This window comes from Hibiscus syriacus, unplaced genomic scaffold (genome assembly GCF_006381635.1).
Source record: "Hibiscus syriacus cultivar Baekdansim isolate YM2019G1 unplaced genomic scaffold, ASM638163v2 tig00111273_pilon, whole genome shotgun sequence".
Lineage (NCBI taxonomy): Eukaryota > Viridiplantae > Streptophyta > Magnoliopsida > Malvales > Malvaceae > Hibiscus > Hibiscus syriacus.
This window is the reverse complement of record NW_024063040.1, coordinates 1,910,055-1,982,143: the sequence shown is the minus strand read 5'-3', so window position 1 is coordinate 1,982,143 and position 72,089 is coordinate 1,910,055. Positions and strand designations below refer to the sequence as shown.

The following is a 72,089-nucleotide window of genomic DNA, read 5'->3' as shown; positions in this document are numbered from 1 at the left end:
ATGAACACCACTACGAATCGATCCAAGTAGGGTTGAAATATTCTGTTCATATGATCCATAAAAGTAGCTGGAACATTTGTAACTCCAAACGACATTACGATAAACTCATAGTGACCATATCTCATTCTGAATGTTGTCTTTGGAATATCCTTATCTTGAATCTTCAATTGATGATAACCAGAACGTAAATCAATTTTCGAAAACACTGAAGCTCCCTTTAACTGATCAAATAAATCATCAATTCGGGGGAGTGGATACTTGTTTTTTATGGTCACTTTATTGAGTTGCCTATAATCAATGCAAAGATGTATAGATCCATCCTTCTTTTTGACGAACAAAACTGGAGCTCCCCACGATGAGACGCTTGGTCTGATAAACCCTTTGTCCAATAATTCTTATAATTGGATCTTTAATTCTTGTAATTCTTTTGGGGCCATTCTGTATGGTGCCATGGAGATAGGTGCAGTTCCTGGCATTACCTCAATTTGAAATTCTACCTCTCTGTCTGGAGGCAAACCCGGTAACTCTGCAGGAAAAATGTCAGAAAACTCTCTGACAATAGGGATTTCTTCAATCCCCTTCTCTTTAGCTCTCACATCCAGCACACTAGCAATAAACCCTTGACATCCCTGTAGCAATAACTTCTTTGCCGGCATCACTGATATTATATTAGCAAATGAGTTACATCATTCACTAAATACATTAACTTCTATATCTTTTGAACTTTTCAACGTTACTCTTTTCAGTCTACAATCAACATTAGCACAGTAACGATATAACCAGTCCATTCCCAATATCACCTCGAATTCATCAAAAGGTAATTTCATCAGATTAGCAGGGAATTCAATTCCCTGAATCCGTATGGGACACCCTCGACACATTATATTGACTCGAGCACTGTACCCTAATGGATTAGTCACTATCACCTCATTGCTAGTAGCTTCTAACTGAATATTCAATTCTCTCACTAACTTACTACAAATGTAAGAATATATAGACCCCAAATCAATCAATACAAACACATTCTTGTCATACAATTGGAAGATACCTGCTATTATCTATGGGTCATCTCTATCATCGCTAGTCTTGAGATTATACACACGAGGTGTAGAACGTATTTCTTGTGGAGCTGATGACTCTGATTGACTTCTTCCTCTGCCTCTACCTCTTCCTCTCTGGTTAGCCGAGGCAGACCTCTCTGGCTGAGCAGATTCAACAGCTAACATGGGACAATCCCGAACAAAATGTTCGGTGTCCCCACATTTAAAACAGGCTCCAGAAATCATCCTACATATCCCCGAATAGTTCCTTCCGTAATGTGGACATTGTCTGACTTGGCTCGGGTTAGATCTCCCAGCTCCTGATCCCACTGACTGTGTCTGTTGACCCTCATCTGATTTGATCCCCTTGCAGAAGATGTAACTGACTCTAATCTCGCTTGGGGTCGAGGACTCACATCTCTGCCCCTTTTTGATGGTGCAACACTCGATGATGCACCCGACTTCAAAGTCTGAACTCGGGATTCTCCGAACCTCTCATTTTGAGCTCTTTCTAAAGCTTTAGCACGGTTCACTACTTCTTGAAATGAGGATAGATTTAGTACAATTAACATTTCCTTTAGTCTTGGACGTAAACCTTCCACGAACCAATCACAAACATCTTTTTGTGTAGGAATTAACTCAGCAGTGAAGCGGCTCAACTTGTTGAATTCACATTCATACTCATACACTGTAAGATTTCATTACTTCAAGTTCATGAACTCTTGCTTCATTTATCGAATGAATTGATCTCCGATGTATTTATGTTTAAATTCCTCTAAAAACAATGATCATGTTACCTGATCACTAGTCATTCTCAATGTAACTTTGGTCCACCAAATCCTTGCTTGCCCTCTTATTAAGGAAACCACTCCATCTAGCTTATTAGCATCGGAACAATGAAGTCCCTCAAGCATGATTTTCACGTCATTAAGCCAAAGGTCCGCAGTAACGGGACCTTTTTTCGGCTTCACCTCTAAACTCTGGTGCTCCTAAACCCTTCAACTCCTTTGTAACATTCATTCTTGGAGTTGAAGTAACAGAAGGTTGAAAATGCGCCAATACCGCATCCAGTGTTCTGAAGAACACATCTTGATCACTTACAGGCACTCCAGAGGGTGCATGATCTTCACTCTGCCTGGCCAGGGCAGGTGAATTACTGCTTTTAGCGGGCCTATCGTCTCCCACTTCACTTCTAGAGCTACCATGTCCGGACATCTATAAAAACATACTCATATCATTCTATTAGCAAAACCTCACACTTACTATTATATCAAATAAGAAGTTTTCACTATTTTATTGTCATGTATACTTTATAGGACACTCTAGACTTCGGTTTATGCCGAGAATCGACTAAACCATAGCTCTGATACCATTAAATGTAACACCCCTAACCCGTACCCGACCTGGATACGAGTCTGAAGTGTCACATTCACTTTTCAAACTTTGATACTTAAAGAAGAACAGGGAAATTTTAAACTTTCATTAAAACAAAATACGTTAATTTACATAAAAGAGACCACAAAATACAAAATTGATCAGAGCATTCATAATTAACAACTTATTACATGCCAACCCTCTATACATAACCAAAATAACTACTTTATCAATTACTTCTGATATGATCTTTTAGTAGTGATGTTATCCTTTCCACTTCTATCACTTCTCTTCTTAATTCTTGGTACCTACGTGTAAATCACTTACATGCTAAGTCATAGACTTAGTGAGGCATAATATAAATATATAGATATAACAATGCGTTTATGATATGCATTCTTACCATCTGATCATGACGTCTTTATTTGTATGCATCTATTTCACTATAACATATACGATGGTATCATGCACATATAAAACATATATTCTTATAATAATTCCACTTTAATTTATCTTTGGATTGCCCATGTATATTGTTATTGAGAACAAAGGTATGTTAATATATAGAGGTTGTACACTATGTTGTCACCACAACTCGTATAATTCCCTCAAGGGGCACTGAATATTTGTCCCGAAGGACAACTATGTCCCGAAGGACCACTGATTATTCCGAAGAACCACTATGTCCCAAAGGACCACTGATAATCCCTCGACTCTTGCCATGCCAATTATACCTACAGCTCTCATATTAAATAACACGGGCTTAATTATAAATACATTTATCATTTCATCTCTTTCATCATTGTCCATATAACCACATAAGTCACTTCATATGATCATTTCCATTATTTCACATACCTGGAAGAATTCTCTGATAATAGCATTCATTCATATAATTTCATGTCAATCATGAATGAAAAATGCATTGAATCACTATAACATTAACACATATATATGTATGCATGTACATGAATATGGAATCATAAATTCAATGATAAGAGATAGACTTATCATAAGTCTTATCTCAATTCCATTTCATCTAGGATATGCACTCACCTTAGCCTTGCTTTGACTCGATTCTAATCCTTCGATTGTTCCGGAACGAGATTACGTTCTAAATCTTTACTCTAGCTTGGTTCACGATGGAGAGAAAAAAGAAGGATGAAGAGAACTCTGGAAACTTTGTTTCCTCTCCCCCCTCATTTCTCACGTGTATATATCTCATCCTTATCACCTTTTAATTTATTGATTGGTCAAATGACCATTTTACCCTTCAATTCACTTAATAATTACAACAATCCTTCCAGATAAATCATTAAACTATTCAATCATCCTTCTTTAATCACCAAATTCTGAAGTTTTACAATTTAGTCACTAACCCGTATTTTGGGATATTACAGAGTGCATCGATGCATAAAATGCATTTGATGTTTCAAACAAGCCTGAGTGCATCGATGCATGGTTTGTGCATCGATGCATAAAATGCATTCGATAGTTTCATAAAACTTGAGTGCATCGATGCATGGTAGTGCATCGATGCATGAAATGCATTCGATATGGTGAGTGCATCGATGCATCAATGAGTTCATCTGTGCATCCCTTCACAAATTTGATTTTTGGCTCGTTTTTTGTTCGAAATACTTTGTGAAAATTATTTCAAAAATATTTGAAGTATAAAACACAATTTTACACATTAGTAAGGATTGAAATTGAACTTTGAGAGACTTGGAGTAATATTTTGATATTCGAGTAATTAAATCGAATATACTTAAAAAATCATTTGTAAAACTTAAAATTCATTTAAACTTAGTTTGTTATATCGAAATATCAAAAAAATTTCAACAATCTCCCCCTTTTAGATATAACAAAACATTTGTGTAATTTTAAGATTTTCTTTGAAAATAAATTTTGAAATCAATTTGAAATTACTACTCCCCCTTACTATGATACATATTCTCCCTATTTTTGTTAAATCAAAAAGGCTCTAAAACGTGTAGAACAAGGTTTTGAAAAGCATAGCCAATTGATTATAAATAAATATAGCTTAAGCTGCTTAGATCAAAGATCAAGAGAAAGGTTAGCCATTAGTTTAAAAATTCAATATTCATAATCAAATGTGAAATGGCATAATTGGTCATAATACAACTTAATATATAAATGATGCAAAAATTAATAAACATTAAGCTCAAATAGAAAATTTAAACCAATCCAAATATATATAATAGGTTTTAAAACTCCAAGCATCCAAACTAAAAATCCAAACATTCAACAACCAAAGTAAAACAATCTAAAAACATCAAAATGTTTATCAATCCAAGTTTAAGACCAAGAAAGCATGGAAAAAAAATGAAGAGTTACTCCATCGGTGGGATTAGGATTTTGAGCATGGAAAATATATATAATGGTCATATTTTGATCATTTGGACTTGGATTTTGAGGTTGAGGAGGAATATGATTAGGAGCTCGGTTAGAATGACTAGAGGAGGTTCTAGGGCATTTAGGGTTTGACATGGTTTAGGGGATTGAAATTAGGAATGTAACCTACAATTGAAACACATGTATGCAAAATAATCAATCCCAAAACTCAATTGAGTTCGCAATAATTCAAGGTTCTCTAAACCGAATCCTAATGGGCATGATTTTGAAAACTATTTGAAAAATAACATTGGAATTATCATAATACATATAGTTTTCATGAAAACAATACAATTAAATCAAAAACATCAATAATTTTCGAAAATAACAAAAAGATTTATTTCAAAAATTCATAGACAATGTTGAAAAATTGTTTGTTTTTGACGAAATTGATTGTAAAATCTAGTTTAGAATCATAATATAATCAATGCCCGATATAATGTTCATCCTAGAAAAAATCAAAACTAGTTCTAAGTTCAAAAATCAATAAAACAGAGGTTTTGAAATATTACCTTGAAAATTTTGGATTGAGAGGAATGTAATGTTGTTTTGCACGATTTAATGATATAAGCAGGATTTGGAGTTGAAGAACGATTGAAATACAACAAAAATATGTTGATTTGAAGTGAAAGGAGAGATTAGAGAGAGGGGGGGATGAACGGCGCAATGGAGTGTTTTGAAGAGTTTTGAGAAAATGAAGAAAATCATGGGTTTTATCCAAAAACCCGACGGATACATCGATGCATGGCCCTGTGCATCGATGCACATTCAAGGAGTGCATCGATGCATCTTCATGATGTATCGATGCACATTCAAAGGGATGCATCGATGCACTATTCAGTGTATCGATACATTAAGCACAAAAATGTCAAAAATCCGTTTTAAACACTCAAACTGCTAAATGAATTATCTCTAGTGGTATTGGCAACTCATATAATGAAAATTAATCTTATTAAATCAATCAATTTAATCCTTAAACAACATTTGAACATAAAATTAATTTTCACGAAAGAACATAAACTCCCCCTAACTAATAGCAAAGAATACAATAAAAATTTATTATTATAAGTATTTTTCATTTATTCTTAAAAGTGCTAAAATTAATTTAAACACTAAGTGAGGAAATGTCAGTTAAACCTAATTCTCTCCTAAGTGTCCAAAATCTTTCTTTATCTAAAGGTTTTGTAAAGATATCCGCTAATTGGTGCAAAGTATCTACAAATTCTAGAACTACATCTTTCTTAGTGACATGGTCTCTAATGAAGTGATGTCTAATTTCAATATGCTTAGTTCTAGAGTGTTGGATGGGATTTTTAGTGAGAAAAATAGCACTAGTATTGTCACACTTGATGGGAATGGTACCTACTTTAATTCCATAATAAAAAAAGTTGTTGTTTCATCCATAAAACTTGTGCACAACAACTACCAGCTGAAATGTATTCCGCTTCAGTGGTAGATAATGCAACACAATTTTGTTTCTTTGAAAACCAAGAAATTAGCATATTTCCAAGGAATTGGCAAGTACCGGAGGTGATTTTCCTATCTAATTTGCATCCTCTATAATCCGCATCAGAAAAGGCATGCAAGCTAAAACTAAAGTCTCTAGTTTACAAAAGTCCTAAACTAGGAGTGTCCTTAAGGTATCTAAAGATTCTGTTAACAGCTAGTAAATGTGATTCCTTAAGGCATGATTGAAATCTGGCACATAAGCAAACACTAAATATAATGTCCGGTCTACTTGCAGTTAAATAAAACAAAGAGCCAATCATTGACCTATATAATTTAACATCTACATATTTACCTCCTTCATCTATGTCAAGCTTTGTTGATGAGCTTATTGGAGTGTCATGAGGTTTCTCATTTTCCAGTCCAAACTTCTTGAGCATATCTTTGATGTACTTAGCTTGATTGATGAAGATGTCATCTTTTCTTTGCTTGATTTGGAGTCCTAAGAAAAATGAGAGCTCCCCCATCATGCTCATCTCGAATTCACTTTGCATTAGCTTAGAAAATTCTTGGCAAAGAACATCATTAGTAGAACCAAATATTATATCATCAACATAAATTTGAACTACTAATAAATATTTACCTTTATGCTTTAAAAACAATGTAGTGTCAATCTTCCCTTTTGAAAAACCTTTGTCATTTAAAAAGTTTGACAATCTTTCATACCAAGCTCTAGGAGCTTGTTTTAAACCATAAAGTGCTTTTGTCAATTTAAGAACATGATTTGGAAATTTTGAGTCTTCAAAACCAGGAGGTTGTTCCACATACACTTCTTCTTTTGTAAAACTATTTAAAAATGCACTTTTAACATCCATTTGATATAATTTAAATTCATGAAAACATGCAAATGCTAATAACATTCTAATTGCTTCCATCTTAGTTACGGGGGCATATGTTTCATTATAGTCTATGCCCTCTTCTTGAGTGTACCCTTGAGCAACAAGTCTAGCATTGTTTCTCACTATATTACCACTTTCATCAAGCTTATTCCTAAATACCCATCTGGTACCTACAGTAGATTTATTACTAGGCCTTTCAACTAATGTCCAAACTTTACTCCTCTCAAATTGATTTAACTCTTCTTACATAGCCATAATCCAATGTTCATCATTTAATGCTTCTTTAATATTCTTAGGCTCTATGTATGAGATAAATACAACATAATTACAAATATTTCTAAGAGAGGATCGAGTTGTTACCCCTTTGGATGGATCATCTATAATCTCACCATCCTTGACATAGTTGTATTCCCTTGGGTAAGAGACTTCCCTTTCTTCAATGGTTGGATTCTCGAGAGGATCTTGAGTTTCCTCATCTTTCGTTTCTTCCTTTGATGATGGTTCTCCAATGTCATGTCCAACGTTATTTATGTTTATAATGCCTACATCATCATTCATACAAGAATCCTTCCTCGGAAGGGGATTATCATCGAAAACAACATGTATAGACTCTTCTACAACTAAAGTTATTTTATTAAATACTTGATAAGCTTTAGAATTTAAAGAATAACCCAGAAAAATTCCTTCATCACTTTTAGCATCAAATTTGCCAAGATTGTCTTTACCGTTGTTTAAAACAAAGCATTTACATCCAAACGGATGAAAATAGCTAATGTTAGGCTTTTTATTTTTAAAAAGTTATATGGAGTTTTCTTCAAAATAGGCCTAATCATTACTCGATTAATAACATAACAAGCGGTATTTGTGGCTTTCACCCAAAAATATTTTGGCAAATTGTTTTCACAAAGCATGATTCTAGCCATTTCTTCTAAAGTTTGATTTTTCCTCTCAACAACTCCATTTTGTTGAGGGTTCTAAGTGCTGAAAAATTATGGCTAATACCATTAGAATTACAAAATTCAGTAAATCCAAGATTTTTAAATTCAGTTCCATGATCACTCCTAACACTAGTTATAGAGTAACCTTTTTCGTTTTGGATTACTTTTGAAAACGTGATGAATTTTTCTAATGCTTCATCTTTAGTACTTAAGAATAGAACCCAAGTATGTCTAGAATAGTCATTTACCAATACAAATGCATATTGTTTTCCACCCAAGCTAGTAGTTCTAGATGGCCCAAAAAGATCTAAATGGATCAATTGTAATATTCTACTAGTGGATACGTCATTAATGGATTTAGAAGAAATTCGCTTTTGTTTTCCTTTAGCACAAGCATCACAGATTTTATCATTATTAAATTTTAGTTTAGGCAACCCTCGAACTAAATCTCCTTAAATTAATCATTGCAAAACAGTCATACTAGCATGTCCTAGTATCCTATTTCATAACCAATTATCATGCTCATCTTTAGCAACTAGGCATAAATTAGTCATATCTATGAAATCTAAATGCACCATGTAAATGTTTCCTATTCTGTGACCAACAAGCATAATCCAATTAGATGCAATGTCAATAACTTTACAACTATTAGTTTCAAACATGACATTGAATCCCTTATCACATAATTGACTAATACTCAATAGATTATGCTTTAATCCATTCACATATAAAACATTTTTAATTTGTATGGAAGAGATATTACCTATTGTACCTATACCTTCAATGTGACCTTTTGAATTATCACCAAAAGTCACTTCTCCTCCATTTTTGGCGTTAAGCTCTATGAACCGGCTTTTGTCTCCGGTCATGTGTCTTGAGCATCCATTATCTAGGTACCATGAATTTGAATTTGTTTCCCTTGCCTTGTAGCAATGCTCCTTTTCCTACAAACATAGATTAATTTCTAATTTTTGGTACCCAAATTCTTTTGGGTCCATACTCATTAGTCTTCAAAATTCTAGGCCCCTTAGGTATCCATTTGTGTAAGATATCCTTATCTTTAGTAGTAATTAGTTCTTTAGGAACCTATATACTTCTAACGATTTTTCCATTAGAGGTTCTTCGGGGACCTCTATTATTGTAGTTTTTAAAACTTTTTCTAAGAAAGTAGGATTTTGAATTTTCTCCTTTTTCAAACCGTTTTGTTCCAACTTTATCAAAAGAAGCTTTAAGATCATCAATTTTCTTTTGATGATCATCATTGACCTTTGAAAGTAAATTTTGCAAATCCGAATTTTTCTTTCAAGATTATTGTTGGTCTTGGATATGAGATTTTTTTTCATTTTTCAATATCATTTTTATATTTAAAAAAAAATTCTCATAATCCGAAGCCAACCTAGTATATTCCTTTAATAACTCTTCATAATATAAATCATCTAAATCAAATGAGTTAGAGGTTACCTTAGAATCTTCCCCGAATGCCATCAAGCACAAGTTTGCTACTTCTTGTTCCTCTTCATCGGAACCTTCTTCATCGCTCCATGTAGCCACGTGAGCCTTGTGCTTAATTTTTGATTGACCATTCTTCTTCAATTGTGGGCAATCATATTTGACATGGCCCAGTTTTTTGCATTCATAGCAAATGATCGGGTCCTTTTCTTTTGGTTCATTTTTGAAGCCTTCATTTCGTTTGAATTTTCTTCCTCGGTTAGGCCTCATCATTTTTCTAAACCATTTGGCAAACAATGTCATTTCCTCGTCATCTTTATCTTCATCCAAATCACTCTCATCTTTTTTTTTTATTTGAGAGCAACTCCCACATTGTTCTTCTTCTCCGTCTTCTTCTTTGGCTCGTCTCTTTTCTCAAGATCTTCTACTTCTTTAAGCATCATTTCATTCGTGAGGAGAGAGCCAATAAGTTTATCGAGGGTCAAGGATTTTATGTTCTTAGCCTCGATGATTGTCGTCTTCTTTGATTGCCAAGCTTTTGGAAGAGAGTAAACTAACTTCCTTACAAGCTTGTCATTTGGAATGATTTCTCCATATGATTTGAGACTGTTGACAATCGTGGAGAATCTATCCATCATAGCTTTGAAATCTTCATCTAGTTTCATACTAAAATTTTCATAGTTATGAGTTAGAAGACTAATTTTATATTCTTTTACCTCGTTTGTACCTTCATGAGTGACTTGTAGTTTATCCCATATCTCCTTGGCGGTTGTGCAAGATGAAACTCTCTTGTATTCATCCGGTCCAAGAGCACAAAAGATGATATAGATAGCTTTAGAGTTAAGCTGGAACATTATTGTCTCTCATTCACTCCACAATCTTGGGTGAGTGGAGGGCTTGATATATCCATCTTCTATAATATTCCATGCTCCCATGTCACTTGCTTGAATGAAATACATCATCATATTCTTCCAATAAGCATAATTAGCTCCATTGAAGAAATGAGGCTTGTTGACGGGCAATGAATCAAGACCAAAGTCAGAGTTTGAAGTAGAGGCCATTAATGACTTGATTATCGATGTAACTCTTCCCGAATTGACTCAAGATGTGATTAAACCTTCAAATGAGTGAGGATTTGATACCAATTGTTGAGTTAATCGATCGACGAATATGGCCAAGAGGGGTGTGAATTGGCAATTAAAAAAATTTCGGTGGAAGCTTTTGCAGAAAATTGAAAGTAATTGAGCATCGATTTAGAGTGGTTCGACTTTCTCAACCAAAGTCTACGTCCATTACCTTAGCTATCCACACTAAGGATTTTCCACAAATTCACTAATTTGTCTTTCTTTTGAGGACAAAGAGTAACCTTACAAATCCCTCAAGAATTATACCCCAAATTCTTGAGAACACTCTCTCCCAAAGAGAATAATACAAATTTTGCAAACTTACAAGAAAATCCTCACAAGGCAAGATGTTTGCACAATTCTAGAACAAAGAAAGAACACTCAAGAATAATACAATTGAGCACAATAAGTGTTATTGAAAGCAAAAATGAATATTGAATGAAATAGGCTTGAAAATGCTCAAACTTGAGGTTTGATACTTTCTCTTGATTCTCTCTTAATTCTTGGTTATTGTTGTTTCTTGTTGTTGATCAATGACTTCTAAGCTTGTTTAAATACTCCTTCAATTGATTCTGAACGTTGGGGATGATTAGTGGAGTCAATAGAGTCGTTTAAGTGTGAAAATAATTAATAAAATAGTTGGGAGCGTATGGTGCATCGATGCATAGGGCTGGTGCATCGGTACACTATGTGTAAAATTCAAATATTTCGACCGTTGGACCCTTAGTGCATCGTTGGACTAAGAGTACATCGATGCATAAAATGCATTCGATGTTTCAAACAAGCCTGAGTGCATCGATGCATGGTCTGTGCATCGATGCATAAAATACATTCGATGTTTTCATAAAACTTGAGTGCATCGATGCATGGTAGTGCATCGATGCATGAAATGCATTCGATATGGTGAGTGCATCGATGCATCAATGAGTGCATCAGTGCATCCCTTCACAAATATGATTTTTGGCTTGTTTTTTGTTCGAAATACTTTGTGAAAATTGTTTCAAAAATATTTTAAGTATAAAACACAAATTTACACATTAGTAAGGATTGAAATTGAACTTTGAAAGACTTGGAGTAATATTTTGATAATCGAGTAATTAAATTAAATATACTTAGAAAATCATTTGTAAAATCTTAAAATTCATTTAAACTTAGTTTGTTATATCGAAACATCAAAATGTTTTTAACACACTTGTCTATAGAGATGTGTTACTTTGGACAGAAGAAGAATAACTAGAAAGTGTATATTAGAATTTTATATATATATATATATATAATATATATATATAAATTAACAAACTCATTATATATGACATTTACCCTTCGTTGAACCTTGTCCTCTACATAAAGAATATTGTACAACTTATTCAAGAGTTGTAATTTATATCGAGAATCAAGCAAAACAACAATATACAGAATCAATGAGTGACCAAATCAATATTTCTCATATAATTCAAGCATGGGTCCTGCTATTGTATAAATGCTTTGACAATGATCATTGTGAGCATCACACAACAACTTTTCAATCGCAACAACATTAGCCAAATACAAGTTAAAGGTGGGGTACTTAGATCCAGAGAACATAGTAGTAATTTCATAAAATGGCTCAAGAAAATCAAAAAAATGTTTGAACAGTTTCCCACTCATATTCAGTAATAGCATCCAAGTCATTTTCCCCACTCACAAACATATTAATGGTTAATTTAGCATCAAATTCCCTATGAATCATTAAGTAATTAAAATTCCTTCAAGTAGGAACATCTAGTAATAATTTACCATGAAAAGAAGATTCACGATCTTTAACAGCTAATTTAAAGGCACAAAGTCAAGAATCAGAAGAATCAAAAAACCTAAAAATTTCTCGTAACTTAATAATAGGAGAATCATTTCCCATTGTATGGAAGAGGAGAAATAGCATCCAAATCATCTCTAAGTCTTTTAACCATTTTATCATTTATAGAAGCATTGTCAATAGTTATGGTAAAAGTATTTCTTTCAAGAACCCCACTCGCATATCATTTTTTCACAAACTTAAAAATTGACTCAGCATCATGGGGTGGAGGAAATGATGAAAGTTTAGTATTTTAGACTGAAGTGTCAAATTATTATCAACATAGTGTGCTGTGAGAGCAAAATAAGAACATAAAGTGCAAGCAGACCATCCATCACATGTAAAATAGATTCAACTTGAAATAGAATGCATTGAATCAAGTAGGTACTTATTTTGCTTTTCATGCTGTAACATGCAAAACTTAGTAATAATATACCTCAAAATATCCTTCGCGTTAACATTAAGGTAATGATGCAAAGCTCTAAGTTTATCATGTTCAACCATACACAAAGCATAACCATGACACAGAATAGCCTCAGCAAACAATTCACAATATCTATTTTGATTTAAAAAACTTACCCTATTAGGATTTTCAGTCAGGAAATCCTTATAAGTTTAGCATTTATGAGTATGTCTTTTAGGGTTAGTTATTCCAATATAAGAATCAACTTTATACCTTTTGATTTTGCAATACTTACATTGGGCATAAATACCACATTCGGGATACTTGCTAAAGGTATAATGGTCCCAAACATGAGAAGTTCTTCTCCCAAATTCTGATGAAGCCTTCCTATTAGAGGAAATAATGTCATCAATTGCTACAGACTGTTGATCGTTGAAATCCTCTTCAAACAAAAATAAAACAAATAATCATTTGTTAGAATAGTAAATATAAACAAAAAATAAAAAAAATAACACAAAACAAATAGAAAACAGAAAACAAATAAAAATAGAAAATAATATAAAAATTAGCTAATTCAAAGTCCTTCACATTAACATAAGAATCAACAAATAAAACAAAAAATAAAACAAAAAAATGAAACAAAAAAATGAAAAATGAAAAATGAAAAAATGAAAAAATGAAAAAATGAAAAAATGAAAAAAAAAAAACAGAAAAATAAGATTTAACTTATAAAAATAGAAAACAAATAAAAACAAATAAAGAAAATAGAAAAATAAAATAGAAAAATAGAAAACAGAAAATAAAAACATATAATTTATACAAAAACAAAGAAAAAGAAAACAAAAAAATTAAAAACATATAAAATAAAAAATAAAAAATAAAAAACAAAAAATAATTAGCAAATAAAAAACAAATAATAAACAGTGGTTTCTTTACCTCTTTGGGATTGTTGATCATTTTGATCTTTTTGTAGGTACCCGAGAAAAAAAATAGTCATTTGTTAGTTACAACCCTCAAAAATAAAAAAATAAAAAAAAATAATGAATACCATCAAAGAAATAAAAAATAATAATTTGTTAGAACATAATATATATATATATAAGAAAACAAAAAGCTAATAAAAATATTAATTTTTTTTAATTTTTTTGAGGTTTACAAATATCTAAGAAATTTTAAGTAACATATTAGTATTTTTTTTAAAGTGTGTACATAATTTCAACATATATAATAAATTGATGACTATAGTGTATATTTTCCCCGTTTTATTTTCTTTTAAGTTTATGTTCTTGTATGACTTGTGTTCTACTTGAGATTTTATTAATTTTAGTTGAATTCTTAGTTCCTCGATAGCTTTTGTGTAATGTTATTGTTTTATGACAATTGATAAGTTTTGGAAATGATTGATTAAGAGGCTTAAACTTCTAGTATCATATATTAAATCACTAATATTAGATCTACCAAATTTTATTAATTTAGAGCATTTTTATTGTTTTATTAATTTATGTTTTCTAATTTTTTTTAATAAGATTGAACTATCTAATTAAATCAATTGAATCAATAGGTCAATCAAGTTAAATCAAACTGATTCGCAGAACAAACACCTTGAATCGGATCCTATAATAGCCCGAAATTACATTTTAACATAAAAACTCAAAATTACAAATGAATAATACAAAATAAATAATAAATTGCATAAAACATAAAACAGGAAACTAAACATACTACTAAAAAACAGAAAACGAAAAGAAATAAAAAACAAATAATAAAAAACATAAAACAAATAATAAAAAACATAAAACAAATAATAAAATATAAAATATATATAAAAAAGAATTTTTTAACACATATTAAAAACAGAAAATAAATACCAAATAAAAAATAAAACATTGTAGCTTTTTTTACCTTCTTGTGTTGTTGATCATTTTGATTTCTTTGTATGTCTCCTGCATGAGAAAAAATATAGTTATTTATTTGTTAGAACCCTAAAAAACAAAAACAAAAAACATAACTTTTTAACTGGAAAATTTATCTTATACGAATGAGAATCTATTGAACCCTAAAAAAATAAAAGGAGCCAATTGAAAAATGAAAGTAGTCAAGAATAAAAGATGAAGAGTCAGTAAGATGAGTAGTCACAAATAGTAGGTAAAGAGTCAATTTTTTTTGGAATGAACATATTTTTTTTCTAAGTTTTACGAATAATAGAACTATAGAAGATGAGGAGTCAAGAAGATGAGAAGTCGAGAAGTGAAGGATTCCAGAGATTTTTTTCCTGTATGAACAGTGTTTAATTTATGGGTTAGATCTAAAAAAATAACAAAGGAATTATTTTTGATGTTTTTTCGAAGATGAGGACTTTAGAAGGTGGAGGATTCCAGAGATTTCCCCTGGGTGAACAGTGCTTATTTTTTGGGTTAGATCTAAAAAAATAAGAAATGAACAAATTTTGATGTTATTTTGGATCAAAAAAATAATGAAGATCTAATAAAGGAATTTGTGTTTTAATCCCAAAAAAAACACAAAAAAAGAATGAAAGTTGTTGTTTTTTTGGATCGGACAAGTTTTTTTTTGGAAGAACAGATGAAGAACACATATGAGTTTTAGGGGTTTGATCTAAATTTTTTTGAAATCTGAAAAAAAAATGTTTTTCTAGAGAGTTGAGAGGATTTTTCGAGAAAATTCAGAAAATGAGAAAATTAAAATTGAAAATCAGAAGAAAAAAAATTATATTTATATTACATTTTAATTCGGGCTTCTAGGCCTGTGCTTCTATGGAGACAATAGTCTATTAAGTTTAAATTATTTCAATTTAATCATTTATCTTATTTTAATTGCTTTTAATTTTAGCTTGAAATTTTATATTTATTTAATTTAGTCCTGCGCATATATATATATATATATTATTCTTATTTAATTTAGTCCTATGTATATGTACTTTATACTTATATATTATATATTATATATTTATAAGTATAATGTATACATATTATATATATATATATTTATATTTATATTTATATACTTATATTTATATTTATATACTTATATTATATATAATATATATATATATAAGTATATATAAGTTTACATATATGTATATATATTATATAAATATAAACTATACAGTTTATATATAGTTCATATATAGTTTATATATAATTTATATGGTTTAATAGTTTATATATATATATAGTTCATATGTAAACTATATAATTTATTTAGTTTATATATAATATATATGGTTTATATATATTTTATATACTACTGTGTATAAACTATATAGTTTATATATAAACTATGTATAAACTATATATAATTATATAAATTAACCCTAAACCATATATACTATATATATATATAAACTATATAGTTTATATATAGTAGTATATAAGTATAAACTATATAGTCTATATATAGTTTATATTAATAAACTATATAATTTATATATAGTATATATAATTTATAATTATATATATAAATATAAACTATATATAAATTATATATATAAATATAAACTATATAATTATATAAATATAAATATAAACTATATATATAAAAATATAAACTATATATTAATTTATAATTATACATAGTATATATATAAATATAAACTATTTACCTTATATACAAATTATATGTATTATATATATATAAACTATATAGTCTCTATATATAGTATATATAGTTTATATTTATATTATTATATACTATATATAAAATATATATACTATATATATAAACTATATATGAATTATATATAAACTATATATAAACCATATAGTTTATACTTATATACTACTATGTATAAACTATATATATTTTTTATATTATTATATAGTTTATATTTATATATATATATATATATATATATTATAATTGTTTCAATTTTTTCTTAACTTTTGAAATGAATGTAATTTAGTCCATTTTACATATTTTTCTTCACATTTTACAATTATTTCGATGTGGTCCCTTTCTGTTGTTTAATTTATTTAAATTTTTATTTGTAATTTCATATTTATTTAATTTAGTCCTTAAAATTATATCTGCATATGAAATTGGCTCATACTTATTTATATTTTTGTAATCGGCCAATAACTTTTTAAATGGGTATAATTTAATAAATTTTTATATTAATTTCAACCTAACATTTTAAAATTATTTCGATTTTTCCCTCATCAATGCGTGTTGTTTAATTTATTTAAAATTTTACTTGTAATTTCATATTGGTTCAATTTAATCCTTAAAATTATATTTTTATCAAAATTGATCTATAATTATTTATATTTTTTATAATTTACTCTAAATCAATACAATTACAAATTGCAATAAATCTTAACGTGTAATACACACATAATTTTATATTAATATATTTTCTATTTATCACGAAACATAACAATCAATCCTAACATGATTCAGATTGGAATATATAAGACATATACTTTTAAAAAAATAAAATTCGTTATTTTCTATATAAACATAAAATATATAAATAATGAGAACTAAATGTATAATTATATTAATTTTGTTAGTAATTATATCAATTTTTTTAAAATATTAATATTAAGTGACTTAATTGATAATAATTAAATAATTTAATTAATAAAACTAAAAAATAACGATCAAAATAAAAAGAGCAAATACTTATATAATCAAAGATACTTTAACGGAGGCTAATCCCAATTACGTGCTTAAGTTCGACACGTCTCGAAAATAAAAAGAGCAATACTTATATAATTGTATAAAAGGATACCCAACTTACAAAAAAAATGTATAAAAGGATAATTTCAATATTCAATAAATTATTATTTTTTTGGTTATAAATTGATAGTCAAAAAGGGTAATAAATTTTTTTTGGGCTGCTTTACCGACTTTATTTAAATAATGGGAACTTCTAAAAAGTTAGGGGACCCACTGGTATTGGGATCATGCTATAAATCTATCTTTGAAAATAACAAGTTTTTATATAATAAATTAATTATTTAAACTGCATACGATAATCTTATTTAAAAATAATATTTCAATTAAATCTTATTTAAAAAATTATAATTAAATAAACTCTTAGAATTAAATTATATTTTAATTAAACTCTCGTATAGGTAATGAATATTATGATACCGATGTAACATCTCTGATAGTTTAATATATTGATGTAATTATATAATCGATTAAACTTTATTTTCAAAAAAACATTAAAATTTAAAAATACGATCTTTAGTAAAAGTTATAAAAATATTTTAATTAGTCCTTTTAAATTTAGAATTATAAGTTTTCTTTCTTTATTTAATAAACTTGAACTTTTTTTCCTAGTTAAAAATATTATTATCATTTGAAATATATATCTTCAGCTATATAAAATTATCAATTCACTTAATTTATTTATATATCTATTTATTTTAAACAATTTAAGGTCCATTCAAAATTCGTTTTAGTCAATAACAACATGCATACCCTGTGTAGTTCATAGATTACAATACTCACTCTTACCATTAAGATTATTTAATCGTTCTTACCACTAACACATTTAATAGATTTATTTATTTGTTTGTTCTAAAAATTATAGGGTAAATTATACATTTAGTATATAAATTATCAGTTTTGATCTGTTTTAATACTTAAACTTTTAATTTTTTTCAAAATCATACATAATACTTAGTTTTTGTTTAATTTTAGTACCCATTGTTAAAATTTTAACAGAACTTTTGCATGTGACATTTTCATGGGTAAATTATATAATTCATCCCTTAACTATTTTCTCACTCCTATTTTGATCATCAAAGTTTAAAAAATTTTAATTTTAATTCTCAACTTTCAAATTACTTAAATCACTCTAATTTATTTCAAATAATTTTTTTTGAAAGTTATAGTGATTAAATTACGATTAATTTGAAAGTAAGATAATTAAATTAAAAATAATAAACTTTAATGACCAAAATAGAAGTGAGAAGATATTTAAGGGATGAATAATGTAATTTACCCATAAAAAGTGTCAAGTTGTAACAGTTCATTAAGTTTTTAACGACAGGATACTAAAATGAAATAAAAACTAAATGTTAGGTATGATTTAATTTTTTTTTGAAAGTTCAGATATTAAAATGGGTCTAAATTAATAGTTTAGTACTATACGCATAATTTACCCAAAATTATATTTGTATGGTCTCATATATGTATTCCAGTTTAATGTTTATTCGTATTATGGTATTATGTATGGGTGTTGTACAGAGTGTTTGTAGTCTGCGTTTGTTTAACTGACATTTACCGTTGTTTAATTTTATTTCTTATGATTTCTGTTTTTTATTTTTTTTGAAAGAAGTTATTTTGTATTGAAACGTTTACAAAGTACACTACCTTAAGGACCTCATTAAAAAACCTCTCTAATCCTAAATGGAGGAAAACGAGTATCCCTTAAGGGAGTTAGAAGCTAAGAACATCATTAATAAAGTTGATCACACATAACAAACACCATCCCTAACTCCTAACATAGAGAAACTGAGATAGGGATCTATCCAATTTAACCAACCACTACTCAACAAAACATCTATCAGAACCAAGAACACCAATCATCAAGAAAAATGACTCCTTAGGCTCGAAACGTAAACTTGGACACCAGGAATTTGCATTGGCCACAAACTATAAACCCATACTTCTATCTTCCACACAGTACACAATCTTAATCACACTTGCCATTCACCTCACCTTAATAGAAATTAAAATGCTATTGAAAACTAAAAAGATTGAAGTAAATGACCTAGCATAACTGGAGCAACCATATAGTTCCAATAAAGAAAATATTTAACTCCTCGCATATTGCTGTAATGATTAACAACAACAAAATTCCCAATTTCCTTCAGAAGCGCAATCAATGACAACTCCAATATAATGAACTATAAATGCTAAACTGTGATTGCACCAGTAGAACTAAACATAAATAAATAATCTTGAAGTGATAGTAATCAAAGATCATTAAAAAGTAGCAGAATCTCAAATTCCGACCATAATAAAGAGGAACTTTACAGAATAATCCAAAGCACTATCATCATCTTCTGTTTTCTTTTTAGTTTATTTCTTATGATTTGAACGAATCATTCTTGTATTTGTCAATAATATGATTGTAAATATTAAAAGTATGGTCAAATCCTTATATTAGTCCCTATATTATGCATTAATCATAAATTTGAGGGTAAATTATACATTTAGTACATAAATTATTAATTTTAGTCTGTTTTAGTATCTAAACTTTCAATTTTTTCAAAACCATACTTAAAGTTTAGTTTTTATTTCATTTTAGTACCCCTATTCAAAATTTAATGTTAAGTCTTTAAAAAATTTAAAAGTTTAGGTACTAAAACAGACCAAAATTGATTGATTTTGGGGGAAAAAATTAAAGTTTAGGTACTAAATACATAGTTTACCTTAAATTTTATCAATGTACTCTAATTTAATCAATTCAATCTTCTATACTCTTTAAATTTTGAAATCTAATCATAATCTAAACAATAGTTTTAAAAACGTTAAATCAAATGATGCTACTAATTCATGTATTATATCCAAGTTATAAATTTAGTTCATGTTTATGAGTTTGATTATTTTAAGTCCTTGTAATTTAATAATATTGTATTTATAATAATTTAATCATGACTAAATTTTTGTAATTCAAAAACTAAAAAAAAACAAAATGAACTAAACTAAAGTAAAAAAACCCCCACATTTCAGATACAATACAAAAAGTAATAACATATTTTGACAAAAACGAAATTAAAGAAAGAGGGAGAAAATGAAAGAAAATATCATTTAATAGGCAAAAGAGAATTATGAAATTGTTGACCATTGAGACGAAGGACTTCACAACAGAGTAACAGACAATGGTATTAATTATGGAGTCCCCTATTTCCCTTTGAAAAGTATAAGCACCCGCCTACTAAAGCTAACCATTGCTTTTATGAGGGTTAAACTATACCAACTGTCACTAATATTTTGATAATATTCCCCTTTCCCCCATTAAAAATTGAAAAATTATATTAAAATCAATAATATTATCCACTTATAACATCATAGTCATTCTGTCGTCAGTCCGGTAAATTTATAATGTGACATATTAAAAAAAATACTTTCTAATTTAAATCTTAAACTATTATTAAAATATCAACTAGGTTGTTTAACAAAATTTTTAATTCATTATCCTCTTATCTTCTTATTCTTTTCATATGAAAAAAAAACCCATAGGCCTCGCCGCTCTATCCGTTAGGGATGTTCAAAGTTCGATTAAAATTGATTTAACCGTTTATGAATTTTATAAACTTTGGATACCGATTAACTAGATTCGAAATCAATCGATGTAAGCATTAAAGGTGACGTGTGCTCTCTCATGCAAAAGGTGTGTTCTGAAAGTTTCATCATGCAAATGGCGTGGACGGCATTATCTTATGAAATTTGTTGGTGATGCTAAGTCAACTAGTACACAACTGTAATCCGTTAATTGATTACTAATTCTTGCTTATATATTGTAATGAGTCTTTTCAATGAAAAGTAATTTTTCCTTGTAAACTATTACTAAAAATTAATATGGTATTAGAGCTGTGCACTAATTGATTCAACATAACCAATAATTTCCAATAACATAATGCTCACATCATCTGCATGATGAAACTTTCAAAACACACCTTTTGTATGAGAGAGCACACATCACCTTTAATGTTTATAATCAGTTAATCAAATTAATCGAAATTATTAAAAATTTAATATATTATATATATTATTTATATATTAGAGTGTTTAAACTTCGATTGTAATATAGTTAATCGAACGAATTGGCTAAAAATATAAAATTTAATATATAATATATATTGCTTATAAATTTTGATTAATTCGATTAACCGACCGATTAATTAAATTTTGTTCGATTCGGTTAATTATTTCTGAAAAATTTCAGTTCGATTGACGGTTAGAGGAAAAAATTTTGTTAATAAAATTTTAGAAGTGCGATTCGATTGATTAACTAAATAGACTGATTGAACACCCCTATTCTCCATCACTACCCAACAACCTTCTCCAATCGAATCAGCCAACAAAAGCTTCATCTTTTTTTTTCTTTCTTTTTATTTGATTTATTTTCTTAGAAAATTCTTCAAATATCCCGAAATACAAGGTTTGACTTTTGACTTTCTTTACTATACTATATCGAACTTCAAATTGACCAATGTCGATGGATAAAAGGTTGGGATAGTGATGAAAAATGAGAAGAAAGTACAGAATGCAAGGTTTGTGAGTTTTGGGTTACCGGATCTCATCAATTTTGAATAGCAGAGGTTGATTTCGTTAAAATTTTTGGGGTTAAATGGTATCAAGAGGAAGTTAGAAATTTGTGGAGCAAATTAGATACAGAACAATTATTGAAGGATTTAATTGATGTTTTAGCAATAATTTAAGAGACAAATTATATACTAATTTAAGATGTTGACGTGGAGTGACTATTTTATTACAAATTGATAATATTAGTGATTGTAATAAATTTTTTCAAATTTCAATTGTGAAAAAAGAAATTTACTAAAACATTAGTGACCCTTGTTGTAGTTTACCCTTTCGTGAAAATAATAAAATAATTATTTGGAATAAGAAAAATAGTAAAAGATAAATCTTTTATTGGTGTTTAAAATTCATCCATGAAGCGATCACTTTCGCCTCGCAGAAAATTCACGCACGATTCTAATATACCGACGCACAAAAACTAAACATAATATAAAAATAACATAAAATGGTATATATATATATATATATTAGAAGTTATGATATTTGACACCGTTTATCTAATTCGAGTATTATTATTTAAGTATAACTTAATTTATTTAAATAATTAAAGAAATCATCATTATTTTTAAAAATTATAAATTTATATTTAAAATATATACTATTTTATCGAAAAAATTAATAAAAATAATATGAATATTCACCACATGACGTAATTTAAGAAGAAAAAACTTGATCAGAATGCCCAAAAATCTTGATTAGTTATCTCACAAGATGAACAGACAAAGGTCCTTTTTATGTGAATGGGGGGGGGGCCACCTCGCCGTCCACCATACGCCCATTCCCTCCTTTTCTCTCCCTCGAACACATGTTTCTGTCTTTACAATAGGCAATATGAACATCTCATCATCTCCATTTTCGTCTTTTTCTTTGCTTCTACTCTCCTCTTTCCCTTCGTTTCCATACTTTTCGTAAGAAACGATTTAACTCGATTTTCTCTGCCATGAGTAAGCTCGTTGTTGAAGTTGTTGAGGCCGTTGATTTGATGCCTAAAGATGAACAGGGTTCTTCGAGTCCGTTTGTGGAGGTTGAATTCGATGGCCAGCGTCAAAGGACCCAAACCAAGCACAAAGATCTTAACCCTTCTTGGAATGAAAAGTTTGTTTTTGATGTAAACAATCCCGGGGATCTTGAATACAAGACCGTTGTCGTCACTGTTTACAATGATAAACAAGGTGACCGTGGTCACCACCGGAATTTTCTCGGCAGAGTCAAGATTTCCGGCGGTTCGGTCCCGTCGTCGGAATCTGGTTCCGGTGTGCAACGCTACCCGCTTGATAAACGTGGCCTTTTTTCAAATATCAAAGGAGATATTGCTTTGAAAATTTATGGCGTGCATGATGGAGTTCCTCAAGAGCCGGTGGTACAGCGTGCGGTTCCTGAGAGAGTTGTTGCTGAAAATGAAGAAACCGGAGGTTTTGAAGAACCCCAATCAGAGAAAATTCCGTTTGAGGAGATCGACACTAACAGTTATGAAGAAGAAGTAAAGGTAGAAGAAAAGGAGAAGAAGAAGGAGAAAGAACAAGAAGTGAGGACTTTTCACTCTATAGGGACCGACACTAACAGTTTTGATGAAGAGGTAAAGGTAGAAGAAAAGAAGGAAAAGAAGAAGAAAGAACAAGAAGCCAGGACTTTTCACTCTATAGGGACCGGAGCTAGTGGTCCTCCTCCAGCTCCGCCTCAGTCTGCACCACCTCCCGTCAAGGAAAAACCCCCGGTGGTGGATACCAGAGCAGATTTTGCTAAAGCAGCACCGCCGGCTGCTAGTGTAATGCATATGCAGATGCCGAGGCAGAATCCGGACTACCTCTTGGTGGAAACTAGACCGCCGGTGGCGGCACATTTGCGGTACCGAGGCGGCGACAAGACGTTGACTACTTACGATTTAGTGGAGCAGATGCATTACCTGTATGTAAATGTAGTCAAGGCAAAGGATCTTCCTGTTATGGATCTTTCAGGGAGCCTAGATCCTTATGTGGAAGTGAAGCTTGGGAACTACAAAGGGCAAACAAAACACTTGGAGAAGAATCAAAACCCTGTATGGCACCAAATCTTTGCTTTCTCAAAAGAAAGGGTGCAATCAAACTTGCTTGAAGTTGTTGTCAAAGATAAGGATTTTGGGAAGGATGATTTTGTTGGTAAAGTCGTGTTCGATGTCATGGAAATCCCTCTTCGAGTTCCACCAGATAGCCCATTGGCACCTCAATGGTACAGATTGGCTGATAAGAGAGGTGACAAAATCAGAGGGGAGATTATGTTGGCAGTTTGGATGGGAACACAGGCTGATGAGTCCTTTCCCGAGGCATGGCATTCGGATGCTCACAACATTAGTCACTCGAACCTGGCTAATACGCGGTCCAAGGTTTATTTCTCCCCCAAGCTATATTACCTTCGAGTTCATGTCATGGAAGCTCAAGATCTTGTTCCGCATGACAAAGGCCGGCTTCCGGATCCGTATGTTAAGGTAATACTCGGGAATCAGATTAGACCGACAAAGGTACAACAGCGGACCGTTCATCCAGTTTGGGATGATCAGCTTATGTTTGTCGCCTCTGAGCCTTTTGAAGATTACATAATCATATCCGTTGAGGATAGGATTGGACCTGGTAAAGATGAGATTTTAGGGAGGGCGATGATTTCGCTTCGAGAAGTGCCTCAAAGATTGGAAACTGGTAAGCCACCAGACCCTCGGTGGCTTAGTCTTCTCAAGCCTTCAAAGGTGGAAGAGGAGGGTGAAAAGAAGAAAGAAAAATTCTCAAGCAAGATCTTGTTGCGGTTTTTTCTCGAGGCAGGGTACCATGTTCTTGATGAATCTACACATTTCAGCAGTGATCTTCAACCATCGTCGAAGCATCTTAGGAAGCCCAGCATCGGGATTCTCGAACTTGGGATTTTGAGTGCAAGGAACTTGCTGCCAATGAAGATGAAGGAAGGTAAGATGACTGACGCATATTGTGTGGCAAAGTATGGGAACAAATGGGTGAGGACTAGAACGCTTCTTGATACTCTGACTCCTAGATGGAACGAGCAGTACACTTGGGAAGTTCATGATCCGTGTACTGTGATCACCATTGGTGTGTTTGACAATGCCCACACCAATGGAAGCAAAGATGATGCAAGGGATCAGAAAATTGGGAAAGTGAGAGTTCGGCTATCGACTCTTGAAATAGATCGTGTTTATACTCATTATTACCCTTTATTGGTTCTTACACCTTCTGGTTTGAAGAAGCATGGGGAGCTTCAGTTGGCATTAAGGTTCACTTGCACTGCTTGGGTTAACATGGTGGCTCAATACGGAAGACCATTGCTTCCCAAGATGCACTATGTCAATCCTATACCAGTCATGAACATAGACTGGCTGCGCCACCAAGCAATGCAGATTGTGGCAGCAAGATTGCAAAGAGCAGAGCCACCACTGAGGCGAGAGGTGGTTGAGTACATGTTGGATGTGGATTACCATATGTGGAGTCTCAGGAGAAGCAAAGCAAATTTCCACCGCATAATGTCGGTTCTTTCAGGGGTTACTGCTGTTTGCAAGTGGTTCAACGATATCTGCTACTGGAGAAACCCAATCACAACCTGTCTGGTGCATGTTTTGTTCTTGATGCTTATTTGCTACCCAGAACTAATATTGCCTACAATTTTCTTATACCTGTTTGTGATCGGTATATGGAACTACCGGTTCAGGCCGAGACATCCCCCACATATGGATGCCCGGCTTTCTCAAGCGGATAATGCACACCCCGATGAGCTAGATGAAGAATTTGACTCATTTCCAACATCCAGACCATCGGATATCGTACGAATGAGGTACGATAGGCTGCGAAGTGTTGCCGGTAGGGTACAGACAGTGGTCGGAGATCTGGCAAGCCAAGGAGAAAGGGCTCAAGCAATACTAAGCTGGCGTGATTCGAGAGCAACAGCAATCTTCATCATCTTGTCCTTGATCTGGGCAGTGTTCATTTATGTTACTCCATTCCAAGTGGTGGCCGTTCTGTTCGGTCTCTACTGGCTACGCCATCCACGCTTCAGGAGCAAGCTGCCATCGGTGCCTGTCAACTTCTTCAAAAGATTGCCATCCAAGTCAGACATGTTAATATGAGAAATTAAGGGAACTCCCATCATAAATATTCGTTTAATCAGTAAGTGAATAAAGGGGATTCAGCAAATAACTTTCAACAGATATCATACCAGAAGATGGGGAAGAGAAAAGCAAACCATTACAGAATCTCACTTTTCTAGCTTTGGATATGCGCTTTCTCAATTGAACTTTTCAGCTGCTATTCAAGATTTTGCTCAAGTTATCATTTGTGCAGGTCATGAATGTAGGGTAAGTACATCCACAAGAGAGTAAAATGGTAAAAGGAATTGTAGACCAGTGCCGGCAAGTATTGTACAACTACTTCAGATTTATAAGATAAAACTGATTTTATAATAAGAAATATGTTTAACAATGATTCTGCAAATCCATCAAATCTCATTGGCACTTGTGTTAAAAAGTAGCACAACAACAACAACAAAAAAGGTAATTCTGACATTGGAAATCTTCCCTAAACCATAAAGAGAAAAACAGTCTAAAGGACAATTTTATTTTGATGGTGAAGTCCTAAACTCTAGACGCATTACTACTGCAACAATCATCAAAAAGCTGACAACGATTCCAACAAGAAGAGCCCTATCAACAATATCCCAGCCGCCTGGGGTCCAATTCTGCCTGTTCTTTAGCCCTGAGTCAATTTCATTCTCCACCTTTTCACGCTCATGGTTCCTTCGCTTCCTTAGTAACCAGTGAATCGGATTTTTGCTAACTCGATTTTCCATCGAACTATCATTCTTGGAAACTGCATATTCTTCCAATCTAATCTGTCCTCCACAAAAGTCTGGTCCACAAGTGCGTGGTTCTGGCTCCATAGAACATGCACAACTCTCATACTGGTTGGATCAAGGGAGCAGTTTCTCCCTAGTAACATTCTCCGGATCCATTTTCACATTTACTTGAGTGAGGGTCTCAATGACTTCCCCAAACACTGACCATCTACCCACGGATGTTATCTTCACCATAGCTGAAGTGCCCAAAATACTTTCAGGAGCAATTATGAGAACCTGCACATATCCCTTTGTACGGCCAACCTTGGGACAATGAAGAAAATACAATACGTTAGCACACACTTGATAAAGCTTTTCAATAAAGTGACAAGTTCTAACTAGAATGTCCAATAAAAGGTTGAAGAATAAAGTGACTTCAAACACCATAAAGCAAACACAAGCTAGATATTAGATGGCACTGAAAATTGCATTTAGATAAATTCTGGGCACATGACATGGCAAGTACCATATCAGTAGACCATGAATGGGTTTTAAACAAAGAAATTGAACAACTAGCTGCAAAGAGAAGATTGACAAGACTTGCAGACTTTCAAAATAAGTAAAAAGAATGTACCACATACTGAACTGGCTTGCTAGGGGCAGTTCGTTTCAAACTAAAAAAAGAGGAAGAAATCAAGTTCATTAGAGAGCAAGACACCAGGACAGTAAACACATTAATATGTCATCGCAAAGCAGCCCAACAGCAGGGTTTTAGTCCACAAACATCGGAGAATAAATCTAGTTTAAGCTGAAACCTAGTTTCCTAACTAGGGCCACAACACGGGATGAAAAAGTATACGAAAGTGCAAAAGTGTGTTTTATCAGTAGCAAATAGTCATACCAAATGAATACCATCAGTTGCAATTTCAGTAATCCAAATTCTTTCAACTCTGCCTTCCATTCCATTGTACGGTGTAAAGGCTTCAAAAACAGAAGTTAATTCACGGCTCCGATTCTTCACTATAGTACTTGGGACCTTTTTCATCCTTGCAGCAGGAGTTCCTAGTTTAGAAAGATCATGCATATGAACTTCTCAGCTTAGCACACAAGGAGCAAACAAATGAACAGTCTTAACATTGGCCAAGCAAAATATCAAGCAGAGTTTGTTCAACAGATAAGGTTTGAATTATTAAGTCCAGTGATGTCTTATTTTATTTTTCAGAGAAAAAGAAGTTCAATGGTGTCATAATCTCTCTCAACTTTTGGGGGTTCATGCATTAAGATTATAGCGACAAATATACCATTTCTAACATGGATTTATCAGAATCAAGTATAGCTAATAAATATAAAATCTTATTAGCACAGATAAATAAGGGCCAATCATTTGTTTAGCTCTATACTACAGAAGTTATCATTCTGTCACAATTATTTTTGCATCCCATATGTCAATTTATTAACCTTAAATCAGTATGTACCACCTAATTTTTATTCCTAGCAATTGGATGATTTACAATCAATATCTACCAAAAGAAAACGCTTATAGAATGATGTACTTGTTTATTTTCAAAAGTTCTAACCTTTGCAGTTTCATAAGTTACATTTTTCTTACTAAAGGCATGCTGCCTCCTCGACATAAGGTTTTTCTATTTCAGTGTTAAATGTAAGGATGATTGTACAAAAGAATAGGTAGTCGGTGGAGAGGCCCAATTTTAATAAGACCAAAGGAAACCTAATACTTAACAGATGTGACACAAACCTACACATGGACAACCTCACCAGGGGTCATCATCCTCCCACCCATGAGATTAAGTAGGAAGAACATAACAATGTTAAGCCTCTAACCTAAAACCAATTGGCAATAGTTGAAGGGCGTTGGACTTTCCTCTTCTACTTATTTTCCCTCGATTGTTCTCCATTTCCACAAACAGAATGGGTAAACTGGTTGAATTTGGGAATTACAGCTCATATGGTTGGAGTTGGGATGTGCAGTTTAGAAGAAATTTAAACGACTGGGAAGTAGAAGAGTGGGTTAACTTGATGAATGCTATCTCCTCTGTTTCTCTATCTACGGAGTTATGTGATGGGGTGATTTGGAAAGGTACTGGAGATGGAGTATATACTGTTAAATCTGGCACTAAGATTTGTTCAACCATTATTTCGGATTCGGAAGAGGTATATTTCTGGAAGAAGATTATTTGGAGGGGCCAGATTCCACCTAGAGTGGAGTCTTTTATGTGGCAGGTGGTGTTAGGGAAGCTGGCTGTTAGGTTTGAACTTGTTAAAAGGGGAATTCAAGGAATTGTAGACATTAGGTGCCCTCTTTGTAAGAGAGAGGTGGAGTCTCCATCGCACTTGTTTTTCACGTGTTCGGTGGTGTGGATGATTTGGAACAAATTTCTTAATTTCTGGAAGATTAAGTCCGTTTTGCATTTTATTGCGAAAAAGTTCCTACTTGCTTGGGCTGAGTTGAAGTCTTCTTCTACAATTTGGTCTTTTATTCCTGGGGCAGTTATTTGGACTACTTGGAAAGTAAGGAATCTCATTGTGTTTGAAGGGGGAAAGCTGGATTTGGCTGAATATTTTTTCCTAGCAAGGTTTAGACTAGCTTCTTGGTTCCTTGCTAAGTACAAAGAGGTGTCTATTCCTAAGGATTCTCTTATTTCAGACCCTTCATTAGGGGATTTGTGCTCTCTTTATCCTAATCGGCTTGTATCTATATTTCCTTGGTCTCCTCCTCCTCAAGGTTTTGTAAAGTTAAATGTTGATGCAGCTACTACAAGAGATTGGAAGAAGAGTGGGATAGGAAATGTTCTAAAGGACTCCTCGGGTTCGACTTTAAGTTCTTTCAAGGAATCTGCCGGTCCGGGAGCTCCAACTTTTATGGAATTAAAAGCTATTCAAAAGGGTCTAATGTTCTATGCGAATTTACGAGACAGGAAGGGTCGTCTGATTATTGAAAGCGACAGCAAAGTTGCGGTAGACTGGATTAAGAAAGAGGATCTAGTTCCTGATGTTTATGCGTTTTTGATAAAAGATATTGTTCATAGGCTTAATGTTTTAGAAGGTGTTGTAAGATGGGTTAATAGGTCAGCCAATCTAGAGGTTGATGCCTTAGCTAAAGAAGGAATTGGCTGATTCTATTCTAGTCTTATATTTCGGGTGTTTTATGGTTGTTTCAAGTTTATTTGGTTGGTGGGGTGTATGATGGTTGTATCTTATGTAATTTTATGGTTCAATAAAATCCTAAGACGCTCTTTTCTTTCTTCCACTGATTAAGGAGTTCATAAAACTCCATTAATCAAGAAGGGGGTTTTTAACGAGGCATGAAATTCTTATAAAAAAAAAAGTAAGACCAAAGGAAACCTAATACATAACAGATGGAATAAATCCACTAAACAGAAATCACGAAATTCAAACAGTCGGCATGGAGACCAGAAAACATTTTAAAAAATAAACAGGCCCTGGCAATCTGTTTTTTTTTTTTCACCTTCTATCCTTGTAGCTACTGGAGGGAATAATAGTCATGGACACAATTTTTTTCCAATTTTAAATTATTCACCAAGGATTTGTTTAAGTATCCTAGTAAACAAAAGAAGCTGCCTAAAGACATCGTAACATAGCCTAATGATTGCTACAATAGTACAAGCCCTTAAATGGATGCTTAAGTAGACGTGTATGAAAATCCAGGAAATCAAAAGCTCCAATCGATAATTAGTATGGAACATAACAAAATGTGCCTTGCATATGGCCTCATATTGATAATTAGTACACAAAAGAAAGATAATTTTTTAGTAAAATAAAGCCAACAAGAGAGACAAAATAGTAGAAAATTATATCAAAGAAATTTCAGCAATAACAAATGCCATACCAGGTCTAGGATAGAACTGCGATATATGAACTTGCGGAAGCTTGTATTCCCTGATAAGATTTACTGTTTGAGAAAAATCTTCATCAGTTTCACCTGAAATGACACAAAAATGATTACAATTGAATAAAAAACCATTAAACCAAGTCCTTATGCAGCTTATTAAGAGTAAATGTTCTCATATGATAATATTTGTGATGGAACGTTTCTCCCATTGGCCTGACTTGGGAGACTTTTTAGCCAATTTGGGCTGAGCATTGAAACTTCCCTAAGCCTATTGGAATGGAGTAGATCATTTCATGGGCTAGCTGCCCACCCATGCCACAAGCTTCATCCTTTTTCAAGTAAGATATTAAATTGCAAGCCCGAGCTCAAGTGATTCATTAAATGGACGATTCAATTTAGTTTAATTTAAATTTAACTATTAATATAGTGTGTTTTTGTACTATTTTAACAATAAAATTTTCATGAGTTGTCAGGATTAACTCTCCAATGTTAGTGATCACATGAAGTCTAGGCCATGGGAACCTCTAGCTCGTAGTTCTTGTAAAATAAATTATTTTAATATTAATATATTTCAATTTTGAAGACTGAAACCAAACAAATAACAATAGTTGTTCGAGAAACTAAAAACTTTTGCTGGCCTGGTTCTGAGCTCGTGCTTAAATCCTTGCTCAGCCCCGCCCAAAGAAGGCCAGGGTTTCTGACCTGGGCAGTCAGACAATCCCAACGACAACCGTATCCTGAAGAATTCCAATTAGTAGAAAACTGTTGTTTGTTCCAAACGGATGACAAATGTTGAGAACCTGTTAATTTTCAAAAATAATTCTATATTCTCCTTCCGCCTTTATTCTAGGATTGAAAATGAAATAAAGTACCAATAAATTACTGCAGTTGTAAACCTTTTTTCCTAATATGCTGCGGAAAAAAGAGGTACCTAATTTTAATTTATCTATGTTCCATAAAACTAGAAAATGGGATCTGACAGACCAGTTGAACCGGGAACAAGCAGATTGTCCTATCAATTTACTACATAAACAGCAAACTGATTTTTTTTTTTTTGGTAATTGATGATATTTGAACCTATAAGCTCTTAATTTTATATCAAATACCATATTATTAAGTCAAATGCATAATTTTATTAATTATTTACCACATTTAACATTTTTTAACATCAAAATCATTTTTAAATACTTAATTTTCCTTTAAAGTAAACCAACAAGTTTTGCAGGTTGAACCAATTGTATCAATAACTGGAAGCATTTGTAGTTTGACCTCCGGTCCAATTGTTTTTAATATTGCTTTCTGTATTTAGTTCTTTACCTTGTTTAAAACCCGATATAGATATCGATAAACATTTTCCAAAAAAAGAAAATCGCCTCAGTGACCAAAAATGCCTTATAATATACGATTTTAATCAAATTTTTTTGGATTTGCCAAAATGACCAACAAAATCGCAATGCGAAACAAAAATCGCAACGCGATTTAGAAAATCGCAATGTTGAAAAGAAAATCACAACGGTCAAAAGAAAATCGCAACGCGATCTTCCAAGAATCGCAATGCGATTCAAAGAATTGCAACGCGATTGAGAAAATCGCAACGCGATTCCAGGAATCGCAATGCGATTGAGAAAATCGCAACGCGATTCCAAGAATCGCAAAACGGCAAAAGAAAATCTCAAAAGCAGTAGAGTTGTTCGTATTGCATTTGTTTCTTAAGAATTTTCTCTAAAAAGATAGTATCCGCGCGGACGTGTCGAAGACACGTATTACCACGACCACGACCACGACCACGACCACGACCACGACCACGACCACGACCACGACCACGACCACGACCACGACCACGACCACGACCACGACCACGACCACGACCACGACCCGAGACGAGACGGCGGCGGCGGCGGAGCGCGAGAGTCCCCCTTGTTCTCTTTCACTCAACAAGGAAATGAGAAATTCAAACCTTAAATACACTTCCCAATAGTGTTTCCAATACTATGTGGGATTGAACATTACCAACAATCTTCACATGTCAACCTATTTTGCTAAGAGCTTGAGTGTGACTATAAGAGAGATTAGTTCATTTGGTATGCCAAAATTGTTTTGTTTAGTGAAAAAGGGTGGGTTGCCGTATACAAATATAATTTCTACCCGGTTATGCATACATGTGGATTTATACACAACAATTCTACATTCAAGACTCTCCTCATAGCTGATCAATTTCTTGTAGATTTTTTGTTGCTTTGTGATATTGGAGATAAAGTTACAAGTTATGATTTTAAATTCTCTACTGGATGGAACTGGAAGCATAGTTCAAGTTTATTACAAGGTCCAAAGTTCCACCAAAGGTTGCAGGGACATCATTTCACGACAAATAAAAGCAATTTACTTGGCTTATGGTTTATTAGTTACACTTCTTCAAATGAACTAATCTCCAACAATTTTAGTGAATGGCACAATCAAATTAAGCACACAAAATAGGTTGACATGTGAAGGTTGTTGGTAATGTTCAATCCCACATAGTATTGGAAACACTATTGGGAAGTGTATTTAAGGCTTGGATTTCTCATTTCCTTGTTGAGTGAAAGAGAACAAGGGGGACTCTCGCGCGCCGCCGCCGCCGCCGTCTCGTCTCGGGTCGTGGTCGTGGTCGTGGTCGTGGTAATACGTGTCTTCGACACGTCTGCGCGGATATTATCTTTTTAGAGAAAATTTTTAAGAAACAAATGCAATACGAACAACTCTACTGCTTTTGAGATTTTCTTTTGCCGTTTTGCGATTCTTGGAATCGCATTGCGATTTTCTCAATCGCGTTGCGATTTTCTCAATCGCGTTGCGATTTTCTCAATCGCGTTGCGATTCTTCGAATCGCATTGCGATTCTTTGGCTCGCATTGCGATTCTTTGGATCGCATTGCGATTCTTTGGATCGCATTGCGATTCTTTGGATCGCATTGCAATTCTTTGGATCGCATTGCGATTCTTGGAAGATCGCGTTGCGATTTTCTTTCGACCGTTGCGATTTTCTTTTCAACGTTGCGATTTTCTAAATCGCGTTGCGTCTTTGGATCGCATTGCGATTCTTTGGATCGCATTGCGATTCTTGGAAGATCGCGTTGCGATTTTCTTTCGACCGTTGCGATTTTCTTTTCAACGTTGCGATTTTCTAAATCGCATTGCGATTTTGATATCGCGTTGCGATTTTGTTGGTCATTTTGGCAAATCCAAAAAAAATTGATTAAAATCGTATATTATAAGACATTTTTTGTCACTGAGGCGATTTTCTCTTCCAAAAATAGAAGCGTCTTAGATAAAGCCAAATATATATGTGCATCAAGGGTGATAGAGAAAATGAGACAACTTATTTGTTTTAGTCACTAAATAACAACTCAAAGCCATGATCAAGATAAAAACATGTTATATGATCACTTTTTGGACTTACAGTCAAGACAGAATCACTGCCAGATTGAACTGGAACGTGAAGAAAGGAGTATACACAAGGATGACGCAAAACATGTGCTATATCTTTCAGATGCTCCAAAATAAAAGGAGGATTAGTCATTCCAATTCGTAGCATTGTGCTCCCATCAGGAGGAAGTTCCGCAACATGGCATTCAACAAAATTGGTAGATTAACCCCAATGTCACGACGTACAAGATCACATGAACTATAAGGACAATTTCTATAGATATGTATTCATATATATGTATATAGAGGCAACTGTTAATCTTTATAAATATATGCATGCATTTGGGGACTTCAACAATATTTTCAACTATAGACACTGCAGGAACAAAACTCTTAAATCTAAGTGTCTTAGGCATCACGGGAAACTAGAATACCATATGCTCCAGTATCTTCACTACTCAACCATATCTCCTTGACCCCATCAGCTATAACAGTTTTGACACGCTCTACCTGCATTCCGGAGTTTATTAAAAACAGAACCAAAAAGTAATAACGATGTTGTAGTCAAGCAGCATAACTTACAAGACTGTCAACAGTGTAGCTCCCCAAGTGACCACGAGCATGCTTTGTCTTACAATAAGTGCAAGCACCTAAACAACCAGCATTAAAGGGAAGAATCTCAACAAACTTGTTCTTTCTAACCTGATATCATATAAAACAAATATAAGTTAAATCAATCTTCACGAGTAAAAAGATTACCATCTTTGAGCTAATTTGAGATTATCTATACTTTTCATCAATCTTTCACTTCAGCATGACTGACCCATACAAGCTGAAGAATATTTTAAAAAATTAATATCCATAGACACCCTTAGAAAATTTGGGATTATATGGCCTTATTTAAAAGTTACTGGTATCTGGGTATATTATATTTCCTTAGTAAAGAAAGCAATACGTAGAGGAATATATATTGAGGTCATGAGAACCTGATATTTTGATGATTTCATAACTGTTAAAACCATGATACATATGAACTCATCTCTAGTACTAAAAGAACATTAAAGAGAATAATGTGAGAGCAAGCAATCAAGAGAAAGATAATAACAAATTAATTAATTCAGGGGTTGAAGCCTTACGTATTTATTAGCCAAAGGTCTCTTCCTCAGGGTTGTCAGATATTGCATAACCAAATGATGAAAGCTGACCAGCCATATATTCACTGTCAATCTGACAAGTGGTCAAAGTATCAGATAGCAAAATCAAATTGGATTTTACACTCAGAATGATATGTGAACATGAATGAGATGGATTACACCTTTATTCTTTTTTTGCAAACAGAATGTCAAGGTTTCAACCATAGATCAAGTTTGACATGTAATCAATACGATTAGTCTCTCTAGCATAAAAGATTTTGAATTAGCATAGATAACATGGCAATATTACAATACTTCCTCCTCATATTCAACGACTTTCAAGTGTTGACCTCCTCCGCTTGACAACATTTAATCCATTGATTCAACCAAAACAGTGTAAATCACAAAGCAATCACATGAAGACTCAAAAGTATCAAAATTAAAATGATAGAAATAATGTAGTTCCACAATGAACCTATTTTACCTGGATTTGGGTAAGGGAGTCTTCTACGAATAAGTATATGGGCATGCTTCTTTTAAATTTTTCCACATCATTGGAAGATCAAACCCCATACTTTATAGTCAAATATATGTTGATGAGCATTTGATTTGAGAATGAGCATCAGATACAAGTATGTAAACGGCATGCTCTTTTATATTTTCTAAGTTTTCTTTTCATATAATTGGAGGGTCAACCTTCATAAAATGTCGAATACACAAATATCAAGTACGGTTACTTTAGGAAAAATGAAAAGCCCAAGAAAATTAGGTCATGACTAGTTATTGAAGAAAATATATGCAAATTCACAAGACATTAGAGCAGGGCAAGGGAACAATTATTTCAAGCTTTTAGCATCCATGAATTCCAACCATATCGAATGGATAAGCATGGAAGACAGAAGCTCTTGGTGAATCTAAGTATTTGAAGGAACAAAAACAAAGACCTAAAAAGAATTTAGTAATATTTACAACAATATAAATAGTAATGAAGTTCATTGAGTAAAGCACTGATTTTGGGTCTTACTTATCTTAAAACCACCCATTAAGCTAATCACTAAACTAAAACATCAAAAAAATAAAAATAAACTTGGCTGGTTATGTGAGCACCCAAAAGTCTTGACATAAATAGTCTGCAAAAAGGAATTTAAAAAAATAATGAAGACAAAATTAAAAATTGATAACTATAATTACATTAGGAAGTAGGAATGGACCTGAGTGCCAGGGATTCTGAGAGGGTCATTCAATGGAGAAATCTTGCTGGGTTTGGCTTTGTTCTTCTTAACAGCATTCAAAGGTAACCTCAACCCAGGCGGAGCTCCGCCGCTGCCGACCAACAAATCCTCTATGTCTTCCATTGCCTTAGCTCGTTTCTTTCGACCTGAGGGGAAACTGCAACAGAGAAAAATAAGCGAACCACACCTCTCTCTCTCTCTCTCCCCCCCCCCCTTCTGTTCCGCAAAAAATAAACTTTGGGTTCACTAATTGAGCTTTGCTTGTTATTTTGGGCTCTGGATCCGTTCAAATATTGGACGTGTCATTCCGAGAATATTAAAACTCAATGCAAGTCGAAAGGATGGTAAATTATTAGGCGTTTTTTTCGAAAAATCACCGGTGATCGGTATATTTATCGATCTAACATCGATCAGATTATATTTTCTAATCTAACACTCGTAATAATAAAGTGCGCCCCTTGTCTCGCGCTATATGCTGATTTGACGTCACGTGGGGTATAGCGCGCCCCCTGTACCGCGCTATACGCTGACATGGGTTACACATGTGTATAGTGCGCCCCCTGGTCCGCGCTACACGCCACGTAAGGGTATAGCGCGGATCAGGGGCCGTGCTATACCTGGTTATCTGACACGTGGGGTATAACGCGGTACAGGGGGTGCGCTATACCTTTAATTACCCACCCGTTCGCACTCCAATCCTCCCTATAAATACTCTCATCCTCAATTACTTTCATCACACCAAATTCTCTCAAATTTTCTCAATTTCTCTCAAATACTCTCTCTGTTTATGGTATATTTTTATAATATTTTTAATGTTATGTATTTAATTTATTTAAGTATTTTACTTTATTTAATATTTTACTAATATAATTTTTTTGCAGATATATAATGGAAGATAGTCTACTTCGCTCGAATGGAAATCATATATCTCGACACTTTGCTAATACGGTAACATTTTAATGTTTTAATTTAATTTAAATTATTAGTAATAACTAGTTGATTTATTTAATGCATGATTATTAGATTAAGAATTAATTTTTGTAATTATTTATTTATAGAAGAAGGACCGTGTATTAGATCCTTTTATTAGGAATCTTAAGTTAGTGATACCTAACCGTGTCTTGCCGTATTTAGTAGAGGCTAGATTTGGTTACATAGATAGATATCAGGGTCACTGTAAGATAGAACCAGACCTTATTTCTGCCTTAGTAGAGCGGTGGAGGCCGGAGACCCACATATTCCATCTTTCGTGTGGAGAGTGCACGATCACGCTTGAGGATGTTTCTATGCACCTGGGGCTTCCGGTGGATGGAGATCTGATATAAGGGATAGCTTTCGGTTATTGGACTACTTTGTGCTGGGATAATCTAGGACGTGTCCCGGAAAATTTTATCGGAGGTAGGATACCATTAAATTGGTTAGATGCCAATTTTCGGGAGTTGAGCGTAGACACCTCTGAGGATAAGGTTAAGATGTATGCACGGGCATGCATATTGCAGTTGATAGGAGGGTTGATGATGCCAGACAAATCGCGTAACCTAGTTCACTGCATGTGGTTGCGACATCTTAGCGACTTTCGTCTCGTCGGATCATTCAGTTGGGGCTCGGGAGTTTTGGCTTTGTTGTACAGGGAGATGTGTGGAGCCACTGACTACAGGCGTAATGCTATCGGCGGATGTCTCCTACTGCTGCAGTCTTGGGCATGGTATCGATTGCCCTTTTTATGTCCCGTTGTGAAGAACTCATTCGTATTTCCACTACTTCTGAGGTAATTATAAAACTGATTTTGTATATTAATAATTTTATACAACGTATAATAAATTTTTTTCCTTGAATAGGTGGTCTACTGATAGGAAAAATCATCAGGAACTACCTGATGATTTAGAAAAAATTAGGGTGCTAATCGATCAGAAGGCTGCCATACAGGTATGAATTTTAATGTTTAAAAATCGATTTTAGATTATAGTTATATAATTAGATTATTATTTTGATAAAAATTATATATTATTTGTTTTAGTTTGAATAGGTGTCATATTCTACTGATGATGTGAGGGCGGTGATCCCACCTGAGTTGAGGGGTCCATCAGATATTTGGATGGCGATGGTCCCTCTGATCTGTTATGCGACCGTCAAGTGGCACTCCACTGATCGCGTGCTCTGGCAGTTTGGTTGTTTTCAACCAATTCCGGAAGTACCTAGCAATATGGACGAGTTGCATAGCTTAGATAGACGCGGCAAGATAGATACAGATTGGCTGGTGAGGCATCATGAGTGGGTCGTGTTGTGGGAGGATCGATATCGGCGCCTTCCCGTAGAGAGTCCATTTTTACTGACTTCTTAATGTATGCTGACTGTTATTATGAGTGGTTCAACAATAACGGGAAATCATTTCTGCTTCCCGAGGATGCACGAGGGCAGACCTTTTCGTGACATCGACAGAGACGTGATCCGACACAGCACCATCGTCCCCCGACTCGTGGACGGAGAGCAGGTGCTTCCGGTTCATCCTCAACTGCACCAGCAGGACCTTCATAGCAGCCACCACAGCCATTTATGATGCCACATCCATATATGATGCCGTCATCACCTTTTCATTACCAGATGTCGCCATCGCCTTCACCTAGTTTTATGACCCCGCTGTCGCCGCCGTCACAGATGACCCCTCTTGGAGGCTATTATGAGTCTATGTTTGTAGATCCAACTTGGGGTTCATATGCTAGATATTTGGCGGGTTCAGCCTCATCACCCATGGCCGTAGCACAGACACTTCCTGTACAGTTTTCACACTCAGCGATGTCTGGGTTTTCCCAGTTTTCGCAGGCCGGTGGGATAGTCAGTCATACACCTTCAGGGTCCTTATTTTATGGAGGTGTTTCATCGTCATCAGCTCCTCATCAACCTAATGTATCTGCTCAGGACGACGACGACGATGGTGATGATGATGACAGCGAGGAGTCAGAACCAGTGATACGAAGAAATCCTCCTCGAGACCGACAACCACCGCCCTGCAGAACACATTCGCGTCGCAAGCATCGATATATTTTTTTTATTATATTTGTATTTACTTTATTTTGTTAAATTGTAATTTTTTATTATTTCTCATTTAATACTTACTTTATTTTGTTAAATTTGTTGGACTTTTTTTAATGTATTTCAGTTAATTTTGTTTATTACCATTTAATATCAGTTATTGTAATTTGGTTATCATTTAATACTTATTGTAAGTTTGTTTTATTTAAAATTATATTCAAATATCAATTTGGTTATCATTAACTTGAAGTAAATGCAAATTAAAGTACAAGAATTATTATTTGATAAACAAATACATCATTTCCTCATCAATTGTTACTTGATGACAACAGAAGTGGACATGTTTTTCTCGTGTATCATGGGTTTCTACAATGCCCACATCTTCTGTCTTGTCTAGATCTTTCTCGAATATTCATATCGTAATAAATTCGACTGGATTTTGGACGACCACGCTCCCTCAATAAACTCAGATTTGGTACAATCCGAAGCCAATCTTGAACCTCATCAGGGTCTTTGTCATTACATATGGGGGAAAACTCAAATTCATATACCTTAAAAACTTCAGATAGTAGGTATACGGGATCCACAAAATGGTTATAGTATTGACGTGTGTGCGAGCAAGCTGCTATCACATGAGAGCATGAATACTTCAGAGCTTGAAAAAACCCGCAGTCGCACGTTCTGTCCCTTAGATTTACTCTTAATGATACAGTTTCAATCCCTTGAAGAGGTCGCGGCAACTCTGTGACACGAAACATTTCATGCCTTCTAGAGAAGCTTGTTACAGACATTCCATTTGATGCAGCAATTTTTTTCTGTAGATCTGCAACTAATCTAGAGTGATAGACATGATCGCCTTGCATCCAGGTTTGAGCTTGTCCCCCGAGCTTCGCAAAAAGTGCCCCCAAACAAAAATATATAGTTTTTACCAAAGTCGCTACAGGTAAGTGACGTGCACCCTTTAAGGTTGAATTGATTGCCTCAGCCAAGTTGGTCGTCATGTGTCCATATCGATATCCACCATCATATGCGTTCATCCATATTTCTTTATTGATGAGGTCAATGTAATCGTATCCTTCCTCGTTCTTCGCCCGTAAATCTTGAAGCATTGATTCAAACGTTCGAGGAAGTAGTTCGTAACCTGATCAAAAAATGTATAACTTACTAACTTGCTTTCTTTGTAAAATTAAAATGATCAAAAAATGTATAACTTACTAACTTGCTTTCGCTTACCCATGTGCAAAATTAATTGACGCTCAGCATTCTTCTTGTACCTTCCATGATAGTTCATAGCAATGTGTCGGAGACAATACCTATGTTGGACAAAGGGTGGTTGCCACATTGGACCCAAAGACTCCATTGCTGCTTTGATCCCAGCTCCGCGATCTGAAATGAAACATATGTTTTCCCTCGTGATAACATGTGCACGTAAATTTTGGAGGAAAAAAGCCCAAGAATCTGTATCATCTCCTTCGACAAGAGCAAAAACAACTGGAAGAATGTTGCGATTGCCATCTTGGACAACTGCCAATAATAAAACTTGCTTGTATTTTCTATACAAGAAAGTCCCGTCAATCTGGACCACATGCTTGCAGTATTTGGCAGCATTAACGCACTGTGGGTAACTCCAAGAAACCCGGTAGAATTGGCTTCGATCACGAAGAACTCGATCATTATTGTATACATAGGAGGTTTCAAAGTCCACAATTATCTCAGGATTCAACTTCCGTACTAGCCTAAACCAACCTGGAAGTTCGTTGTAAGATGCATCCCATGCGCCATGAAGTTTTACAATGGCATTTTGTTTTGCCAACCAAGCTTTTTTATAGGAGACAGTGTACCCATACTGCGATTGTATAGCTGAAATCAATACTGCAACATCTATATGAGAGCTTGCTTTTACCATGGGCATGATGGCTTGACATATCATTTTAGAGTCCAAGTTGGGATGATCTTGGTTGACCCCTCCAACACAACATGTGTGAGGACCGTTGTATACTGGTAGTTTCCATATGTTGTTTTTCCCAATGTTTTCAAAACCGAACCGGACATTGAACCGGTGAAGGTACTGGTTCACTGGTTCAATCGGGTTCAACCGCGGTTGAACCGGATTTTATATAAAATAATATTTTTTTTTAATTTTACATAATATTCAAAGCAATATTAATATATATGTAACACTTTTTTTAAGTTTACAATATTAAAAGGTATAAAAATATCACAAGTCATAACATGTATAAATGAAAAAATATAAAATCAAGTGAAACAAAATGATTCAAATCAACTACAACATAATATTTAAGGTAAAACATATTAAATAATAAATATAATTATATAACTATAATCAAAAAAATAAAATTGGGGCTTAAAAAAATTATAACAAATGATGTCATTTGGTTTAATTGTTTTAAAAAAACAATCCCACATGGCTAAGAAACATAGAAGAGTATCCCAAAAGTTTAAAGAGTAAAAATATGAGAACAAAACAATCCCACATGGCTAAGAAACATAGAAGAGCATCCCAACTTACTTCTATAAATAATAGATGTAATTTGACATTCAAAATCATGGAGCCTTTTGGTGAGCACAAAGCGAACTATTCTTTCGCTTCAATTGAGCTCAAATTTTAGGCTTCAATTGAGCTCAAATTTTAGGCTTCAATCGAACTTCTAAATTTTTTTTTTGAGTTCGAGCCTTTTCGATTTCAAGTTTTAATATTATATTTTGAGTTGATAATTTTTAGGTTGTGAGTTTTTGAGTCGAGTTGAGCTTACTTTTAAAGTTTTCGAGCTCGAGTCGAGCTCAACAATACTCGAATTTGACTCGGCTCGTTGAACAAACGACGTCGTTTGGTTTAATTTTTTTAAAGAAAAAAAGTGAACCGGCGGTTCAAATCGGTTTTGCCGGTTTTCAGCCGGTTCACCCCGGTTTTCAACCGGTTCTTCCGGTTCTTTACCGGTTCTGTGCTAATTCGGTTTTGGGAGTTAACCGGACTGGACAGGCCACCGGTTTACGATTCAACCGGTCGAACCGGCCGGTCCGGTCCGGTTTTAATAACATTGGTTTTTCCTCTTCATTTTCGATACGCGAACCATCCAATTGCATCCGTTTTCGCGTCGGGCATAATAGCATACATATTTTTCGGTCGTCGATCGGTTGACTCTGGACTGAACAGAATTACGGATATTGTAATTTTTGATAGCTATCATTGCTTCTTCTTTGCTTGAAAACTCCATGCCTAAAGATAACTCACCATTATTTATTGATGAGTAATATCCATAGTCACTGAGATGAGGCATATCCGCAAATTCTGGCCCGTACATTGCACCATAATCAGCTTCATACATGTGTGCAGGAGGGTCAGTTTGTGTAACACCCTTAACTCATATTTAACCTGAATACAAGTCCGAGGTGTCACATTGACTTTTCAAACTTTGACCCTTATAGAAAATCACGAAAATTTTTAAAACTTTCATTAAAACGAAATACTTTAATTTACATAAGACCATAAAATACAAAATCGATCAGAGTATTCGTAATTAACACTTATTACATGCCCACATTTTATACATAACCAAGTACATACTTTGTCAATTACTTCTGATCTGATCTCTTAGTAGTATTGATGTCCGTGCTACTTCTATTTCCACTTTTCCTGATTCTTTGTACCTACGTGTAAATCACTTACACGCTAAGTCATAGACTTAGTGAGGCAATAAATGAATATGCAACAATAAACTTATGAATGTTCATACTTACCATTGGATCATGACATTTCAAGATGCATGTATCTATTACACGATAACATATATAATCATATAATGCACATACGAAACTTACCTTCTTATATCACTTTCACTTTAATTCGGTATTTCAATTGCATTGCCCATGTATATTATTGAGAATAGAGGTATGTGAGTGCATTGAGGTTGTGCACTAATGCTGTCACCACAACTCGTATCAATTCCCTCATGGGGCACCGAACCTTAGTTCAGTATTCGTCCCAAAGGACCACGATCCAGAGGTCACAATATAAAATGTTCATATGTGCCTTTAAACATATGTAGACTGTTCATATGTGCCTTTAAACATACATAAACTGTTCATATATACCTTTAAACATATGTAAATTGTTCATATGTGCCTTTAAACATATGTAAACTGTTCATATGTGCCTTTAAACATATGTAATCTGTTCATATGTTCCTTTAAACATATGTAAACCCTCGACTCTTGGCATGCCAACTACACCTATAGTTCTCATATCGTATAGTATGAGCATTATTCTTATACCTTTCATATCACTTGTTCTTTCTCTTATGTCACATACCACATGTATGTGTAATTATATATTTCATATCATATCACATGTATCACAAGTTCATACATTCACGTAGATCATGTAGCTCATATCACTTAATTCATATCATGTTCTCATATCACATATCATATCATCATAATTATTATGTATGCATGTTCACAATCAGTGTATTATAAAAATCAACATAAGGATTAGACTTATCACAAGTCTTATTCCATTATACTATACATATAGTATGCACTTACCTTAACTTTGCTTTGATTCGATTCTAATCCTTTGATCATTCCGGAATAAGCTTACTTTTAGTATCTACATAATCACACATGGATCTATATCAGTATTATAACTAATATACTCTAATGGTTCACTCTTTAGACTAAGAGAAAAGTCAATTTCATCTTTTAATGAAGGTATGCATCGATGCACTACTGATGCATCGGTGCATAAAAGGTATTCGATGTAGTAATATTGCTGGGATGCATCGATGCACTCCTTATGCATCGATGCACCAATTGCATTCGATGTTTCATTATTAATGAGATGCATCGATGCACTACTTATGCATCGATGCATGAATTGCATTCGATGTATTTATTTTAAAAGAGTGCATCAATGCACTACCAATGCATCGGTGCACATTCAAACAATTTCTGGGTTTTAACCTTGATGCATCGATGCACTAAGAATGTGCATCGGTGCACTCTACCCAGAATCCTCTTTTTGAACCCGAAAATCATTCATTTTGGATTAAATCCTTCATGTTTAATCCCCTTTTTCATTCTTAACTCTAGTACACATCCTTAAACCAATCTATATTCATGTATTTCATCTTAAACCTCAAAATCCTATCTTCCATATATAATTTAATAATTACATCAAATTTGCAACATGTTTCAAATCCAATTCTATTACTTCATATCTCTTACTTATATTGATAACAAGTCAAATCCAACTTTCAATTCTTGTTATGAACTCTATTCCAATATTTCATTCAAGAACCTCTAATCTTTAATCTTCTCTATCTTCTTTATCTTTTGATCTTAAGATAACTTAAGCTTTCCTTAAGCTTAGTTATCATCTAATGATCAAAACCCAATCTTAAACTTAACAAATAATTAACTAAGTAGAAGACTCACCTTTGAGCTTGGGGATACGGGAAAAGAGGAAGAAGAATGAGAAGTTCTGGAGAAATATCTCCCTATATGCTTATCTCTTAATAAAGAGATAAGATAATTATCTTTTAGATAAAAAGACCATTTTACCCATTAATTCATTCAATAATTACTAAAACTTTTAGGATTTATCTCTAGATAAATCATTAAACTAATCCATTCTTCTATTTTAACCACTAAATTATGAAACTTTACCATTTAGTCACTAACCCATAGTTTGGGATGTTACAGTTTGTGTCACATTTCCTGGAACTTCATCTACATCATCATCATCGAAGTTGAATTGCGGCAATTCTGGGTGAATGAATAGTCCAGTCTCAGCACCATCCGCACCAGGCTCACGAAGCGGTTCTTCTGGTGGAGATGATGGTTCCTCCATGCGCTCCATATTTAGGTCAAAGAACCTACTACTTGCATGTCTTCCCCTTGAACTAGAAGGCATATCAACATTGAGATCGAAAAAGTTCGCAGTCGAATGCCTCCCCGTGGAGCGTAAAGCCATCGTGTTAAATAGAAACTGCACAGATTGTTGCGTCGATGACATCTCCATATTAAGGTCAAAGAAATTTACAGATGAATGTCTTCCCCTTGAACTGGACGTGGTGCTGCCATACGAATTGTTCGTAGACCCACCTCGGTACATATCGTAAGGAGTTGCGGATGAATGTCTCCCCATTATGACATTAAAATCATTACACATTACTGTAGTCGGGCTGTCAACTTGATCAACTTGTTCAGCCAGCCCATAGTGGGAGCTTAATAATTGACATGAACAGCATGCACTTGAACAAAATGTGCATACATCTCAATAGCGGCGTCTGAATAATTACTTTGAGCTTCAACCATCATTTGAACATCATCATTGTTCGAAAGTTCAAACGCTGTATAAGTTAATGGCAACAATGATGTTGGAAATCTGTACTGCAACGACGACATTCTTCTACTACTTCCAACATGAATCTTCCTCGAAATCTTCGTTATCAGCTCCTCAAGAGTTATGTTTCTCTTGAATGATATTTTAACACGCTCATTTGATACGAAAACAACGCCAGTTTCATCTTCTCGAATTTCACCATTATAATAAACAATAGCTGAAAGTCGCGCCATTCTTTGAGTTTAAAAGTGCAGCAATATTATATCTGTAAAAAAAATAACTGAAACAAACCTGATTAAATAAATTATATATGAACAAAATTATAACACAATAAATTTTTTACACATCAACGTAAATAATTTAAATAATATAATATTATATTATTACCTACACCGCAAAACTATTTCGACGTATGCTCCCGCTTTTCAATTTTACAAACATAAAAATTAATTGAAAATATATAGTATAATATTTTTTCAAATAATGATAATAAACAATAAGTATAATTAAAAAATTATAACAAAATTACCTTATAACAAAAAATCGCACGAACTTCTAAATCAAATATGAGAAGATTGCCTGAATTATTACTCGTTGACGGAATTGTTATATTAATTTATAAGTTGAGAGGAGATATGCCAGGAGATGTGAGAAACTTAACCGGCGGATGAGGGTATTTATAACCATATAAGGCGCGGTACCTGCACCGCGCTATATGTAATTATTCATAAAAGATATAGCGCAGACCAGAGATCGCGTTAAATAGAATTTCGGTACGGCGTATAGCGCGGCCCCTGATCCGCGCTATACCCCTACGTGACGTATAGCGCAGATCAGGGGGCGCGCTATACACACGTGTAACCCATGTCAGCGTATAGCACGGTACAAGGGGCACGCTATACCCCACGTGGCGCCAAATCAGCATATAGCGCGGGGCAGGGGGCGCGCTTTACTGCTACGGGTGTTAGATCGGGAAATATAATCTGACCGGTGTTAGATCGGTAAATATACCGATCACCGATGATTTTTTGAGAAAACACCAAATTATTGGGGCTTTACCATAATTATTTTTAGGGTGTTCAAAATTCGGTTTTAACCGAATTAACCGACCAAACCGAATTAATTCGGTCGAAGAACGGTTAATGATTTTTTTAGATATTCGATTAACGGTTAATTCGGTTCGAAATCGATTAATTAACCGAATTAACATTTAAATATAATTATATAACTCAGCCGGCCCAATGCCCCAATCTATTTAAAAGTTAAAACCCATTTAAAACCCAAATGGCCAAATCAATTTTAATTAATTAAAATAATCTAAAAATTAAATGTAAACCTTTCAATCTCATCTTACCAGTGACTCGACTTTTCATCAAACTCTCATTCCCTCTCTCTATTTATCTCTATCTAATCTTAGTTATGCTCTCTCGATTCAGGTTAGCTTCCTAACTTCAAAATTCTAGATATTCTCTTTGATTAGTTTACTTCAACTCTAAAGATTTTAATTACTTGTTTGATTTAAGGTTTGTGATTTGATATCGTTTATGTGTTTGTGATTTTTGCTCTTTTATTTCATTTGTTTAATGTTTCTGGAATTTGCATGATTTTTTCCTATCTATTAGTTATCACTCGAATCATTATTTTAATATAATGTTTGAATCAAATTAATTAGAGATTGTAAACTATTTTTTTAATTTAAAAATATTAAATTTTAAAATTCTAAAAAATTTGATTAATTCAAAAATTAACCGAATTAACGAAAATTTATTCAATTCGATTAATGGTTAAAGAAAAAAAATTCAGTTAATTTGATTAAGAGTATCGGTTCGGTCGGCTACTATTTTAATCGAATGAACACCCTAATTATTTTGCTTTTGCTTCCGCGCTTTTGCTCTCTTTCATCAAATGTTCATCTAAGAACTAGATATAATCACGTGTTAATCTACAAATAAGATGTTCTATTTTACATTTTAATATATATTTAAATTCATAACTTTTTTGGATACGGAAATAATGATTATAAATTAAATTAAGATCCAATCGATTTTTTTAAATATTAAATGAAAATTAGTTTTAATTTTTGTTCTCATGAAATATTATCGAGTCCATTTACTTTGGGACTCTTTAAAATATTAATGAGGCCGAACACCGAGAGCCTTTAAAAATAATAGATACGTACCACCAAATCCAGCCCTCATGCATAGTTTTTAAAATCGGATCGGTTAACGAACCGATCATGTTATCGGTTTATTGGTTTAATCGGTCGAATCGATCTGATCGGTCGGAAGAATCGGACGACGTCATAATTATTTAAAAAAATTAAATAAAAATATCAAAAATATTTAATAAAAAATATTTTTTTATATCACAAGTCATATTCAAAGCAAGTCATAACATATATAAATTAAAAACCATAAAATCAAGTGAAACAAAATGATTCAAATTAACTACAACATAATATTTAAGGTAAAACATATTAAATAATAAATATAATTATATAACTATAATTAAAAAATAAATTTGAGGCTAAAAAAATCATAACAAAATGATATTGTTTGGTTTAATTTTTTTAAAAACAACCTCACATGGCTAAGAAAGATAGAAGAGCATCCCAAAAATCTAAAGAGAAAATATGATAACAAAACAATCACACATGGCTAAGAAACATAGAAGATCATCCCAACTAACTTCTATAAATAATAGATGTAATTTGACATTCAAAATCATGGAGCCTTTTGGTGAGCATTGAGTGAACTATTCTTTTACTTCAATCGAGCTTCTAATTTTTTTTTTGAGTTCAAGCCTTTTCGAGTTCAAGTTTCAATATTATATTTCGAGTTCGAGTTGAACTTGATAATTTTTAGCTCGTGAGTTTGAGTCGAGTTGAGCTTACTTTTAAAGTTTTCAAGTTCGAGTTGAGCTCAACAATACTCGAGTTCGATTTGGCTCGTTTAACAAACGACGTCGTTTGGTTTAATTTTTTTTAAATAAAACAAAATTGGCGGTTTTTTTTTCTCGATTTTTTTCTGATTTTCAGCCGGTCCGGTTTGAACGGTTCAGCGGTTCCGGTTGATTCACTAGTAACGATTCAACCGGTATAGATTGAATCGGATTAAACAACGATTTCCGGTTGAACCGGTTGAACCGACCATTCCGGTCTGGTTTTCAAAACACTACCCATATGCCCCTCCCTAAGTACTCTTAACTAAATCACCTCATTGGTTTCTTAATATTTTAAGGAAATTACAAAATAATACTATTCATAACTTTTTTAATAACACGCATAATTATTTATATTTAAAAATATATATTATTATTTTAATCACTGAAATTCAAATCACCTCATTAATTAAAACACACTTCATGTACACATTATATTAATGAATTACGTACGTTATTACATTTTAAAAATAAAAATAAATGAAGTAGGTATCGATCCGTGATGTTCTTACATTCTATATAATGACAGACAAATATTTTAGAGATGCTACGAGTTGCAATAACAGCAAAACATATACCGTATTCACTCTGGGCCGCCTCTTCCCCCACTGTAATAAAATCCTCTCTTTCTCGGTTGCTTTCCCAAACAGAAAATAGCCTCCCTTTTCTTCGAATCATTATCCCTTACAAACGCCAAAACTAAACACCGCTACCACTTTCTCAGTCTCTTACACACGTACACGTATATACATAGACCAAAGTTGGTGTGTTTGATTTGTTCAAGGGAGGAATTGAACAGGAGATTGGGATGGGAAGGTCACCCTGCTGTGAGAAGGCACATACCAATAAAGGTGCCTGGACCAAAGAGGAAGACCAACGCCTCACTGATTACATCCGTATTCATGGTGAAGGCTGCTGGCGTTCCCTCCCCAAAGCTGCTGGTGCTCCCAATTTCCCCTTCTTTTATTTGTTCTTTTCTCTTTTCAGTCTTGAATTATATATGTATGTATGTATGTATGTATGCAGGGCTGCTTAGGTGTGGCAAGAGTTGCAGATTAAGATGGATTAACTACTTGAGACCTAATCTTAAGAGGGGGAATTTCACTGAACAAGAGGATGATCTTATCATCCAGGTCCACAGTTTACTCGGAAACAAGTTGGTTGCTTCTTTTTTCAAAGGAAACATTTGTGAATCTCTATTTTTTTTTTCGTTTTTGATGGAGATTTGAATATCTGATATGGCAGATGGTCTTTGATAGCGGCAAGATTACCGGGAAGAACAGATAATGAGATCAAGAACTACTGGAACACCCACATCAAAAGGAAGCTTTTAAGCAGAGGAATCGATCCTCAAACTCATCGTCCACTCAATCAAGCCACTACCAATAAAAATACACACACTGAATTGGATTTCAGAAGCGTTTCTGCAAACCCATCTCTGGCTTTCAAATTCAACGAGTTCCAAATTAAGGCGAAGGCGGAACCAGTCGAAGAAGGCAACTCTAGCAGCAGCGGGATGACTACAGACGAAGAGCAACAGCAGCAGGACAAAATTCCAAGCGACGAGCAAGAGTTAGATTTGGAGCTATCAATTGGGGTTTCTCCATTTGGAAGGAAGAACAACTACACAACCGGGGTTTCAACCGCTAACTCGACCGAGTACAAACCACTGTTCGACGACAGGGATCTCGGTTTTCCCGGACAAGCTTCTATCTGTTTGTGTCGCCGGTTGGGGTTACAAACAAGTGAAAACTGTAGCAACTGTCGAAATTCAAATGGGTTGAACAGATGTTGTTAAGTTTCCTGTTCGTCGTAATAAAAATCAAATTTTGTACAAGTATAATAAAGGATCAAACGGATTAATTAGTATAGTATTAGTCTAATTAATCACTTGATGAATTACATTTAATTCTATTACGTGTTGATTTATTTCAACATGCGTGGCTTATCGGATTTTGAAACTTACTACTATCTAATTTATCTTTCATTGATGTAACAGTGAACTAATACTTGCTTATTTTTTAAAGATGAAAATTGAATATAATTATTAGTTTTGATCACTTGAATTAAAATAAATTCTTTTAATACATCACAATTCTGTTTCTTTCGCTCTTTTCGTCATGGGCAATACATATTAAATATTTATTATGCTTTACCGCCCAAAACCTAAACAAATTAATTAATTTAACATTAATAAATTAAAAGAATTTAATCAAACATAACCCACGTGTATAGCATCTCAAGTGACGCGCCACTCACAATGGCGGTTCCTTCACCTAAATCAACCAACTCACTCAATCTCATGTATGCCCATACATGGCATTTAATATTGTTAGCCATGGGGAAGTTTAAACCTGTGCCCGTGTTAGGGATGGAACACCCAAACCACTAGAGCAAGTGCTTCAATTGGTTTAATAATTACAACAAACTTTATTTGATATTGTTAATGATAGAAAACGGCTTCCTTGCCCATGCAGGGTGTTGGAAAAAAAAATTCATATAGGGTTCTACCTAAATTATTTATTGAATTGGGGTGTTTGCTACAGTGACCTCATTAGTCGTCAAGTGCTCCTTGCGACAAAACCTCCTCTGTTGCAGCAACTCTTCTCTTTTCCCTCATTGTTACAGCTCCATAGGTCGCCAAGTGCTCCATAGGTCGTTGTGTGCTCCTAGAGACCTATGGTGGTCACTGTAACAATCACCCTATTTAAACAAATAATTGTTCGATTGCACTATGTGAAGAATTTTTTTTCCATTGCATTATTCAAACAAATTTGCCGATAGAAAACAAAGAATTAAAATCATTCAAATGAGATTTCAAACCTAGGCCAATTATATAATATAAAAGACCTAATATTTATATTTTACAATTAAATACATTATATTCTAAACCATATTTAATGTAAAATTTAAAATTGAAAATAAATTTAATTTTTTATAATTTTAAATTAAATTTAATATTTGTCCATATTCATTTTTATAAATAAATATAATATTATAAAAATAAGTATGAGAAAAATAATTATTATAATTAATTTATATATATATATATATATATTATAAAACTATGGTCAACCTAATATTCATATTTTATAATTAAATACACTATAATATTTTAAATTGTATTTAATATGTATCTAATGTGAGATTTAAAATAAAAACATGCTTAATATTTGTATATTTATATTTTTTGAAAGTAAGTATGACAAAATTATTAAATTTAGTTTAAAGATATAAGAATATTAAATTAATTTTTATTTTAAATATCACATTAAATACAATTTAAAAATATATAATGTATTTAATTATAAAATAATAATATATTTGTTTAACTAGTTTAGGTTCTCATATATTCTATAATTGATCTATGTTCGAAATCTCATTTGAATAATTTTATTTTTTGTTTTATATCATTAACAATATTATAAGATAAATGTAGTTTGTTGTAATTATTGAACCAATTGAAGCACTTGCGTTTAACGGTTTGGGCGTTCCATTCTCAGCAATAGGACACACGTCTCACGATTTGATTGTATTGAAAATAAATTAAAGTAAATAAATAAAAATAAATAAGATAAATGTAGTTTGTTGTAATTATTGAACCAATTGAAGCACTTGCGTTTAACGGTTTGGGCGTTCCATTCTCAGCAATAGGACACACGTCTCACGATTTGATTGTATTGAAAATAAATTAAAGTAATTAAATAAAAATAAATAAATAAAAACCCTCGATTAGGTGTTTACACGTGTCAGCTGTGTCAAGTGTCACGACCTCTTGATTAAAGATTTAATTTATTAAATTAAATTTGAATTAAGACCAAATTAATTAAATATAAAAATATTGAGGATCAAATGTCTAATTATACCAACTGTATTAACTGGCACGTCAGTAACTTTGTTAAATACTAACGACATGGGGCTTGAATGATATTAATTAAATAATTAAGTGATCATATTAATAGAATTTTAAAAACCGCCATTAAAAATCTCATTAACCAACACATATTAGGTTCTGGATTTTGAATTTTTTAAAAATATTTTATATTAAAAAACTGAACAATGCGCCCCCGTCCCCCCGACACGTTCCCTCCCCTTCCCCTTCCCCCTTTTCTCCCTTCTACCCCTCCCTGCCACGGCTAAAGTTCGACTGCCACGGTACTGACCTTGCCACCAAATCCGATTAAACGGACGATTATCACGATCCCTCTAAGGGATATTTATGGTTTTAAAATCTTAAAACGAAAATTTTCAATTACATATTTTTTGGGTGTTAGATTGGTTGCGAAAGCATAGGGCTTTTGGTAGTTGGTGGTTGGTCAGTCACACGTCGTTGGATATTCAGTCAATTGACGGTATTGATGGCAACCAGTGGTGAGAAAGGGATTAAAATAAAAGTTTAGGGTTCTTTTAATATTTGGAAAAATGTTTTTTTTTATACAAAAAAGTAATTTTTATTTTTATTTTAAATAAAAGTTCTAAAATTATAAGAACGTGACATGTGTCACTTAACGGCCAAATTTAATGGCGATTGATTTTCGGGCACCTAAAAATGTAACAGAGAAAAAATTAGACACAAATTTTTAACAAAAAAATCTTTAAACATTAAAACGTTTTCGATGTAAAGTCTAAACACTTATTTTTATATTAAGATATAAAATTTTGATGCGTACCATATTCAGGGTGCTGAATGTTAGTAAGATAATCTCATTTATCATATGATTTTGGCGCATCATTAGTAATTTGTGTTATATAAAATTGCACATATTTATGTATGTATTTAATGTGATATAATGATGGCATGCTTAAAATTATGAAATCTAATACCCCAAACGTGCTCTGCGACTGTTACTTTGCACCCTTATTCTTGGTTTCCTCGTAACAGAGTCAGTTCCCCAGCCGCGGCGTTTTCTTTTAAATTTTTCGTCCCTTTTTCTGTTAATAAGGAAATAAGTTCTGATAAATATATTATCCAGATTTAATTTCAGTCATAAATAAAAATATATTAAATATTTAAATATCTTAATCTTAAGTATTGTATAATTAATAATAGACAAAATCGTCTCAGTGACCAAAAATGCCTTATAATATACGATTTTAACCAACTTTTTCCAGATTTGCCAAAATGACCAACAAAATCGCAATGCGATCGCTAATTCGCAATGCGATCGCTAATTCGCAACGCGATCTCCATTATCGCAAATTCGCGTTGCATTTCGCGTTGCGATAGTTGGAAATCGCGTTGCGATGGTCTACAGTGTCGTTGCGATTTTCCCAATTCGCAATGCGAATAAGTAAATCGCAACGCGAATTGGAAAAATCGCAATGCGATACTGACTATCGCAATGCGATACTTACTATCGCAATGCGATAATATAAAATCGCAACGAGATACTGACTTTCGCAACGCGATTCTGACTTTCGCAACGCGATTTACATAGCGCCATTCGTATTAACGCGTATTTTTTTTTCAAATTCCAAACACGAATTTTTCTTAATAAATCGGAAACTGAACCGTCCACAGTAATCGCAACTCATACCTCAACCCAAATCACAACACTCAGTCCCATCTCCATCTCTCACTCTCTACGGCGAAATCCGTCCCCATCTCCGAAGATTTCCGTCCCCATCGCCGGCGAAATCCCTCACAACCATTCACAGTAAAAAATCCCTCACAATCATTCAGAAATGGAAAATCAACCTCCGAGGGTTAGTTTTTTTTTTTGTTTTTTTTTTTGAAATTTTTGCATTATTTTAGGTTTTTCATATTGAGATTGATGATAAGTTACTGGTAATTTCAATAATAGATTAACCATTTCACTTAGATTTCTTATTAATTCATTCGATTGCTGCCAATACTGCTAAACTGTTTAGCCTGTGAGTTAGTATTTGTCTTTGTTTTGTCTTTTGGTTGAAGTAATGCAGAAGAAGAATAGTTTCGAGAATGAAAATCGCAACGCGGAAATAACTATCGCAACGAGGAATCGCAACGCGAAATAAAAAAACGCAACGCGAAACAAAAATCGCATTGCGATTTCATTTCGCGTTGCGATTTTCATTTCGCTTTGCGATTTTTTATTTCGCGTTGCGATTTTCATTTCGCGTTGTGATTCTCTCGTCGCGATAGTCATTCGCGTTGCGATTCTCTCGTTGCGATAGTCATTTCCGCGTTGCGATTCTCATTATCTCGTTGCGATTTCATTTCAACCAAAAGACAAAACAGTGTTGCAAATTTTAGTTTCAAGAATAAACTACTATTTATGTTTATTGTTTTTGGTATATCTTGACAGTGTAGTTTTTGGTATATCTAACTTGGTATGTTTATTGTTTTTTTGTAGAAATTTTTTCGGCTTCATTGACATTAAGGAATAAAGTTAGCCTAGCCACTACAATTGCTTCGAAGCTTTCACCTGCACAAAGAAAAATTGTTTGAAGAAACCTGCTTCGGCCATGGCTGAGAGTACAGCATCCGGTGGAGATGCTAGTTTGACCCATTTGTGGCTTCAGACCATGACTAGCGATCTACCCGACAGTATACAACGTGGTGAGGAAGAGATATGGTTTCATTTTCCACCGGCGTATACTTGTTTTGGGTGGAAGGAGTTCTGCTTAATCACTGGTCTACGATTCGACACGATGATGTAGGCCGGTACACTCGTCATATCACCCGCCCATCATGGTTTCCAGGGTTTTTCCTGATGATCAATAGAGAAGCCGAACTTACACGTCGACGACATGAAGAAATTGTTTAATAAGAAAGATGGTTTTACTCGGATGAATGACGTCGATGTTGTCCGAGTATGCCTTCTACTACTTTTGTATGCCGGCTTTTTAGGCAGAGGGCCAAACAACCTATTCCTCAGGAGCTAATATTATTGGTAGAGGACCTAAATGCATGGAATCTGTTTCCGTGGGGTTCGTATATATGGAAAGCTACCTGGACTAAGTTGTCGTCTGCCTTTGATGACCGCAAAAGTTTGCGGGGCGATGGGTCGAAATACACTTTGTCAGGCTTGTTTGGGCCTTTAAGGTAAGAATTTCTATATAATGTTTTCAAAATTATAATTATTATTTAACAATTACTATTGTTATTATTGTTTGTAGATTTGGATATTCGAGGCCTTTCCCGCCATGAAGACATATGCAAAAAAACTTCAAATGATATTCCAGGGCTATTTCCTGGAAGAGGAAACATCTGTTGGATTGGGAAGACTTAATACCATATGCGAATAAATAATGTAAGTTAACACAAATACTATCATATATAACAAGTTATTAATAGTAGACGTTTAACTTTGTTTGAGTTTTATATTTTTAGGAGGCCAACATTCCATTAATGAGACTGACACCCACGAGGCTGAGCTTGCCACTGATTGGTGGCAAGTTAGTCAGCGTTTTCTTGATGGCACGAATGATGAGCAGCCTCCACTTCCTCCACTTCGAGAGCCATCACCTCACCCAGATCCATCACCTGATCGACCCGACTATACACCTCTACACGAGAGCCATCACCTATCCCGTCACATCATCGAGTCTCTTCTCCACCATCACCTCATGATAGGCGACCGGCAAAGATGCCACGACTTCTACTCCCTATTCTCCACCTCCACGGGATGAGTCAAGGGAGTTACGTGATGAGGTCAATGCCTTGCGTGAGGAGATCGGTACTCTACTCGATAACGATGATGCATGGCGTGTGGAGGTGTCTACTTTACGGGGAGGTTGCCGCTCTACATGAGATGGTAGTATCGTTGCAGAATGAGGTTCATACTCTACGCAACGAGGTAAGTTTAAGATTTTCCATATTTAACTTGATGATAAATTTACTCGTAATTTCACTTAAATTAACCATTTAACTTAGATTGCTTAGTAAATTTATTCGGTTGCTGCCAAAACTACTAAACTTTTTTACTTTAACACTGTGAAGTTAGTATTGTCTTTGTTTGTCTTTTGGTTGAAAGTTTGAATATATTATCTTTGTTTTCACTGTTTAAATCATGTCTGTTTATTTACTGATATTGTATTAATTATTTAGCGGACCGATAAGGTGGATGCTTACGTCGGGTTTTTCTTGCACGACAGAGTTCACGCATCAAACGGCGTACACGTGCTATTAAGTCTCCGTATACCCCAATAGTGCGAAGACACGCAAGAAGAAGCCCGACCCCTCGCCTGTCATCCCTCAAGGTCCACTCCTATCGTTGAAGAGGCCCCTATCTTTCCTCGAGAGTCCCCTCCCACCGTTCAAGAGGTCACTGTCATCGTTGAAGAGGTCCCTCCCACCATTCAAGAGCCCGATTCACATGGCGTCATATGTAGGATTCTTGAGAAACCCTCTGACGTGCCGGACATGATGGATTCAAGTTGGTTCTCGTATGAGTTACCGGCCAGTACCATACCGGTATCTGAAGAGAGGAAACAACTACCGGACACAATTCTGGATACACCCTTTGGGCTAAGACCGCAGTTGATTTTTATCTACATGAGCGAAGCCAGGGGTGTTTCACTGACATATGCAAGCTCAATGATGATCTATTTTGTTGCTTGATCGGTCTTGGTGGGGCATATTAGGGGTCGAAGACAATGGCTATTTCGATGGAGGGGTAAGTCTTATATTTTTCTTATATTTTAATTTGATTATTTTTTTTTGTAAATTTATGTAAGTTACTAATATATGTCTTTTTTTGTAAAAAGCATATCGATGCGTGGTGTCACGTCTTCTAATTTAGGAAACTTAAGGAAATAAAAGAAATACATATACAATTATGCCGACGTCTTTTAACGCCGTTCACTTGAAGAATCAACGAGATGAATCATTTGCGTTGGGCAATGGACAAGCTAAACTTTATCCTGCATGGTGGGAGGTCGATAAGGTTAGTGTTTATTTTAGATTGAGTTTAAAGGTATTCATAAATAAGTGCACAAATGAATGAATTATACTTATGATTGCAGGTGTTATCCCTGTTTGGAACGTAACTATTGGCTTCTCGTCGAGCTTCAGATCTCATCCCTAAGGCAATAGTATATGACAACATGATAAATTACATATCATTGGCTGATTAAGAGATATTATTAAGGGATGAAGCTCTTATTTGGCTAAATTCTTGGATGCGTAAATTATTGGACTGTTCTGGAAACAAGAAGCCAAAGAAGCTCAATATTACAGTTAGCAGAGACGAGACCGCACCACAACAAACGAAAGGACCCAGAGGGGATTGTGGTCCTCTCGTATGCTTGGCGTTGGACCGTTTGATCACAGGAAGTATAAAGTATCTACCTCCCACCGATATAGATAGAGCTTTAGTAGGCTTGTGGTTTCGACATTATATGCTAGATCGATATACGAGACGCTGCCTACCTGCATCCGTGTTATAAAAATGTCCATAAACAATTGGTATGTTTATAGGCTTGTGGTTTGAAAATGTTTGGTTAAGTACCTAGAATTCAATAATTTGCTGTTTGTAGGTTTTAGATGTGTAGAAAGTTGTTGAGCAAATGTTTGGTTTATGCAGGTTAATCTCAGAAGTGAGCTGCGTGAAAATGATGTATGGCTGCAAAAGTTGATTCAATAGTAGAAGTATTATTTCTCTAATAATTATTGCTTATTTTTTTGATTGTTTAATTGATTTGTAAAAGGTGATTTGTAAAAGTTGATTTGTTTAATTGATGTTAACATAATTCTTATTTGTGCTTGTTTAATTGATTGAAATGTAATGGTTGATTTTGTTGATTTCAATCTGCATTATGTTGAAGGCAAAAAGTACTATCGCAATGCGAAATGAAATCGCAACGCGAAATAAAAATCACAACGAGAGAATCGCAACGCGAAATAAATTCGCGTTGCGATTTCATTTCGCATTGCGATTCCTCATTGCGATTTTCATTTCGCATTGCGAAATTAGCGTTGCGATTTTCATTTCGCATTGCGATTCTCTCGTTGCGATTTTCATTTCGCATTGCGATAGTAATTTCCGCGTTGCGAGACATTAAGATGATTGCCTATTAAGTGATAACAACTGAACAGATCATAGCAATTTTCAAACTCAAGTTACTAATACATGCCTAACTGAAAATGTTAAAAGTCACACATAAAATCTACATAATACAACGTTTGTATTTAAAAATCACCTAAGTTAACAGTCCCAAAGGTGAAGCCAGTTGTGATTGGGATTTTAAAGATGATTGTGATTTTGATTGCCTTTTTCTTGACACCATATGAGCTTTGGATTTTGATGATGATCCATATTTTGGTAGAGGAAAGATGATTGTGATGGCACTGGTGATCCACATGTCAACCTTGTATGACCACTTTCCTTGCACCGACTACATGTCGATCTCTTCTTCTCTTCACCCTTAGACGGTATACGATCGTGACTTTTTGGTCGGCCAGTAGCCTTCTGTCCATGGCTGGTGGCAAAACTGTTGTAAGTTATCTGGTATGTCCCACTCAGAAGGATGTGAAATAGGGTAGACAATCTCGGCATAAGTCTGTCGATATACTTCTGTAGTGTAGCAATCCATAGCGTATGTGCTTGAATCATCTTGGTTTAGATGAAGAGCAACTTTTATAACATGGCCACATGGATAACCATGTTTTCCATTTCATACAACTACACGTCCTTGCATTTAGATCGACAAGCCCATTTAAGTTATTATCCAGTACTTCAAACAAAGGTTTGAACATGGTTCAACTCTCCATGACGTTGACTTCACAACACGTTTCGTTATCTTTTTTTTCAGTCCATGGTGTAACACGATGTTCCAATGTTCCTTAATTTAAATAAATAATACTTAGTAAAATATATGATAAGTTACGAATTCAAAGAAATAATACCTGCATGGTTTCTTTTCTTGTAGTACCACTGTTGAATAGAGGCTCGAAAAAACTCCATTAAAATAGTAATGGGTAATTTTCGGGAATGGCGACTTAGAGCGTTAATTGATTCTGCACTATTAGACGTCATGAAACCATATTTTGCTCCAAGTTGATGTACTCTTGACCATCTTTCAAACCCGACATCTTCTAGTGTTTGAGCACACTGAGGCAAAACACGTCTTAAACAGTTTATATGCTTATTGAAATCCACTTCCCGATAAGCCTTTACAACCTTCCAGTATGTCCATTTGTGCTTTTTTATACTAGCAGACCTTGATTTTAGATTTCTATACAAATGAACACCACAAAGTCCATGAAAAGCATCTGGGAAACACCTTCTAACAGGGTTGTCAATTGAGTTTGCCCTATCGGATATGATTGTCAGATTGCTAATAGGACCTATGCAATCCCTAAGATGCCCCATAAACCATGTCCATGAATCAGAGGTTTCAGATTTGCCAACCCCGTAAGCTATTGGCAATATCCCATTGTTAGCATCCATGGCTACTGCTAATAAGTTTACTCCAAGGTATCGACCTTTCAAATGTGCTCCGTCAACTATAATAACTGGGCGCATGCAAGTAATAAACGAACGAATCTACAAAATAATATACACAAGAAATATAATCATTTAAATGTGAAATGCATGTAACTAACAGAAATGAGTCAACAGAATTATATTGATTTACTAACCGCAGCACCAATGGTGATAAACAACAACTCAAAGCGTCCATCTCTATCTGTTTTGATATGAGTTACCGACCCAGGATTTTTCAGCTTTAAATTGTGTCAATAAGCCGGAAGTTGGGCAAACGATGCTTCTGGCGACCCCCTCAACAATTCCAAGGCATAACATTTGGCTCTCCAAGCTTGAGAATATGATATACTAATCTTGAACCGAGCATTCATGTCAGTCATAATTTCATGTCCCCGATATACCCTGCAATTCAAAAACATTAACTCAGCCAGAAAACCACCCAACACCTTTTTGTTTGCCTGTCTATGGTGAGGAAAACTTGGTTCTTGAACATGTATGTTTATCAATAAAAGTCCTAACTTGAAACATTGCGCAATCTTTTATCCTCTTTGCAATCATACGCCACGTACAGTTTTTGTCAATCGTACACCTTGTTTCGAAACGATCTTTGCTTGATTTGTTAACTTTTAGTTGATAGTCATCTTCCACACATTTCGTATACAAAGCTATCTTCAAGTCTTCCTTTGTATCAAAACAATCATCTTTCTTGATACGAATAACTTTTGTGTAACAATCAACTGCTTTCTTTGCCAACTCTTCTTCCGGTAGCTGAAGTAATTCTGGCATATTCCAGTTATACTCCCGTGGCATTTTCTTTTCTTCGGGGACTTTTTCTTCTTCTTTTCTTCTTCAGGATTATATGAATTACAGAATGGATGTCAACATGTTCATTCACAGTCGTAACTTCCTCCTCATTATCATCAACAACATCTTCCTCGGCAACGGGTGTTTCATCATCAAAATTCGGGTATTGACCAATATCAAAATCATTACACGCAGGTTCTGTTTATTCTTCTGAAACATCATCAAAATCCGTGTATTGACCAATATAAAAGTCCGGGTATTGACCAAGATCAAATTTCGAATACTGACTAGTACTCACAATTTTTTCTCTTGGCTCATCATCGTCTAATTGGTCAATACGAAAACCGGAATTTGGTGCTGAAAGTTGATTTGGATTTGGATTAGAGAAAGGCTGTGGGTTTTGAGACCCACTTAGTTGATTACTACCCGCTACTGACCCAACAATACTACTTCTAGGTTCAACAACATACAATGTAACATCATCACTTGAAACATTAATGTAAGGAATGAATCGTTCAACATCTTCATTGTCGGTTAACAAATAAACTTTACTATTTCTCTGATAAGATAGCCTAAATCCACTTAGGGGCTCTAAATTCAATTTCTTTGAAACACGTAACATTAGGGTTTCATAAGTTAACTTCTTTAATGACAGTTTTAGTTGAAGATTTATGTGTAAAGGCATATATTGTAAAACACCATGAACATTCTCCCATGACCCTCCAAAACACAAATCTATCCAAACATGATCAACATTAGATGATTTCATGGTTGTAACTAAACAAACGAGATGCGAAACTAAGACCTGTTGCCGGATGGGGAAGGATGTCGTTAGATATAGGAACGGATGTCGCCGAAGAGAGTGATAGATGGAGATGGAATGAGTTGCGATTTAGGGATTTAGGTTATGAGTTGTTGCTGCTGCGTAGATATATACACAAAAAATTTGGCTTGCGAAACTAAAACCTGTTGCGAACTTTGAAACTCGCATTGCGATTCTGTATTATCTCGTTGCGAAAGTCAGAATCGCGTTGCGAAAGGCAATCATTTGACCATCGCAATGCGAAATGCAAATCGCAACGATAGAATCGCAATGCGAAATGAAAAAGGCAACGAGGATTAACATGCATAAACTTTTAACAATTATTGAATTCTAGGTACTTAACCAAATATTTTCAAACCAAAAGGAGTATATAATGTTAACAAAACTTGCATTATGTGTATTTTATGTGTGCACTTTTAACATTTTCAGTTAGGCATGTATTAGTAACTTGAGTTTGAACATTGCTATGATATGTTCAGTTGTTATCACTTATTAGACATTCATTTGACTAGCGCAACGTGAAAATGGCTATCGCAATGAGAAAATCGCAATGCGAAATAAAAATCGCATTGCGATTTTCTCGTTGCGACTTTCATTTCGAATTGCGATTTTCATTTCGCATTGCGATTTTCTCGTTGCGATAGCCATTTCGCGTTGCGATAGTCTGTTTTGCCTTCAACATAAAGCATATTGAAAATCAACAAATCAACTATTACATTTCAACACAAATTATGTACACATCAATTAAACAAATCAACATTTACAAATCATCTTTTACAAATCAATTAAACAATCAAAAAATAATAATAATAATTCTTATTTCTTCATCAATTATTGAATCAATGAATCAACAACTTTGTGACCCCGTACATCCATTTCACGCAGCTCACTTAAGGATTAACCTGCAGAAACCAAACATTTGCTCAAAAAAGACTACCTACACATCTAAAACCTACAAACAACAAATTATTGAATTCTAGGTACTTAGCCAAACATTTTCAAACCAAAAGGAGTATATATGTTAACAAAACTTGCATTTGACTTACCAATTAACAATGGACACTTTCATAACGCGGATGCAGGTAGGCAGTGTCTCGAATATATTGCTCTAGCCATATAATGCCGAAACCACAAGCCTACTGTAGCTCTATCTCTATCGGTGGGAGGTAAAAACTCTGTGCTTCCCGTCGTCAAACGCGCCAAGCAAAGGCATACGAGAGAACCACAATCCCCTCTGGCTCCCGGCGATTACTATGGCGCGGTCTCGTCTCTGACAACTGTGACATTGAACTTCTTTGGCTTCTTGTGTCCAGAATGACTCCAATACTTAATCCCATCCAAGAATTTAGCCAAATGAGAGCTCCATCCCTTGAAAATATCTCTCAAATCAGACAGTGATATGTAATTGATCATGCTGTCATACACTATTATCTTCAGGGATGGGAGCTGAAGTTGGACGAGAAGCTAGTGACGACGTTCCAAAACAGGGATAAACACCTGCGATCATAAGTAATAATTCATTTATTTGCGCACTTATTTATGAACACCTTTAAAAAATTTAAAAAATAAACACTAACCTTATCGACCTCCCACCATGCAAGATAAAGTTTAGCTTGTCCATTGCCCAACAAAAATGATTCATCTCGTTGATTCTTCAAGTGAACTGCGTGAAAAGCCGTCGGTATTATTGTATATAGCGATTTTTTTTTATTTTTCCTAAGCTTCCTTATTATTAGTAGACGTGACACCCACGCATCGATATGCTGTTTTACAAAAAAATACATATATTAGTGAATTACATTAATTTTTAAACAATTAATCAAAATCATATATAAGACAAATATAAGACTTACCTCCCCATCCAAATAGCCACTGTCTTCAACCCCTAATAGCACACCCCACCAAGACCGATCAAGCAACAAAAACATTTCATCGTTGAGTTTGCTGATGTCAGTCTAACACCCTTGGCTCCGCTCATTTAGATAAAAATCAACTGCGGTCTTAGCCCAAAGGGTATTATCCACAATTGTTTCCGGTAGTTGTCTCCTCTCCACTTCAGATACCGGAAGGGTACTAGCCGGTAACTCATACGAGAGCCAACTCTCATCCATCATGTCCGGAACCGGTGTGGGGTTTCTCAATACTTCGATATATTACCCCATGTGAATCGAGCTCTGGAATGGTGGGAGGGACCTCTTCAACGATGACAGTGGCCTCTTGAACGGTGGAGGGGGGAATCTTGAGGGAGAATAGGGGCCTCTTGAACGATTGGAGGGGACTCTTGAGGGATGACCGGTGAGTCGGGCTTCTTCTTGCGGAGTCTTCACACCATTAGGGTGAACGGAGACGTAATAGCACATCCACGCCGTCTGATGCGTGAACTCCGTCGTGCAAGGAAAACCCGACGTAAAGCATCCACCTTATCGGCTGCTAAAAAAATTAATACATAAATCAGTAAATAAACAGACATGATATTAAACAAAGACAAATATGTTTCAAACTAGCATTGTATTCACCCAAGTCATTATTCTATCATAGTTCACAAAATGCTCAGATAACATTCAGAAGTAAGCACTTATAAACATTTAAAAGGACAACATATAAACATTCCAAAAGAAGAATAGTTTACTTTCGCAACACGAAACTTAAAATCGCAATGCGGAAATGGCTATCGCAATGCGAAATGAAAATCGCAACGACAAAATCGCAACGCGAAATGAAATCGCAACGCGAAATGAAAATCGCAATGCGATTTGTGTTTCGCGTTGCGATTTTGTCGTTGCGATTTCATTTCGCGTTGCGATTTTGTCGTTGCGATTTTCATTTCGTATTGCGATAGCCATTTCCGCGTTGCGATTTTAAGTTTCGTGTTGCGAAAGTAAACTATTCTTCTTCTGCAAATTGAAACTTGAATAGATTGCATTACTTCAACCAAAAGACAAAAACAAAACCAAAAACAAATACTGACAAAAACAGTTTAGCAGTATTGGCAGCAACCGAATGAATTACGAGTATGAAAAATCTTAAACTTACCTCGTTGCGTAGAGTATGAACCTCATTCTGCAACGATGCTACCATCTCACGTAGAGCGGCTACCTCACCGCGTAATGTAGACACCTCAACACGCCATGCACCATCGTCTTTGCGTAAAGTACCGACCTCCTCACGCAAGGCATTGACCTCATCACGTAACTCCCCTAACTCATCCCGTTGAGGTGGAGGAGGAGAACAGGGAGATAAACGTCGTGGCATCTTTGTCGGTCGCCTATCTTGCGGTGATGGTGGAGAAGAGGCTCGATGATGTGACAGAATAGGTGATGGCTGTCGTTGTGGAGGTGTATAGCCGGGTCGATCAGATGATGGCTCTGGGTGAGGTGATAGCTCTGGGCGAGGTGATGGCTCCCGAAGTGGAGGCTGCTCATCAACCGTTCCATCAAAAAAACACTTACTAGCTTGCCACCAATCACTGGCAAGCTCAGCTTCCGTGGGTGTCAGCCTCTGTAGAGGAGTGTTGGCCTCCTAACAATATAAAAGCTCAAACAAAGTTAAACGTGTACTAGTAATAACTTGTTTATAAACATATGGTAGTATTTATGTTAACTTACATTATTTATTGTCGTATACCGTAGTAAATCTTCCTATTGCAAGGTCCGTTTCCTCTTCCAGGAAATAGCCCTGGGAATATCATTTGAAGTTTTTATTGCATATGTCTTCATGGCGGGAAAGGCCACAAATATCCAAATCTACAAACAATATAATAACAAACATTAGTAATTGTTAAATAATTACTTATAATTTTGGAAACATCATATAAAAATTCTTACCTTAAAGGCCCAAATAAAGCCTGTCAAAGTGTATTTGGAACCATCGCCATGCAAACTTTTTCGATCATCCAAGGCAGACGATAACTTATTCCATGTAGCTTTCCATAAATACGAGCCCCACGGAAACAGGTTCCACGCATTTAGGTCTTCTACCAATTTGATTAGATCATTTGGAATAGGTTGTCTGGCCTCTCTGCCTAAAAAGCCGGCATGCAAAAGAATTAGAAGGCATACTCGGACAACGTCGACGTCATCCATCCGAGTAAAACTGTCTTTATTATTCAACAATCTTGTCAGGTCTTCTACGTGTAGACTCGGCCTCTCCAGCTCAGGAAAAACCCGGGATAGCCATGATGGGCGGGTAATGTGTCTAGTGTACCGACCTACATCATCGTGTCCGAAGCGTAGACCGGTGATTAAGCAAAACTCCTCCCGCCCAAAACACGTATACGCCGGTGGAAAATCAAACCATATCTCTTCATCACGATGTTGTATAGTCTCTGGTAGATCGCTAGTCATGGTTTGAAGAAACAAGTGTGTCAACATCGCATCTCCACCGGGATGTTGTACTTTCAGCCATGGCCCGAAGCATGTATCCTCAAACATTTTTCTTTGTGCAGGTAAAAGCTTCGACGCAATTGTTTTGGCCAGGCTGACTTTATTTCTCAAGGTCAATTGAGCCGAATAAAAGTTCTACAAAAACAATAAACATACTAAATTAGATATACCAAAAACTACACTGTGAAGATATACCAAAAACAATAATAAACATAAAGAGTAGTAGTTTATTCTTCAAACTTAAATTTGCAACACTGTGAATTTCGTATTTGTCTTTGTTTTTTGGTTGAAGTAATGCAATTCATTCAAGTTTCAATTTGCAGAAGAAGAATAGTTTCTGAAAATGAAAATCGCAACACGAAAATGACTATCGCAACGCGAATTTGACTATCGCAACGCGAAACTAAAATCGCGTTGCGATTTGCATTTCGCGTTGCGATTCTCGGTTGATTTAATAAGCAATCTAAGTGAAATGGTTAATCTATTATTGAAATTACCAGTAAACTTATCATCAATTTCAATATGAAAAACCTAATAATAATGCAAAAATTTCAAAAAGAAAATAATTAAAAAAAACTAACCCTCGTTGGTTGATTTGGTTGATTTTCCATTTCTGATTGTGAGGGTGGCTCTGAGAGATGGAGATAGACGGATTTCGTCGGAGATGGGGACAGATTTCATCGGAGATGGGTGAGAGAGTGAGAGATGGAGATGGGACTGAGTTGTGATTTTAGGTTTTAGGTTATGAGTTGCGATTACGGAATATACTGTGGACGGTTCAGTGTTCCAATATATATTAATATTCGTGTTTGGAATTTAAAAAATAAAATACTTGGCCAGGATACTAATGGCGCTTTGAAAATCGCATTGCGATTATGTATTATCGCGTTGCGAAAGTCAGAATCGCGTTGCGAAAGTAAGTATCGCGTTGCGAAAGTAAGTATCTCGTTGCGATTTTGTATTATCGCATTGCGATAGTCAGTATCGCATTGCGATTTTCCCAATTCGCGTTGCGATTTACTTATTCGCATTGCGAATTGGGAAAATCGCAACGACACTGTAGACCATCGCAACGTGATTTTCAACTATCGCATTGCGAAAATGCAACGCGAATTTGCGATAATGGAGATCGCGTTGCGAATTAGCGATCGCATTGCGATTTTATTGGTCATTTTGGCAAATCCGGAAAAAGTTGATTAAAATCGTATATTATATGAGATTTTTGGTCACTAACATTATTTTCTCTTAATAATATTGATTAAACTCGAACAATAATGTTAAAAAAATTCAACTCAAATACACATGTGATTCCCTGGTCCAACGGAATGGAACAACGAATGAAATTGTTGCTTCCTATATAGAAAGTTAACGACAGGCAATTACGATAATTATACAATTAATTATTGATCAAAGCGGAATTTAAGCATCTTTGATTGCTTGGACTATAGAGAAAGATAAAAAAGGGAAGTGGTGAGGAATAACATGTGACATGTTTGGGAGGTAGGTAGCCGAATCCTTTTTTAATCCATGAAAACACATTTGTTTATTTAGTTGTTACAAACTAGACATATAATGCGTGTGGTGTTTTGCTTATAATTTGTAAAGTTACTTGTATACATATATGAAAGCAACTTTATGGCCCGAATCTTGTTTTGTTTATGATCTATATACACACATTTAAAAATATATAGTTTTCTCTTATTAGTGTGTCGTTTATCTTTTTTTTTTACGTTTTGTTGATCGACAGCGACACTAACTTTAATATTGTCGATCGTCGGTATTTTTTATTATCTTTTTTTCTATACCCAACTCTATTTTCTTTTTTTTTTATTTTCAATAAGTATACATGTATGACACATTTTCATCTACCTTTATGATACGTTTTCTATGCTTTTTGACATTTCTTTCGGTTGTGCAACCTTTTTTTATTTATCTTTTTTTAAAGGTTGATTTGATATCGTCACGACTGGTCAAGATAACGTTTATCTGATATCTTGTTTATATTCCTTACTTTGGACCCGTAGATTAGATTTGGATATCGATTTGCGTTTGTGGATAACTTTTCACGTCGCTTGAGTTTAATTTACAGTTTGTTAGTGGTCTTTCAATAGTTTGATATCCTTTTGTGATTCGCTTACCCATGCGATTAAGTCTATTTGTATCTATCTTTGTTCGAGTTTCTTGGTTATATTTTTAATCTTTCCATTTATGGTCTTTATATGATTTTAAGTTGCTAGTTTTGTTTCAATGATTATATGAAAATTTCCTAATTATATACTTAATTTACGATTGTAATTTGTGATATTTCATTTTTTTGTGATTTGTGATTTTTTATTGTAAATTGTTATTGTAATTTGTGATATTTCATTTTTTAAATAAAATTAATTGCTTCTTTAAAAAAAAAGCTATTAGGTTCGATAAAAAAACAAATTAAAAATGTATGTATGTATTAATCACATCTATAAATAAAAATATTTTTATATATTACATGAATTCTTTCATAAATTTTGTTTTAAAATTATTTTTTTCGAATTTTGTATTAAATATTTTTTTATTATTTAAATAAAATATATGAAATTAAATTTTTTAATTCTAAATTTTACATTAAATTCAATAATTTAAAAATATAAAAATATAAAATTTATTTTTTTAAAATTTATAAAAATATTTTTATTTTAATATTACATTATTTCTTCCATAAATTTTGTTAAACAAATAAAAAAATGGATTTGGTTTTAAAAATAAAATATTAAATTTACTTTGATTTGTTTTAAAATATAAAAATATTGAAAGTTAAATGTGATTTGAATATTTTTATTTGTTTATTTTTATATCACTAATAATATTATGAGATAAATAAATGTTGGTGTAATTAATTACCAAACTTAATGGAGTTGTTGGCTCAATGATTTGGGAATCTCATTTCCAGCTTAGATAACCAAGTCACACGTGTCACTGTATAATTGGATAAAAATAAATTTACTTAAATAAGTTAAAATTAATTAAAAAATCCATCCAATTAGGTGGTGAGACGTGGCATTAATGACACATGTCATGACTATATATTGACACATGCCACCTCTTGATTGAATAATTAATTTATAAAATTAAATTTAAATTAGAACTAAATTACTAGAATATATAATTATCGAGGATAAAATCTATAACTATACAAATTTCTGTTAACTGCCATGTCATCTGTCCGTTAGATTTTAACGATAGGTGACTTAAATGATACCCCTTATATAGTTCAACGGTTATTTTGACGTAAATTTGAAAATAGTGATCATTTTGATACCAACCGCATAATTGGATGGTCATTCAAGTACTTTACCCTATCTTTTATCATGTAAGTTTTTTATTTTTATAAAATGTATTATATTCGTATCATATAATTTAAAATGATTAAACCTACTGAAAAGTAGGTAGTTGATGAAAACAAAAGAAGGTACGCGTGGTATAGAAGAACATGGGGCCATGTGGTAATACAGTTAGCTAGGTAGGGGAATACGATACGATTCCACCCCACCATTAATGGGAAGCGAAATAGCCACTCAAACATGGCCTCACCTCTCTCTTTTTTGTTAGAATATGGTGATTAATAAATACTAATATTTATTTGAAATATTCTTAAGCATTCAATAATTAATGTTTAAATATTTTTATAGGCGGGGTGTTTGAATCTAAAATCTCTATAGTAGGGTTGTAAACGAGCCGAGTTGAACTCAACTAGACTCGAAGACTCGCGAGTCTAAATTTTTTAAACTCGACTCGAAACCATGAATTGAAGTTCGTAAAAGCTCGAAATAAAAAAAATCTTAAATTTAACTCGATTAAAGCCTTAAACTCAAACCTTAAATATATGAAAAACGTATACTACATTTTTTAAATCAACACATAAATGTAAATATTATTAATAATTTATATTTTTAAAATAAAATTTTAATATATTATATTTTCGAGTTGCTAGCGAGATTTTCGAGTAGAGTATTAAGTAGCTCGTTTTGCTCATTAAGAACTCGGTCGAATATTTATCAAATTTTGACCGAGTCGATCTCGAATAGCTCACAATCTACATTATCTCATTTACATCCCTACTCTATGGATAATAATTATTCTTTTAATTATTAAAATCGTTTGATTCATGACGCCTAAGTTTTTTTTAAAGAGAAAAGTTTGTTTATTTAATTTTAGCCATAACTAAGCTTGTACCCAATTCCTCTTGTTTTCTTTGCTTTCACTATTCAAACACATCAAATAAAACATTTCTGAACCTGCCTGTAAATTTTTTTTTATATATTTAGATAATAAAAAGTTTGTTTTACAGATTATGCCCATGCAGATAGATAGCTTTACCCTACACGTCACCTGGTAATTGGGACACAAAGGACTAGGGTAGTTATAGCTTTTTCTTTAATGAATGGTAATTACCTACCCATACATGTCTTATATTTATAGGTCAGTGTAGGCCTTATTGGTTGGTATGATTAACGGCCTTAATTAAGCTAAGTTCAGTTTGGTATACCAGTTGCCTTGAGGGCCTACCAATCTTTTTCCTACATTCTCTATTGCTGTTTGTAGTGGACCAAGACCTTGTCATGTATTGGAACACATGCATTTTTGGTCCTTCACTCGTTTATCATCGACTTATTCAATGGTATGATTTGATCAACATAACTTAATTTTAATTAAATGTTTATATTATTTTTTATATATAACTCCCAATATTGGATTCATAGATTATACATACAAATGAAAATCCATTTGAAAAAAATGAGAAGGTTTAGTTAAAGGAATAAAATCTTTGTTTTTTCTTTTTTGAGAGGATGGGGGATCGGCGGTTTTCGAGACGATATTAACCGATAAGATCAAAGGAGAAGAAGTGGATAAGGAGCAGAGACACCGAAAGTGGTGAAGGTTTGGTAGATTTAGGATGGGCGGCTGATGTTGCATCTTACGACAACCTTTGTCTCTTCTTTTATTTTATTTTCTTTTGCTTTTCTAACATTTATCCACATATATCCCGTGTCCTTTTCCTCTTTCTCGGGATTTGTTAGATAAGATTTGGCTTAAAATATCAATTAAAATTATATTTAAAAAGGTTAATAAACCTTGTTTACGGATTCCTCCTCCACGGTTGCCATTATCTAATCATATTTACATTAAATAACTTATATTAGGTATCAACTATTTATAATAACTAATTTTAAATTGTAGCAATCGGTATCCACTATTTACGACGATGAGATTTTTGAAATAAATTTTTATGATTTGAATAAGATATTTTATTTTATTAAAAATATAAAGTGTAAGTATGTAAAATCAGAAATCGGATTCGGGAGTTATTTATGCTATGCATGGGGGAAGAATTAGCACTACCACAACGTCTAAAAATTGGTACATAATCAATTACCCTTTATTTTTAAATTAAAAATTTTGAGTTTAAAATTTTATTTAATTAAAAGACCACTATGTATGCACATTTTAAAAAAGATGTTGATTTACCAAGACTAATAACAACCACCTTTGAGCACAAGCAAAAGTTTCGTTATCAATTCCAATAAATGAACATTGCCTTGGTATTTAAAAAAAATATTATGCGAGATTTTGAAAATGATGTCAATTTACTTTGGGAATCAATAGTGGTCACCCCCGGGTGTAATGTGAAAG

The 72,089-nt window shown here is 33.9% G+C and overlaps 2 protein-coding genes and 1 pseudogene across 2 annotated transcripts; 2 read left to right on the top strand and 1 right to left on the bottom strand.

Moving 5' to 3' along the window:
* Positions 1 to 22,994: 22,994 nt before the first annotated feature.
* On the top strand, positions 22,995 to 26,657 carry LOC120157568 (FT-interacting protein 7-like). Its single transcript, XM_039168663.1, has one exon. The coding sequence runs from the start codon at positions 23,163 to 23,165 to the stop codon at positions 26,319 to 26,321; it is 3,159 nt and encodes a 1,052-aa protein (XP_039024594.1). The 5' UTR covers positions 22,995 to 23,162; the 3' UTR covers positions 26,322 to 26,657.
* A 134-nt stretch (positions 26,658 to 26,791) lies between these two features.
* LOC120157634 lies at positions 26,792 to 36,877 on the bottom strand (annotated as a pseudogene).
* A 12,685-nt stretch (positions 36,878 to 49,562) lies between these two features.
* LOC120157505 (transcription repressor MYB6-like) lies at positions 49,563 to 50,812 on the top strand. The gene is made up of 3 exons (XM_039168605.1): positions 49,563 to 49,940; positions 50,026 to 50,155; positions 50,245 to 50,812. The coding sequence occupies exons 1-3, from the start codon at positions 49,808 to 49,810 to the stop codon at positions 50,795 to 50,797; spliced, it is 816 nt and encodes a 271-aa protein (XP_039024536.1). The 5' UTR covers positions 49,563 to 49,807; the 3' UTR covers positions 50,798 to 50,812.
* The last annotated feature ends 21,277 nt before the right edge of the window (positions 50,813 to 72,089 follow it).

What these genes read in the sequence shown, in the direction of transcription:
- LOC120157568 (XM_039168663.1), top strand. Translation starts at nt 23,163, where the DNA reads ATGAGTAAGCTCGTTGTTGAAGTTGTTGAGGCCGTTGATTTGATGCCT.
- LOC120157505 (XM_039168605.1), top strand. Translation starts at nt 49,808, where the DNA reads ATGGGAAGGTCACCCTGCTGTGAGAAGGCACATACCAATAAAGGTGCC. An exon ending in TTCCCTCCCCAAAGCTGCTG is followed by an intron (nt 49,941 to 50,025) that starts GTGCTCCCAATT and finishes GTATGTATGCAG; the next exon opens with GGCTGCTTAGGTGTGGCAAG. An exon ending in CACAGTTTACTCGGAAACAA is followed by an intron (nt 50,156 to 50,244) that starts GTTGGTTGCTTC and finishes CTGATATGGCAG; the next exon opens with ATGGTCTTTGATAGCGGCAA.